The sequence below is a fragment of the Strongylocentrotus purpuratus genome, unplaced genomic scaffold (genome assembly GCF_000002235.5).
Source record: "Strongylocentrotus purpuratus isolate Spur 01 unplaced genomic scaffold, Spur_5.0 spur5_scaffold_5, whole genome shotgun sequence".
Classification (NCBI taxonomy): Eukaryota; Metazoa; Echinodermata; class Echinoidea; order Camarodonta; family Strongylocentrotidae; genus Strongylocentrotus; species Strongylocentrotus purpuratus.
In genome coordinates, this window is record NW_022145611.1 from 4,066,777 (window position 1) to 4,119,303 (window position 52,527).

Here is a 52,527-nt window from a genome sequence, read left to right on the forward strand (position 1 = left end):
CTAATTCATTAATTAATTTTTTCAAAACAGTTTATTAAACAATCAATGTCACAACCATGTGGCTGAATTGCACAATCAAAGTCGGAGCTAGAGATTATCTTAAGATGTTGTGACTATGGCAGGAGTTGTCCTCTAATGTCATTAATAATGAAGGTGCATTGTAGACAAAATGGTACTTCTTTCAATAGGAATGTGCACGTTGCTCTATTTGATTACTAATTTATAGTCTTTTTGTTTGTAGATTGATTTGTCCGTTTATCATTAATTTCTTGAAGGCAATAATATATAAGATACATTTGGATGTATGTCATTGTAAAGGTTATACTGCATCAAAAGGTGTCCAGATATATTGAATCAAGTATCTACGAGCAATAAATACGTCCCAATATAAAAAAAAATGTTTTAAAGGAATAAAAAATGTACAAACATTCTCTAAGCAACTCTGAATTTGATAACTTATAGTTACAAAGAAATAGAAGAACAAAATCTTGGCATAATTGTGATGAAATCTTTAGGAAATTATTAAAATATAATATCTAGATTTAACAGTCATAGATTACAAAGAGTAAGAGGGGGGAAAGGAGGAGGGGCTATTACTTAATCTGAAACCTATAATAGCAGTATATAAAGTGTATTATTTATAATAAGTGTAATCATAGTGTAATGGAAAGAGAGAGAGAGAGAGAGAGGAGGAGTGGCATCTCTTGATTTGAATATGATGTGTAATAAACATGAAAATCTTACATTCAAAAGTCTCAACTACATAATATAATATATTTGATTTGATTTGATTTGTTGATCTGTGCGCCAAGAGTGCTATTATGTTGGCAGAGTTGTGCGCAATATAAATGTAGAATTATTATTATTACATGTATAAACAAAAATAGAAAGATGGTTGTTCCTTTCAATATGTTTCAGTGTTCAGAAAAGAAAAGAGCAGGTTAATAAGACAAAAATTGTACAACTAATAGAACATGAGAATAGAGCTAGCTGTGAATCTGCTGGAATGTACTATTAACGAAAAATATTCATATGAGTAAATCAAGATTCAAAATCATGAAGACTAATGTAATATAATTAATACATTAGACGTTTTCTTATGTCTACTTTATTAATGTCTTAAATGGATAATGGGAATCATGGGTGTCGATCCTTACGTAATACCTATTGTTCAGGGGGGATGAATGAATAGATCATCCCCCCTGAACAATTGGTATCATTTACAGATCGACACCCATGATGGGAATAATTTTTGAAAATAAATCGGACATGGAATATCCACAAAAGTAAAGCAATTTCAGAACTAAGAACTACACAAGATAATAGAGGGAGATAAGGGGAATACACTGTACCTCCTGAAATGAATCTAATAAACAACATTTTAAACTAGCAAATCTCTACATTTAACAAAATATAGAGTGACAAACAGAAAACAAGTATAATTCATCTTAATTCTGATTAACAGTATTCAAAAAAGCAAAATCAAGAAATATGAAAAATAATCATTTACAGGAAGAAAGAGAGAGAGAGAAAAAAAAAAGAGAAAAAAAAGAGAGAGAGAGAGAGAGGAAGAAAGAGAGAGAGAGAGAGAGAAGAGAGAGAGGAAGAGAGAGAGAGAAGAGAGAGAGATAAGGGAGCGGGTAGTGAGCACTTTTTTCCTTTTCTTTTTACTCAACACTCAATGTTCAGCATTATATGCAGACCCTTTTCAGTTTTGTAATGAAGATGAGTAATGAACAGGCGGCCTCCAACATTCCTTGGTGAAAAGTATAAAGTCATAATCATTAAACAATAATAGGAGAAGATAACAAAATTCGAGTGAGAAATCCTGCACGCTATTAAAAGATAACTTCCATAGTTCCATTTCATAGTTTAAGGTTTGAAAGATGAAACTCAATATTGTGTGAAAGTTATAACAGAAAGGATAATCTTTATCTTATATTTGTTATTTATTTTATGATTTATTTATATTCCACTTGGGCGAGTTGTAATTTTGCAATCACTTCCGTGAGCACTCTGAGGCGATTGTGTAGCTCACGGGAGCGAATCGCCCATCGCCCCCGTGTATTTTGAGCACTGTTCGTAAATGATAATCATGTTCATTTTTTTCTTCTATTCACTCCATGAATTGTTGCTATTCACTCCATGAATTGCTATTCGCTCCATGAATTGTTGCTATTCACTCCATTAATTTCTGCTATACAACTCATTAGTTGTTGCTATTCACTCCTTAATTGTTGCTATTCAACCCATTTTGGGGTACATTATTCAAACAAGCACAACTAGGCTTGATAAGTTATAAAATTATAGAGACTAAACTAGTTAAATAAAAAATGATTTTATTATTTACTATTTAAATTGAATATACCTCACTTAAGAAATCCAGCCATCTGATTGGTTGAAATTGCAGTCGTGATTTTAGCCATTCCCGTAAAGAAACGAAAAATGTCAAACCTATGTAAGAGTAAAATCCTGGCAAAAATCCAGTTACCGGGAAAATAATAAAATCTTGCTGAAATGCCCATTGGTTGAAGTGTTAACATGTTCTTTGAGCGAGCGCGGATACCATACTTTGTGTGTGTGCGAATTGGTCGCTTAATTTTTAGATTTTTTAATAAGGCGACCGGCGGTCTCGATCGTACTACTAAATCTGGCCTAGATTCTACTTATAGTTTCCAAACAAGGCAAAAATGGCTGAAGAAACTCTTCCTAGATTTCAACTTCTTGATGATGATCAATTGCAAGACTTGATTAATTCTGCTGACAGCAAGAACACCAAAAATTCAGTGAAATTCCCCATAAATATTTTCGAAGATTAGGTCTAGATCTAGACCTGCAAGTTATCATCACAGACCTTGATAGCATAAACAAACTTCCAAATTTGGAGCTGGACAATGTAGGCCTAGGCCTACTCCAAAAGTTTTAAGCTGGTGCTATAGACGGAAGAACGGTTCTTTATACATGAAGAAGTCAATGTTAACTATTAGATTCCGACTTAAGCGTCATTTCCTCAATTCTAACAATGTCAACATGATTAAGCATGAAGATTTTTTAAATTCGACAAGAGTTTTGCAGCAATGCTTAAACACAAAGGATAGAGAGTTGTGACTCACAAACCAGCTATTTCAGCAAAATCCAAGGTTCGCTTGATTTGGATGATCCTGTAGGTCTTCAGGACAAGGTATTTATTTATTTTATCTTTATGACACTCGACAGCTTTGAAATTTGTGAGGAATTAGGGGGAAAATGCTACATCTATACTAGTCCAACTCTCATGCAAATTTCCTCTCTTAAAGCAGTCCCAGATACAACCAGGGACATGTTGCCAACAAGTAAATAATAAAATCAGTTCTGATTTAACTAATTTACCACAATAAAACATATGTATCTACCTATTATTGCTTAGACCAACACAGATGAAAGCAGGGGGCATGTCCCAAACAAAAGTTTGCGGGGGACCAGGCAAAATGCCGCCCTCAAAGACGCTGTAGCAACACACTCCTCACTCGCAGGAATGTAAAGATAACATGAAACAAAAGTTGTTAGGTGAAAGCCAGAAGGCAGCCTTCATAATGACATGAAGCGCTTCCCCATGGAAAAGAGCCCGGGAGGTACCAACACCCCTGGTATCATGTGCACGAGGACGCACACCCTCCGAGAGAGCCTCGGGACCCGCCCTTTGAACCGCCTCAACAAACTATCAAGAGATAGATTCCTTTGAGGCAGGTGAGACGGGCTCCCGCGTGATAAGAAACAGCTGAACGTTGTCAAGGAAAAACCAAAACCCCAGAGGGGAAAGGAGAAACCGATCCACCTACTGACACCTCTCACAGAGGAGTAGTAAGGGTAGTGGACAGTGGGAGTCTAGCCACCAACGGGCAAAGACCCCGAAAAAGGCCAACAACAGCACAGAGCTTCTCAGAAGCCGAGCTTAGCAAGACGGGTCCCGAAACAAAAAGGGAACCGGAACACCAGAAAAGTGCAACTGAGTCCAGTCAAGACACCCCTAGGGCAGGGGCACAGCCCCCACCAGACCCCTGGGTGCCTGATGGACTTCACAGTCGAAGTCACAATCGGAGACTCGACATCTTAAAGCAAACGCTTCCTACCTTACGCCGAAAGGTCGGGTGACGAAGCCTGCTCAAAGGCCTTACTAAAGCTGGTAGGTTTAGCTACAGGCCCAGCGTGGTCGTTACGACCACGCTACACCGCACGTACCTTAAGCTGAAAAGCTTGGTGCTAGAAGCCACTGTGTGACCGGGGGCAACTCATCTGAGAACCCGAGGCATATCCAAAGAAAACCGACAGACTGGGGGCACGAACCCCCAAAGATGGGGTAAGGGGCCGATAATAGCTGCCCCTGGAGGAGCATTAATAGCAGCAGGAGCTGGAGGCTTAAACCCAAACAAGGGAGGACGGCACATGGTGGCAAGCCAACAACAGCACCAGGCAATCCGGGCCTAAAAGGTCTAACAGATGCCGGAGAAGCAACACCCGTGAAGCAACATTCGAGAATCAAGAATCGAACCCGAACCTGAGTCAGGTGTGACCGGAGCCGGCTCAAATGCCGGCTGAAGCACGGTCAAGGATAGGAGCAAACCTCCGTCTGAAACCGTGGTGCCCTTCTACTGACAACTTCAGTAGCCCAAACATTAACTCCAATAAACATGGTGACAACTTTGACGCCAGAGAACTCAGAGAATACATCTGAAACCGAGTATGGTCTGAACGGGTCCGGTTCAAAGCCAGCCGGGGTACAGGCAGAGATAGGCGCCAAGCCACCGCCCAAACGATGTGATGAATTTGACGCCAAACTTTGGCGTCTGCCAATACAACTGATAACCCCAGTTGACCGAGCGAAAAAACTATCAAACCCCAAAACAAAGCTTGGGTGGCTTGGGTGGATGAGCTTTTCCGCTTCTTACGCCTAGATACGGGGGACGAAACGAGCTTCACGGCCGTACTAGAGCTTAAACTTTAGCTTTACGGGCGGTGTGAACAGGGCCTCAAGCTCTTCCGCTTCTCATCCGTAAAGACAACGAGCTACACGGCCTCACTAGAGCCTAAGCTTAGCCTTCTGGCCGTGTGACTGGGGCCTGCTCGTTTCATTGCTTCGTGAGAAGCCTCACTCAGCGAGCTTGTGACCTTTGCGTTCCACTTATGTGATTTCAGGCACCTCAAATGTGGAAGCAGGAATACTGCCGAAATGAATCGGGTGCGTAAACCAGGTCAACCTTCGTGCTTGAGTGCATGGCTTGTGCTTTGCATGACTGCTGTATCGCAACAGAGCGAGGGGCCATGAAGCCCAGGGCCTCTAAAAGACTGACTAACCCCCGTGCCGTGGGGGAAAGCCTCTTATTAGAAGTTTCTATATTCGGTGTAATTGGATCTCTAGATCACAGCGTACTGGCGCCAGGGCGCAGCCTGCAGGCTGGCCCGGACGCAGTACTGCTGGCAACTTACTACAGGGCAAAGCTCCAGTCACACCAGCCCAAAAATACCTGGTGTGGGGAGCAACCTGTCTCGAGCCTGTACTTGAGATGCCCTTACCAACCCCCCCTGCCGACCTAAACTCACTTGCTAGTGAGGCGGTAACGACAGCCGTAACTGGGGGGAGGAAATCGAATCCAGATCCAGAATTCTTGCTCATCGTTAACCTGTCGATCGATGAGACAAAACAAGCTTTGTCTCCTGTATTTAGGGGTAAGAAGCAAAAGAGCTCGTCCACCGAGCCTCGGCTGGGTCTGGAGATAAAACGTGACGTGACATCAGGCGCGAAGATGACCCGGGTTTCACAAAGACGTTCGGGAGTGACCTTGGTTTCTCAAGTGATGTGGTTCCATTCAACGCCGTGGAGCACCAAGGCTCCGCGCTCGCTAAGTCTTTCTGTGAAGTGGTGAGGCGGTACTGCCCCGGTCCCACCAGCCATGAGGCTGAGGAGGCGAAGTGGTAATCTGACGGCCAGGGTTTGGCGTCAAACGTTTCTGTCAGCAGTTTCTGTATCCGCTCAGGCGGCTATGTTTTGGGGTTTGATAATTTTTTAGCTCGGTCAACTGGGGTTACCAGTGGTATCGGTAGACGCCAAAGTTTGGCATCAAATTTATTACCCCTTTTGGACGATGGCTTTGTGCCTATCTCTGCCTGTGCCCCGGCTGGCTTTGAACCGGACCTGTTCACACCGTACTCGGTTTCAGATGTATTCTCTGAGTTCGTTGGCGTCAAAGTTGTCACCATGTTTATTGGAGTTAAAAGTTTGGGCTACTGAAGTTGTCAGTAGACGGGCGCCATGGTTTCAGGCGGAGGTTTGCTCCTATCCTTGCCCGTGCTTCAGCCGGCATTTCAGCCGGTCCCGGTCACACCTGATCAGGTTCGGGTTCAATTTTTGATTCTCGGGTGTTGCTTCTCTGGCATCTGTTAGACCTTTCAGGCCCAGATTGCCTGGTGCTGCTGTTGGCTTGCCCACCATGTGCCATCGGCCCTTGTTTGGGGTTAAGCCTCCAGCTCCTGCTCAGACTATTAGGCTATTAATATTATTATTATTATTATTATTATTATATTTATTATTATCATTATTATTATTATTATCATTATTATTATCATTATCATTATCATTATTATTATTATTATTATTATTATTATTATTTTTATTACTATTATTACTATTATTACTATTATTATTATTATTATTATTATTATTGGTGCTCCTCCAGGGGCAGCTACTATCGGCACCTTACCCCATCTTTGGGGGTGCGTGCCCCCAGTCCGTCGGCTTGAGTGGGACTCTGTCTCGCGGTTTTCTTCAGATATGCCTCCGGTTCTTAGTTGAGTTTCCCCCAGTGACAGAGAGCCCCCGGTCACACGGTGGCTTCTAGCATCAAGCTTTTCAGCCTAAGGTGCGATGTAGCGTGGTTGTAATGACCACGCTGGGCCTGTAGCTAAACCTACCAGCTTTAGTAAGGCCTTTGAGCAGGCTTTGCACCAGACGTTTCGGCGTAAGGTAGGAAGCGTTTGCTTTTGGATGTCGAGTCTCCGATTGTGACTTTGACTGTGAAGTCCATCAGGCACCCAGGGGGATGATGGTAGCTGTGCCCCTGCCCTAGGGGTGTCTTGACTGGACTCAGTTGCACTTTCTGGTGTTCAGGTTCCCTTTTTGTTTTGGGACCCGTCTTGCTAAGCTCGGCTTCTGAGAAGCTCTGTGCTGTTGTTGGCCTTTTTAGGGTCTTTGCCCGTTGTTGGTGGCTAGACTCCCACCGTCCACTTCCCTTGCTACTCCTCTGTGAGAGGAGTCGGTAGGTGGATCAGTTTCTCCTTTCCCCTCTGGGGTTTCGGTTATTCCTAAATATCATTCAACTGTATCTTAAACATGATACCAGGGGTGTTGGTACCTCCCAGGCTCTTTTCCATGGGGTAGCGCTTCATGTCATTATGAAGGCTGCCTTCTGGCTTTCACCAAACACCTTAGTTTCGTGTTATCTTTAGGACATTCCTGCGAGTGAGGAGTGTGTTGCTACGGCCTGGTCCCCCGCTAACTTTTGTTTGGAACATGCCCCCTGCTTTCATCTGTGTTGGTCTAAGCAATAATAGGTAGATACATATGATTTATTGTGGTAAATTAGTTACATCAGAACTGATTTTATTATTTACTATACTAATCTATGTACATTTATCTACCTATGTCCCTCCCTCTGTCCCTTCTCCTTGTTGGCAACATGTCCCTGGTTGTATCTTGGACTGCTTTAAGAGAGGAAGTTTGCATGCGGTCGTAGTGCGCATGTGACAGGTGGTATTGCAGGGCCTTGGGGTGGGGTAAGCACAATTGTGACTTTTTTATTTTGATGACTGCTTCGTCTGTTCACCTACAATTTAAGGGACAGTGCCATGTAGGCTCATCATTCACATGTCACCATCTCCAAGCCAGTAATTACCTACACCTAATACCATGAATATCAAAAAATACCAAAAAAGTTCAGTTCTTGAATTAAAAACGTGCCTCATCCAATATGATATCAATCAGCTCAATGGATGTAGGAAAGAAGAAATTTGGATATATACACAACATTCACTTTAAAAACACTTTTGATGCCAAAGAGTGATGACTGCGTAGTTGAATATCTAGTGCATTATTTTACAATGGTGAAATAATATCCAATGCAAACATCTTCTGACTGCCAAGAGAATTATTGAACGAGACAAAGAAGTTGATGCTTAGTAAGGTTACACTGGTTGCATAGTTATGCAATCCATGACTGTTAATGTCATAAATATTTTCCACACAAGCAAATTACGATTTTTCTAACTAAGGAAAATTACTCTTAAATTAAGGGAGCAGATTGGTGAAAGTTTGAACGAAATCGAACAAACAATAAGGTTATGAATTTTTGAAAGCTGTAATCAAGTTCAAATTGCCTGATCGGTAATGTTGCTGTGATGTAGTGGCGGACAACTATTCAGCTTATTATAACACACAACAGTACTAAAATGTCAATTTTTCAAAATGTATGACCCAGGGGATCTTTTTCAAGCATTTCCATTCCACTTCTAGTTTCTCAATGTCATTTACTTCATTATTTGTTTATTCTATTTCTTCTGTGACTAGGCAATTATACCTATTTCTAACTTCCATAAGGTATTTTTCTGATATCGACTGTTTTATTTAGAGCTTTAACATCCAGAAGAGGGTTTCTTTTTGTTCTGGGGAGTGTATTCTTAGCTTTATTTCAACTTCTGCAATCACCGGGTTGTGATCAGAATCTATGTCAGCCCCTGGGCATGTTTTAACCTGCTTGATTAAATTCTTGAACCTGTTCGTTATTAAAATGTAGTCGATCTGATTTCTATTTGCATCTCCTAGGCTTTTCCAGGTGTAGGTTCTTCTTTTATGTTGTTGGTAAAAGGTGTTGGTTATCATTAGATCATGTTCCTTACAGAACTGAACAAGTCGATCACCCTGTTCATTACGATGGCCTAGTCCATATTGTCCAACAATCTTTCCATCCTTACCTTCCCCGTCTTTATCATTCCAATCACCTATCACGATAACAACTTCTGTTGATTTACAGTGCTTTAGCATTTCATCTATTTGATCGTAATATTTTTCTACTTGTTCATCACTGTAATCACTGGTTGGGGCATACACTTGAATTAATGCTTGGTTAAACGGTTTAGCTTTCAGCTTCATTAACGTCATTCTCTCATTTAATGTCCAGTATTAAACCTAGAATGTGTTTCAAGATTTTTCTTGATTAACATTCCAACACCATGTTGGTGTTTTTCTCCCCCAGAGTATATGAAGGTATAATCATCTCTCTTCATGCATCCATTATTATTCCACCTAGTTTCTGCAATACCTATAATATCTAGTTTCATCCTATTAGCCGCCTGAATGCGGTTATCTAATTTCCCTGCCTTATACAACGTCCTAACATTCCATGTCTTGTTTTCAGGGACAGAGCATCACAACCTTATCTTTCCGAAGGCTTTGAACTAGGTTGGTCATTATAATGTACCTTATTTGCAAAAGGCAGCAACTCTTCCCGAAGGCTATTTACAGCAGGACTAATTGTTTGGGGACCAGTCAGGCTTGCATCTCGCTTTTCTCTCTGTCTGTACTTATTCATGATGTTGCAGACAATGGTAATATACATGTACATGGTGAGGTAACAAACTCTTCCATGGTAACTGGCCGTTGGCTCCATGTAAGCTCATCCCCCCGTAAGTTCTATATGTTATAGATCTATAGGATGGCTACACACCCTATGTTAATTGGGTGACGGTTCAGTTGAGCTGTCACGAGCATGAAGAGAATGGCATGATGACACATAGCAAGCACCTTAAACTACGAACTAGCCCTACCGGGGAAAAAAAATGCCTGATCTTGCTGCACCGTTCTCCAGCAATTTAAGGTACAAGACCAGCTAGAACATCACTCACAGGTGCTCTAGTAAGACAGGTTATAACCTACTTACTAGTTACAGCTAGCCATGTATAATCCAACTTGATCTCCCATAACTCTCAAGGCATCTACAACTATCCATCACCCTGCACGTCGCTGGCTGTAGTGTCTACGGCATTACAGTAGCAATTGTGAGACAAGAAGTACTCAAAATTGGCCAGACCAATTCAGAGGACCTATAATTATATGCTATCCATAATTAATGTGACATAGTACCCCATGGGAGAAGGCGCTCAGGAGATAGAGAGATAGAGTGGGAGGCAAAAAAGATTTTTGCTATGAATGGTATTTATCCTATTCAAAAAAGCAAATCTAGATTTGATAAGTCATAATCATAAATAGTGAGCAAGAAAGTGTGAGACATGGTGAGAGATAGGAAGAAAGGGAGAGAAAGGGAAACAGATGATGGGTCTTGATTTAGAGCTGATATACAGCCGGTAATAATCGCAAAAAGCAACAAAGAGAGAGAGAGAACAAGGGAAGCTAAAATAAAATATGACTCTTATACAATAACAAATTAATCTGATAAACAGTACTTTTATATAAAAAAAAATATACAAAAATATACAAAAATAAATATGCGACTTGGGAACCTGTACCACCAAATTAATAGCAATAAAAAAAGAGGACGGAATTCAATGCGTAAAAAGAGCTAAGCCTATCGAAAAAAGGACAAAATCCTTGAATTTAAATGTGACTCAGCTGTAACGATGTCTCTGCCGGTAGGCGAGAATAGAAAGATGAATGGCGGGCGTGCGTTGCGCACATGAACCCTGGGAAGGCGAATTATGGGGGTGGGGCATACGCGATTGTGATGTTTTTAGAGTTGTGGCGTAGTTTGGATAAACTAGCAAATGATAGGTAGATACATTGATTTATTGTGGTAAATATGGGTATTATGGATGGGTACAATGGATGGGAAAGATAATGAAGAGAAGATGATAAAGTATGAGAAGAAGAAAGAGTATAAATGATAATGTTCTAAAAGGACATAGAAGTGAGAGACAGAAAAAAAAGAAAGTCCATGCAAAGCGTAGCGTCCCTTCGCCGGGTAAAAATGGCCTATATTTAGCAAGTTTTTAATATTTATGAGCTGCCACCTTTGACCTTTGACGTACATACTCAACAACATTACTTACATTATTGAATGAAAACCACATTTTCGCATATATAAATAGGTATTTGGCATATTTAAAGAGCTATGACCTATGACCTACATACTCCAAAGTTGAAATTATGCCGTATTTTGATACCATGTACCTTCATATCAAGTTTCATTCAAATCCGTCGAAAAATTACTAAGATTATTGAACAGAAACCAAATTTTCTTATTAGCTTTTTCCCCACATATTAAATGAGCTCTGACCTTTGACCTACATACTCCGCAATCGAAATTGGGCTGTATTTTGATACTGTTTACCTTCATATGAAATTTCATTGAAATCCGTCAAACATTACTAAAGTTATAGAGCGGAAACCAGATTTGGGTATTTTGCATATTTAATAAGCTATGGCCTTTGACCTTTGATCTACATACTTTGAAATCGAACTTAGGCTGTATTTTGATACCATGTACCTTCATAACAGATTTTATTAAAATCCGCCAAACATTACTAAAGTTATCAAACGTAAATCAGATTTGTTACGAACGGACGGACGGCTGCGTTACTAGATCCCCTCCGACTTCGTCAGCGAGGGGATAATATAAGACTAAAATATACATGTAAGAGAAAGTAAAAAAGAGAAAAGGGGAGATAGATACAGATACAGAAAAAGAAAAAGAAAGACGAAGACATTAACAAAAATACAAACAAATAGAAAGATAAAAATGATATAGAAAGAGGAAAGATACAATTTTCTTTTCAAAACTACACCCTTTGCGATCTCCTCACAACCTTCTCAATCTTGACCACCCTTTCTTTCCTTCCCTTTTTTACTTCCATATGACCTAATTCTTGGTGTACAAACCACATAGTGTTACCGAAAGCCTTGAATTGTGAATGACATACGATATTCTCCTATTGAAAGAAAGATTCAATACTCTTAGAAGATGTAAAGAGCTATCAAGAGAATTCTACAATATCGAGAAACATCCCTGCTGCAATGGAGAGAAGGGTAAACCAGAGAGAACATTGGACAAGATAAACAGCTGCTAAACAATACTGAGAATGATTAGGTATTACACATTTGAAGTAGAGCCTACTGTATTAAAACATTAATTTATATTAGTGGAGACTTGAGAAGAAAAGTAGAAAAAGCTATATATTACATCTTTATTATATTTTAAAGGAGTCCTATCCTACCATAAGAAAAATCAAAACATCCCACAATAAAAGCAATTATATATGATTAAGATACAAACTGGAAAGATAAGAGAAGGAAAAAAACTATTCATTTCACAGAGAGTCTAACAAATCCTATTAGAAAACACACATGGGATTTACAGGTGCTGTATACCTGAAAATAGTGAACACGATGTATTTTTTGTCTGATATAATGCTTAATATGTCCTCTAGTAAATATGAATAATAAACTAAATTTAATTTTGTTTTTTACCCCAGCCACATAAAGGTGATTTATTTCTTCATATGTGATTTTGTGTTTCTTCTTCGAATTGGTAACATGTCAGGAAAATGCACCCCTTTAAAAGATAGGATTGAGAATAATCCACTACAAATAGAGAAACAGAAGGGGATTTGCTTTACCGGTATATGAGTAGAACCTACATATGCATAACATGTATATAATGTATAAGAAAATAGGATTAAATAAAAGTAATTGCAAATGGGAGAAGATGAGATTTCAGTTGTTTCTTTTAAGGGACTGGAAATCTTTACCAAGAATTTTATGATCACTAATGCTAAAGGATTATAATGGTTTTAGTGTTTTCCCGTGTAACTCGTCTCGACTTTGAAGGAAACACACATCCTTTTTTAAACTTAATTTTAAACCTTTTTTTAATAAAAAGAATGTGTTCTATTCAATTTAATTATTTTGTCCATCTTATTTTGTTTTTCATTTAACGTCTCTTTTTAAATTTTAAATTTCATATTTTTTAATTGTATTTTATCATTAGTTTGCAACCATTTTTGTAAGTTCATGATTAATTGTTGGCATCTTTTTTTCTTATTCTTTCGTGCATTCCACATGAAAGAACATTCTGTCTACAAGTACATTAACAGTACACATCCTATAATAGGCCAGTTTGTAATTGCAGTTTGAAAATTTGGTTTTAAAAAATGTGCAAACTGAGAAAAATACTGGTTACATGTTCAAACATTCATTTTATTTTATGCACCAGTATGATATTTCATCATACACAGGTAAAGTTTTGCATCTCTAACTGGAGATAAATGGCATTCATGTGACTCCTCAAGTTCTACAATCCCTATTAGGCCTCTCCATGTTCAGATATATATTTAGTGGTTATTTGGTGCTAATTACAAACTGGGTAATTGGACAGCTCCTGCCAAGTCTAGCTCTTACAACAAGATACATTGATTTGATTTGTTGATTTGTTTTATTGTCCACATTACGTGGAATTTTTTACTTCACATGGCTAATAACTATATACAGTACATAAAGCATAGGTCAATTGAACACATTTTAAATTACACATTGCTCATTAATCACCGAGTAGGTCATATTAATAATTTAAGCTTAACCTTTATAAACTCAACACTAAATTTTATAACAATAAATAATACACATTGAAATATCAGTACAACTACTTTTATGAGATGGATGATTGCAAAACCAATAACTAAACTTACAAAAAAAGACAACTTCTGAACCCTTATAACAATATAACGTATATTAAAAAAGATTTTCAGCCAAATATTCACAAATTCTCAATGTAATAACCTACATGTCAAACCTCAAAAGTATACATGACTTCTATTAGGAGGTATTGGGTAAACTGATCTGGTGAGTAGGAATATATTATCACAAGGTAGACATTGAAATACCTGCATACTTACGACGTGTGTGCGCGTCCCACGGTGAGGCCTGATCTGTGGAATAAAGAGGTTAAACAAATGTTGTATTAGGCATCTCAAAGGATATGATGGGCAGATAAAATCGTAAAAATAAACACAAATTAAACAATTTTGTTAGGTAAAGATTATACCAAGTTTATACATTAATTTCAAAATAGATTTATTTCTGAGTATGTAGACAAAATATAAAGACGTTTTTCACCTTTCAGCCCTACATTTTACATTATATAAACATTTTCCACATAGAGGATACATATAAATGGTATACACTCCAAAATGATGAGGACATGTGCAAACAAAAGCAAAGATGAAGACTCCCCATGTTTTGCCAGGTAATGCTATAATGCTATAAAGAATTAATACTATTTCAAACATATGAAGCCAAAATAATGAACAGTAGACATACCTTCTTGGAATAATTTACAGGCGGTCAAAGAAAGGGAATGGCCTCCGGCGTCTACCTCGACTGACCACACCCAGTCTTTCTTGACTACGATAGTACAGCGGGTCTGGTTTTGAGTGACCATGCACTACCCGTCTCGGCTTCCTCCCTACTACTCCTATAGCAAGGCGTTTACGTCCCGAGAACCTCAGCAGTGTTCGACCCAGTATCCCCCCTCGGTCTCCCCCCTGCTGCTTCTGCGAATCAGTCTGTAGGAAAGGAGAATGATGTGAGTTTAAAAAATCATCTATACTAAGGGGGAAGTCCACACTTAAATTAAGTTGACTGTAATAAAAGCATAACAATAAAAAATATGAAAGTTATGAATTTTAAAGCTGTCATCAGTGAAAAAAATGTGACATCATGCAAGCTCATCTCCTATTTGCTCTGTAGGCTACAGACAATTTCATGAATTTTCATTTTCTTGGATATTGATGACGGAATAGATACGTTTCATACAGGGGTTGCTTAACACTATACTTGAAATGATAATACTTAGGGTAAATATTTGATTGAAACATTAATTGATTGCACCTTTAAAAATTCATAACTTTCTTATTTTTAATCAGTTTATGCCCAAACTTTCACTGAACTGTTTCTCTCATGTTCTGATTCTAAAAAAATACACTTAATATCATGGTGGGCTTCCCCTTTAATTTCATTATGAGCAAGATGTTTCTGTTTCAAACTTTTGTTTAAATTAATAATACAGATTATGTTTCCAGATAAATGAATTTTGAAAAACCCCTATATCATTGTGACAAATAACAATCGTACTATTTGGAAACCTTGGATGCATCTCGGTTCATTTTGATCCAACTGATCATTAAAAGTTGCTGCTATGTTGTAAAGTTTTGGCTCATTGTCAAGTCTTCAATTAAAAAAATTGTGTTTGGTACATTGAATACATTGCATGCTCATCTGTTTAGTTATTTTTTGTGTGGGGGTAGGAATTGTTAGAATATTTAAAATTAGGAAAGCATATAAAAAAATTTACTTACCCAGGCTACAATCACACATTGCCTCGCCTCGCGGCAATCCGGGCCGACCTCCGCAGGTTCTGGTTTGCCCGATTGGCGGCACGACGTTGCTCTCTCTCCGCGGCGAGTTGAACAGCGGCGGCAGCTGCGATCTCTCGCTCTACCAGACGCGGTGACCTTCGTCTCGGGTGGAGTTGCTCACGCTCCTCCGCCCTCCTACGCTGTTCATCCTGCTGTTGGCGATGAGCAGGAACGACCTCCGCACGACCGTTCTCGCGATGCAACTTGTTGACTGTATAAACCAAATGAAAACATAAATGAGGACATGCTACTTATTACATGCATGGCTTTTCACAGATCACATTCAAATACACGATTCTCCATTTATTCTTGAATATACCCCATTCAATGATCCCATATTACAGGGTAAAGGGGTAGGCTACTTTTCACGCAACAAAGTAAGGCCCGTACATACACAAAAATCTGGCCAGTATTGACTTTACACACCGGAGATGGGGGGTGCTTTCAAAGGGAGGGAACATGCATATATGCTGCCTACCCTAAATAACACTGAGTGGAGGGGGAGGGGGAGGGGGAGGCGGAGGGGGGCAGTGTAATTAGTTTCAAAATATTTTGAATCAATATACATATGTACATGAATCAATATTTACTCTTCCATTTTTAATATTTTTACCAATGGCAATATGCTGCCCTCGATCCCTGGAAAATTCTGGATCCGCTAATGGTCTGGGCAAATACATGTAGATCTATAGTCTATGGTCCACAAGATGCCTTTTTAAAATGTAGATCTAAGTTACATGTGAGAGATTTACTTTGAATAAATGCATACCGTGTTGCGTGCAGTAGAGTTCAACAGCGTTTTCGTCTAGCGAGTGACGTCCACGCCGGCTGCAACGTCTGCCATTCCCATGAAGCCCAATATGTGCAGAGCACTGGACCTCGGCTGGCTGTCTGTAATAAAGGAAACATAAAACAGGACATATAGTCTATTACTACTAGATTGCAAATAATAGAATGCGAATATACAAGACAAAAGTGCAGATGTTGCAATTTTGGTAAGACATTCGATAGGGTAATTACAATGAATGATAACTTTCAACTCACTGAAGGGTCAATATCCTGCGTGTATTAAAGGGACTGTATCAGCAGTTTCCATGCGCATCAGAAGGCCATAATTCGCTGACACCAGACTTGGTGGAAATACCATTAATGGGGGTACAAATCTGCACACAGCAAACCCGTTGGCCAGTCAAGAATCCCCCCCCCCCCCTCTGATTTCTCGGATAATACTCGAGAGTTTTCGGGTAACGGGGAAACCAAAGCATTACATAAGGTCTAATGGTCATAAAACTCAAGGCTAACCCGGGTGATTGACAACACCTGTACTGTTGTCTGGTAAACACCCGAACGGTGTCGAATTCTCCATGAGAGCTGACTACCGAGTTGGTAAATTCATTTTTAATTTAGAAAATAACTATATACATACTGTCGGTGTTGCCAGCACTCCTCCGGTTCATCAACAGGCAGGGGTGCCTTCCTCCTACAACGAGTACCCTCCAGGGTATTCATCACACAGTTCCCGCTGAACTTGTTGCCGTAAAAGACCATTATTACACAAGTGAAATAACAGTGGTTCAAAGCAAGCTAAGCGAACGAAGCAAAAGCTAAGTAAATATCTCAAAACGACTTGTCTAGGACAGAATCTAGCAGAGAATGGTAAATTTCTTGCTTCCCATCTTACTCGAAACCTAAAACCGATTCGCGCGAGCGGTCTCTATTTGCATGTTCAATTGAAATACATCACGTGATTTGTTTATACGGCCAATAAGTGGGGAACACTAATTGTTCTCTGGCATGCGTGACGGAATTATTCAATTCCGTTGCGTTGCGTTGAAGGTGTTTCATTTGAATATGAAAAGAGAGGATGCGAGATAAGGGTGTGGTGTGTAGAGGGAAGTCATTCTAGCTTCAGAGTGACATCTGTATGTGATGGTTGCTATGGGTGATATTATGTGATAAACGATGTTAGGATGAACTATTATTTGTCTGCGGTACGATTGTATAGCAGACAAATGTTGTTTGTATCGTTAATGAATGCATACTTATGTTGGGCGGGGGGGGGGGGGGGGGGGGGTGCCCCGATGGAATGTATATTTGCATAGGCAGCTCGTACAGGTGTGCGAGCTAATTCTGCTACGGAGACCAGGGCGTGGCATGAATTAGTGTGTAATATCATTCTAGCTTGAACTTTCAACGAGACAACTTTTATTTACAATAAATGTGCGTTGTGTCATGTAGTGTTACATCAGTGGCGGATCCAGGAGGGGGGGGGGGGCCCGGGGCCCGGGGCGATTTTTACCTTTTTGGGGGGGTTGGGCCCCCCCCCTGGTGCTCAAGGGGGGGGGGGGGGGTGCAAATTTTAAAATTTTCGAGGACCATTCATACTGAATAAACGGCTGGCTCTCAGTAGTCGTTGTCAGGCTATTCCACAATAATTGAATTGTATTATTGTGTTATTTGTGTGTATTGGGAGTCAAGAGGGATGACAGACAAAATAATATGTGAGATTATAGGACATGCAGACTCACATTTGAGACTTTCATAATTCACTCGAAGCAAAGTCATTTTGACTGCAACGGGCGCCAAAAATATGCTGTCGATAATTGATGTGCTATTGAGCATACCGTGCTACCAGGCAGGGGCGGATCCAGCCGGCGGCAGGGAAGGGGAGGGGGCCCAATTCGTGAGAAAATATTTAGTGGCGAAAATTTAAAAATCGCACCGCCGAGAATTCGCTCAGTGGGGTGGGGGGAGGGGGGGGGAGGGGATCGTAGGGATATACTATATTTTTTTTTGGGGGGGCCCTTGAAAATTTGGAAAATTGCATCCCCCCCCCCTTGAACGCCAGGGAGGGGGCCCATCTCCATAAAAAGGTAAAATTAACGTGTTTTTACAGATTTTTTTCGGGGGGACCACAGGCCCACCGGCACCCCCTCCCCCTGGATCCGGCCGCCACTGCGAGCACATTTTCTTTCCCGGAAATTAAAAAATTTGGCCGACCTATATTTCGATGGCTGGGGGGTAAGGTCACTTTTTTGGGGTCACCATTTTGCACACAAAAAAAGGGTTTTTTTCTTCTTTTTTAATTAAAAATCACACACATCAAAAATGTTAGTGGGGGTTCGACCCCCAATCCCCCACCCCCTACGTAAGCGCCTGTACCTATCTATAGTACTCAAGTTATTTTGACCCCCTTAAAAAAAAAATTAGGAGTCCAAAGACAGAGAGAGAAAAAAAACTCCCTCTTTTAGAGTTTAGAGTTTAAAAAATTTTAAAAATGATAATTCCAAGAGTTAACTATACTTCTATAGTATACCCTTTGACTGAATTAATGTGACTTTATGCTGGTGCAACATTGAGATATGATTAATAGGCCTACAATTAACATGACACGTTTAAATAATATCCAACTAAATGTTCTGTGATTCTTACAATGTAAATGTATATACTTTTAACTTGTGTCAGTGGCGGATCTAGGGGGCACAGGGGGCACGTGCCCCCACCCCCCCAAAAAAAAAATAGTGCTCACTACTCCCCCCCCCCCTGCATGGGGAGCAAAACAAAATAGTGCTCATTACCACCCCCCCCCCACCCCACCCCCACCCCCCACCTAAGAAATCCTGAAACAGCGACTGTGTGTATTCAGTTCTGATGCTGCCAAGTTCATGAAAGCTGCAATAAAATACAATTATCTAATACGGTTTTTCTCCCGTCGTTCAAAATAAGCCCTTTTTCTCCAATCATAATGGTTTGCTTTGTTTTTGACCTGTTATCATTAATAATGATAAACTTATGTTATTAATTTACATCATTAAATTACGTAAGCAGTGGCGTAGCTAGTGGCGGGGCAAGAGGTACACCCCCCGGTCGAGTGTGAACCACAGGGACAGAAAAAAACTGAGCAAGACTAACATAAGGGTTCAAAAGAAGCTAGAGGGAAAAGATGAGAGACTGAAATGCCTCCACCTTAAGCACCTACCCCAATCAACAGGCAGATGCGGATCCAGGATTTCTTAGGGGGGCCCAAATTTGAAATTATGCGAGCCAAATATTGGTAAGCAATGGTGACCAGCAGTGACATAATTGGGAGGGGGTGTGTGCAGGGAGGGGCGAGTTTTCCCCTTTTACGTTTCATTAAATCATTAGAGAAAGAAGACGATTCGTTGTACCGTTCTCAACTCTTAATCCTTGTCTAAATTCAGCCCCCCCCCCCCTCCCGCGAGAAGCGCGGAAGCTTCGACGTTTCATTAAATTATTATAGAAAGAAGACGATTCGTTGTACCGTTCTCGAAAATTATCCTTGTCTGAATTCAGTTCCCCTTTCCCTCTCCTGCGCGAAGCGCGAAAGCTTTAACGTTTCATTAATTCATTAGAGATAGAAGACGATTCGTATTTCCATCCTTGACTCTTAATCCTTGTCTGAATGTAGTTCCATCCCCCCCCCCCCTCCTGCGCGAAGCGCGGAAGCTGTGACGTTTTGTTAAATTATTAGAGAAAGAAGACGATTCGTTGTACCATTCTCGACTCTTAATCCTTGTCTGAATTTCAAAAATGTTCTTTATCTACTCGCTTTTCTCCCTACGTCCTCTTCCATTTCTCTCCTCTCTTTTTTTGGCCGGCGTTTTAGGGGGGACCACCCCACCGCCCCCTGGATACGTGCCTGCTGTCAAATGAACATATGTTGATACCTTGTCCGCCCCCGGAAGCTCAGGGGTTTAAGGCAAAAATTTACGGTCAGATTATCATTCAGGGGTCCGCCTTGGGGCCCTAGGCGGGGTTCAGGGGGCAGAGCCCCGGAAGTTCAGTGGTTTTAGGCATGCAATTACGGTCAGATCAGCCTTATTTTGATACCTTCTTATTTTGTGACACTGGCAGGACACTGTTTGGCGTGGGGTCCAGGGGGCAGAGCCCCCAGAAATCAGGGGTTTTAGGCATTAAATTACCGTCAGATGAGCATCTAAGGGCCCGCCTTGGGGCCCTAGGTGGAATCCAGGGGGCAGAGCCTTGGGGGTTTTAGGCATTTAATCATGGTCAGATGAGCATATTTTGATACCTCATTATAATGTGACACTGCAGTTAACTATTTTTTCTTTCTTGCTCTCTTTTTTTCTATTTCTCTTTAATATACTTTTTCAAAAAAATGTGGGGGGAGGGGGGAGGGGGGTTCGAGGATCCCGATCCCCGCCGTTCCGTGGGCCCTGACATGTAGGCATCTCAAGAAGGATTTTTTTGCCTGGCTGTAAATTTAGGAATTGGTCATTTTCCAACAAACGCATAAAAAAGTAAAATTTACTTAAAAGTGTATTTCCCCAAGGCCCCCCGGTCTACACCTTGTTGGCGGGAAAATTGCAACTGATATCCCTTACCTTTCTTCATTCTCTTTTTCTCTCTCTCTCTTCTTTCCCTTTCCCTTCCCTTCCTTCTCTCTCTTTTAGATTTGCTAGGGGGGGGGGGGGAAGGTCGTTTTGGCCCCACCCCGCTCCACACATTGTTGGCGGGACTACCCGCAACTGATATCTCCTTCTTTTCTCCCTTTTCTTTTCTTCTTCCTCTTTTTTGTTCTCCTTTTGCTCTCCTCTTTTCCTTTTCCTTCCTTCTCTCTTTTTTTAGCGGGGATGGGGGGGGGGGGATATACAACTTGTTGGCAGGAAAATTGCAACTGATATCCCCCTTCTTTTCTTTTCTTCTTCCTCTTTTTTCCTTCCCTTTATCTCCTCTTTTCCTTTTTCTTTCCCTTTCCTTCCTTCTCTTTTATTTTTTGATTGGGGGGGGGGGGGGGGGGAGGCAACAGCCTGGGAGGCAAGTCCTTTTACCCCTCCCCCAATCTCCTTCTTCCCTCTTTTCTTTTCTTCTTCCTCTTCTTTTTTCCCTTTCCCTTCTTTTCCTTCTCTCTCTCCTTTTTTTTTTGCAGGGGGGGGGGGGGGCAAGGCCCGCTCGGCCCCCCCTGGATCCGCGCCTGCCACTATGCACCACCACTCTCCGTACTGGCGCAGCAATCAACACTCTTTCTTATAAAGGACAATTAATGATTCTTTTTTACTCCAATTGTGGATGTTATACAATTTATTAATCGTCGAACCGTTTATCATACTCAGAAAACATGAATCATATTCTAATTGCCGATTAAGCTGGATTATCAATTGATTTTCTTAAGCATCTCAGAATCATATCCTCACACGAATATCCCGATTGATGAGACAGATTTACGCCCTCACCGGCCGAAATTTTGAGGCTGCCCCTTCTAAGATGAACGTCCTCGTTTCATTGTTAAAGAATTTATAAGGTTAACATTTCTCTGCACATGAAATAAAACATTGACATGTAGGTACATTCATTTAAAAAAATATATCTTGATCTAACTTATATACATCGTCTGCTTCCTGTGAAAAAGAACATGGTCAAATTTCAACTACAGTTCAATAAAAATGAGAAGAGGGTCTTAAAATGGTTGTAGACATTACAAAATACTTTTTGAAAAATAGAATGTTTATTCAGTTCTTATTCAGTGAAAATCCTGCTGTATGGCGGTAGAATTTGCCATACACATTTTTCGAAAAATATACCACATTTTGTTGTTTTTGATAATTTTTCACAAAATGTCAGATCTAATAATTTTCCAACAAAAGGTGATTGTCTTACTAATTATGACATCTTGTAACGTTCATCATGCCCTAAAAGGTCTAAATTCATGCAAAAAGCTGGCATCCTTGAATCTTTAGAGCAAGGAATAAAGCATTTTACCATCTGCTTTCTGACTCTTTTATTGAAAAACCCACATCACAGAAGGAGCTTAATCACAAAGCTCTCAATGCATTATGTGCTGCTCGGAGCCAAATAGCAACAGCCATTGCCCCAGGATCAGGTCGTCCTAACTGGTCTGGGTTGACGTATCTTGCTCTGCCAGCTCTGGCGGCCATCATAGATGTAGCTTCAGCACTTTGCTCAGCAGCCTGTTTAGGATAGAGAAAAATGATAGGTTGAGATCTGAAAAGTATAGATCTAGTAAAGCTATAAAGGCCAAAAAAAAATCTGAATGGATTGGTTTTCACTCCCTCTATTGGTTCCCCCTTTTTATTTCTCATTGTGTCCATCGTGCTTTTTACCCATACCACCCCCTCTATTGGTTCCCCATTTCTCATTATCTGTTTCCACCTTGCTCTTTACCCGAACCAACCCCTCTATTGGATACCCCTTTCTGTTCCTCTGTGTCCATCTTGCTCTATACCCATACCACCCCCTCTATTGGTTCCCCATTTCTCATTATCTGTTTCCATCTTGCTCTTTACCCGAACCAACCCCTCTATTGGATACCCCTTTCTGTTTCTCTGTTTCCACCTTGCTCTATACCCATACCACCCCCTCTATTGGCTCCCCTTTCTCTTTAACTGTGTCCATCTTTTCTTTTTTTTCTCTCTCTCTCTCTCTTCTGTCTTTGATCAAAATGCTAAAGAAAAAGTTATTTTCTGGTTTCATAATTGGTTGTGAAGGATTTTAATCATTTCACATGGGACAATCATCCTATTGGAATACAAACATGATTATCTTCACCTCAAAAATGAATTTACTTCCGACACTCTCATGTATATAAATGAGAGTGAATGATACAATCATCCTGTCATCTAAAACTGATACCCTAAGATCCTTTTACCAGTATGCATAACTATCTCATAGTCTAATCTCTTTTTTCATTAATTATGTCACTCCTTCAATGATTCTTCCACTCCCTTCAAACCCACATCCCCCAAATGTGTACATCTGCACATGCATATATCAGGAGAATAAGAAGGTATTTCTTTTCACTTGGATGAACTCACATTGACTGCATCTTCCAAGGTCTTCATAGAGTCCGAGTTGTTAGTGTGGCCTTCCTTCAGTATCCTGTATGCTGCGTCAAGCGGATCCAGCTGATAAAAATAATCATAAATATTTGTTACAATCATTAAGAATTATAGGTAGTTCTATAGCGCCGTCTATCAAGAAATTCTATTCAGAGGCACATTAATTAGTACCCCCGCTTTGAACCTTTGTCTAGGACTACAGTTTGTGCTTTTACTGTGAAAACTTACAAATTAGCCTTACCCCTATATTACTCTGGCTCTTACTTCCGTCTTAGTCTTTTTCTTCTTTTTTAAAATAAATCTTTCTTCAGATAGAATCAAGGATAACATCATACATAAATATTCATAACAAGCACTTAACCACATGTTTAAATGAGATCAAATCAAATTATATTCCTGTAAATCAGTAATAATCTTCCTATTGTCTTAGTCTTCATTTAGTTATATCTGTATTATTTCAAATGCAACTGAACTAAAACAAGCTTGTGCTTATCTTCTACATTGATTTTGATTAATAATGCATCTCATGCAAATGTTTCCTTTTTGAATTTAAAATCAGTCACTATATGAAAAAGATGCTTGATGCTGTCGCATGAATATCACAGTTTGATTCTTGCATGCCTCTTAAAATCATGTGCAAGAGTCCATGCACAAAATTGCTGAGGGGTGCACAATTTCCACATAATAACAAATTTAACAAATATTTTACTGATAAACTTTCAAATATGAATATACTTATCCAAAACAAACATGGAAAAAAAAAAATCAGTCATTTCTCTTAAAAAATGTGATTCTACAATTAGTGATAAGAATGAAAGTGTTAAAGAATTTTATTCTTTATGTACATGCAGAAATTGATGTCCTGTTTTATATTTAATAGCAAGGTTTTATTTTGTCAAGAATAAAACCAAGAAGATGGGAATGCTTTGTGAAACTCATAACCTTACAAGATATTTATGTCAAATCTTGCAACTATATTCACAGATTCAAACCTCAGAATTTGAATTTTGTAAATTATTGTTCTTTGTAAGGGGTTACACTCAACCGATGATGTGTAATCGTCCATGACCTAGCATCTTTTATCCATCCATGAATGAACCTGCATTCAATCAGCAGATGTATTAGATTTATTTGATTAACAGAAAACCAACGCTCCTTCTCTCCCCTTTTCTTTTCTTCTCTGCAAGTCACTCTTCTGCTATTTTATTTTTATTTTTATTGTAGTATCTAAGTTGAGGGCTGTGGGCACGTCAAGCTACTTTGCTTATTCTGTAGCCCACCTGCATCTAATGTATGTTAATTATGCATGCATGCATGTGTATTATATACATTTGAAATATTGTATCAAACCATATTATGTTCATGAAAAAATGTTTGATGAAAAAAAAAGAAAGATGCAGAAACCAATAAATCAAATCAAATCAAATCAAATCAAATCTATTATGACATACCATGGTTCTGTCCCCAACCTCTGCTTTGCCATACTTCATAATTCGGTCCATGCCTTGCCTGAGGGCTTCTACCCAATCACCAAATCCAGGTTCATCTCCTAATGCTTGTTGAGCTGCTAGCAGGAACAACCCATAGAACTACAATCAAGATCAAAAAATGAATCAAGGATATCATTCTATAATCTGATATTCACTTTATACCAGGTATGAACTTTAAAGAAAAGAAATGGGCAAGTCCTAGCTATTTTGTACCATACATAATTATCCAGTTTGCAATTTTAGTATCTTTTATGATTGCATTAAATTTTAATATAGGCCTCATAGAGCTTGGAATCATACAAAATCACCAGGAAAATGATACATTTGATGTCAATTTACATAAAGGTTATCAAATTTTAATATGAAACACCAAATTACCAAATACTTTGGACTTGCCTAAAGCAAAATTAAACCATCATATTTTTGTTGCAGAACAGCCAAATAATTTAACCAATGTTAACCCGAAGATAATCATCAGTATCCACAATGTATTTCCAATAGTATATTAGAATACAAACACAAGTGAAACTTTCTCATCATATTTTTAAGATGAGGGCATTAATTTGATGAGAAATCCTTTTCATAGAATATTACTCCTCCTATGATATATCTGCCAAACCGACAATATATATATATATATATATATATATATATATAACGAATTAGAAAGCCAAAAAAACTATTTCTTCTTTTCTTCAAAGGGAATGACTTACATCATAATGTGGAGTGCATTTTATACCAATAAATGTATAATTTAATGTATATAAACGAACGCAGTATCATTAGTTGGTATCGGTCATTATGTTACTGATTTATCTACTATGCTTTGTTATACTATTGTACATGTGTAACCAGGTGACTGTTTTATAAAGACTAGTCACATATCCCCATCCTGTTTCCACATAGAATGCTGGATTACATGACTCACTTTATGCAAATATCTTTTAACACGTGACCCCGCAACATTACCTTTGTCCCTTTGTTTCTAAACACCTTGAACTCGTGAACCCGCTTGACTCCTCGCAGTCCGTGTCACGAGTTTAACCATCACACATCTCTTCTTCGCCTCCTGTTTTACAGGTAATTTACCATATTTTGTATTATACTTATATTTAAGTAAATCATTATTATCATGTTATATAACCTTGTGCGGTTGTACTGATGTATGATTGGATATGTTCTGATGTTCGCATTTGTAGATATCGTTGTTTTAAGGGAAGAATTTAAGTTAAGAAAGTGTAGCTTTCTTACAACTATTTGTGAAGCGTTATACTGTATGGGTGAATGGTACCCGCGAATACATATATTTCACATTGTACATAACTATTTAGCTTTCTTACTTAAAGATATGAGCTAATCAATATTTTGTCGTTTATGAACCACTATTGTGATTCTAGTTAGCATTTGACATATTCTAGTTGGGGAAATATTATTACGATTTTCCATATTCGATTTGATAACGTTTTGAGAGATTCCATCTCAGAGGGAGATAACCTTCGATTTGACAATGAACCGGCCAGATTTTGCTAGTCTATAAGTCCGTACTTTCTTATAATATGCATCTAGTTATTATGTCGTTTATTTTGTTTATGATCTTACATTATCATGCCAAGATAATAATCATGTTAATATGTGTTCCGATATACCAGGGATTGGTGTGGAATTGGCGTATAACTTTATAATCATTTATCTACGATACATTGGTGTCTGCGTGATTAGACTATGTACGTTCACAAGGTGTGTAGGGAGTGAGCGCATCGTTGAGAACAAAGAAAGGATTACAACTTTTAACTAATATAGTACCAGTACAAGTATTACCTTGACAAAGAGGAACTTTGGGCTTTTTAGGTTTATTTGTCTCAACTCTGTAATCTGTATAAAGCAGGTACTACAGTATTAGTAGATGAAGCAAATATGCTTTAGCCGTCACTATGTATGAGTGGGCTTTATTATGGTCCAAAACGCTTATTTATCTACTTCGCCCTGTACAGTATGAATTAATATAGAGGACATCAATTACTATTCATTTGCACAATATATGTCCGGTTTACGAAGGAATAATATATATATATATATATATATATATATATATATATATATATTCTTCAATAGTCTCCAGTTGTATATTATTAGTCAGACATGTATAATTATATTTAGTCTATTCGTGTTGGGTTAGTTATAGTTTCTTCGTTATAATTAGTTAGTACATATTAGTTATCGTCTTGTTTACTTTATTTAGGTTTAGTCGGGTTAAAGGGATATTGGCTATCTTCGCAGTTATACGTTTCGAGTATTTGTTATTAAGTTAATAGTTACTATATATTATCCCTTCTAGTGGATGATAAGTCTGTGTTTGTTTATAATGGGAAACGGATATGTTGTTGATATTTCCTTTGCTATTTCATCTAATGGCTAAGTTTGGATGTAAACCTATATATTAGTAAGATAGGAACTATAGTAGTGTATTTGTGTTTTGATTATGTGAGTTTGTTTATGTGTTATATATTATTATTACTTGTTATTAAAAAGGCAGTCCGTGTCACGAGTTTAACCATCACACATCTCTTCTTCGCCTCCTGTTTTACAGACTCATCTCATCTATATTATTTTGGTACCCTACTATTACGAAAGTAACGAGGGCTACATTTGGCGTAGTCGGCAGGGTCGGACGGATTGTCAGTCTTTTAAAAACAGGACGGCACTATTGCGAAGGAAGAAGGACACACGACCGTGTCCCAACATTGACAGGGAGACGCCGAACTTGAGCAGACGAGGATCTGGACTGACTGTGGGAAGGATCGAAACTGACGACGGTCTTGAGCAGACGAGGATCTGGACTGACTGTGGGCTGGATCAGCACAGACATCACTCAAGGGAATAATCTATAATTGTTTTAATTGATATCATTTATTTATATAATTTATTGTCGTTTCAAATTCATTCGAATGTAACCAATTTCTTTTTAGCCTGTTAATCTAATGTTTTCTTTTCTTCCTCTTATTTACGATTGGAGAGTGCCGTTTGTCTTAATCTGATTTTTATCTTATCTGATATAAATGTCTAAATCTAACCATTTTATTTTATTTCATTAATCACGACCTGTCCACAGCTTCTCTACCCCCTGATATAATTTATACCTCTGACATTATCATATTTCTGATTTAAAGATTTTCTTCGTAAAACTCTATAATACCCACAATTTATAATGGCCACTCGAGCAGAACCAGAACTCATGTTCGATTCCCCACTCAACCTGTCCGCCCAACCGGAAGTGCCACCCACAATTACGGGACCAGCATTTACGCAAGTGAGGGGAGTCCCTATCTTCAATGGGAGGGAATCCAAAATATCTGTTGAAGATTGGGTTAGGGACATTGATTACTTTTTCATTGCGAGCCGTACACCACCCTCTCTTCAGTATTCCACAATTGTGAGGAATTTAGGAGGGGAAGCACGTCGCCTCATTCTAAATTTACCCCTGGAGGAGCAGACGGCAGCAGATGCAGTGGAGGAGCTGAAGGCAGAGTATGGGGATACTCCAACGGAGGACCCATTCGCCGCCTTCTACGAGCGGATGCAGCGAAACGGCGAGACCGCTCAATCCTATGCCATCGCGCTGCAGTCGCTCTTCCAAGACATTCAGAGAGAATTCCCGACAGCCGTAACCGGAGCACAGATGGACTCGGTTCTGTGCACCCAGTTCATGCGAGGCCTTAGGGAGGAGGATCTGCGGCTTCGTCTCGCACCAATGAGGCCTCGGGTGATGACTTTTAGGAACCTGCGGGAGGAGGTCAGACGCATAGCAAGGGAGCGCCATACCAAGGCAAGGAGGCCCGCTGTCTATGCTCAGCAGGCATCTCCTAACAATCCAGGTGAAACCCAGGGGAGGCTCGCTCAAATATCCAATAACACGGAGGACGTGCTGAGGCTGGTAGCGGATATCCTGGACCAGCAGGGAAGAACTGATGAGCGGGTAGCTTCCCTGGACAGAAGATTAAAGGCCTTGGAAGTGCAAGAGCCGGCTACATCCACGCGCCCTTCACCTACGCTCCTTTCATCGGATTGCTGGGAGTGTTGCCAGAAAGGGCACTGGAGGAGAGATTGCCCATATCGGAGGAGCGCCCCCCCAATCGGAGGAGAGCCCCGACCAGTTCGGATATAACCGGCAGCCAAGGAGACGCCCTAAACCAAGCGGGTCGTTTAAACGGGTTCGGCCCGCACCGAAGTTAAAGAAAGGGAGTGCGGGCAAAATTGATTTAAATAATAGTTTACCAAATAATAGTTTATCAAATAATAGTTTATCAAGTACTAGTATCCAGCAGAATAGAATCGACCCAGAACTTATACCAGTGATTGGCCCAACAAACCTGGACACGGTGGTCATCAATGGTGTACCCGCCTCTACACTAATTGATTCGGGCTCCCAGGTGACTACTGTTTCATCCTCCTTCATTTCCTCCCATCCTTCTCTTTGTATTTTATCCCCTACTCCCTCCCCAGTACAGATTAGAGGCGCTGGAAGCCACCCATTGGCCCATGGGGGAGTCATCCTTCTTGAGGTAGAGTGCCTGGGCCGCACTTATTCCAAAGTCCCAGCCTTCATCGTGTCCCCAGGGAGCTATGGACCCGGTGTCGACACCCTCATCGGCACAAATCTCATCAGGCTAGCCCAGCAAGACCAGGTGAGGTTACACGGTGCGACATACCTGCAGGTAGTGGAGAGGCAGAACAAGGCATGGTCGGCTGCTTGCTCTGCAATCGAAAGCCGTCGACCAGGGGACGCCCGGGGAAATCTGGGAATAGCAGTTCACCGTGGTCGAGGACGAAGGATTGAGCCGGGCTCGGAAGTGGAGGTTATGTGCCAGGTAGCCAGGAACTGCCCGAGCTGTACAGCTATAGTGGAGCCAATTGGGCATCCAACCAAGGGATCTCGGATGATGGTAGGAAGGACACTCGTAGATGCGTCTCCGGGTCGCTACATACCAATTCGAGTCTTGAATGTGTCCGATAGACCCATCACTATCGGCAAGAATGTCCCTCTGGCTCAACTTTTCCTGGTGTGTGCCATCGAAGAAGCCTCTACGGATCAGCTCACACCTCCTTCAGGACCTTCCCCGTTGCTGGCACAGACCTCAGCGAGCTTCCCTGAACTCGACTTAACCAGCTCCCCCATTACTCCGGAAGAGAAGTTGCGACTGGAGCATCTTCTTGCCGAATACTCGGACGTGTTCTCACAACATGACTTTGATTATGGGTTGGCTAAGGACATCGAACATGACATCCCACTTGCAGATGAAGATCCATTCCGTCTTCCCTACCGGAGAATTCCCCCTGCTCAGTTCCAAGAGGTGAGACGACACATCCAGGAGATGGAACAGGCAGGAGTAATCAAGAAAAGTCATAGCCCGTACGCTTCTCACATTGTGGTGGTACGCAAGAAGGATGACTCCATTCGTCTGTGCATAGATTACCGTCACCTGAATAGCAAGACGAGACGGGATGCTTTCCCAATGCCTAGGATCGACGAGGCCCTCGATGCCCTTGGGAATGCAAAGTATTTCACCACCCTGGACCTAACGAGTGGGTATTGGCAGGTAAAGGTTGCGGAGAAGGATCGACCAAAGACGGCATTTACAACCCCCATGGGACTTTTTGAATGTATCCGGATGCCGTTTGGTCTCCAGAATGCTCCAGCAACTTTCCAGCGCCTGATGACGTCATGCCTAGGGGACCAACAGTTCGAGTCTCTATTGATCTACTTGGATGACATCATCGTTTTCTCCAGCTCCTTCGACGATCACCTTGATCGCCTGACACTTGTCTTCAATCGGCTCCGTCAACAAGGGTTGAAATTAAAGCCTAGGAAGTGTCACCTCCTTCAGACCAAGGTCAAGTATCTGGGTCATGTGATCAGTTAGGAGGGAATCGAGACCGACCCTGAGAAAACCTCATCTGTGACGGACTGGCCTCGTTCGAAGAACAGCAAGGACGTACGTAGGTTCTTGGGATTCACAGGCTATTACAGGAGGTTTGTCCCAGGGTATGCGAAAACAGCGAAGCCATTGTTTCAGCTCACAGAAGGAGGTGGTCGACGCAAGGCTACCCGGAAACCCCTCCCTCCCTTCAATTGGACTGAAGAATGTGAAGCGGCCTTCGAGCTACTCAAATCGAAACTAACGTCTCCTCCAGTACTCGGCTTCCCAGACTTTGAGACCCCATTCCTTCTTGAGGTTGATGCGTCTGGTTCTGGCCTTGGGGCAGTCATCAGTCAACTCCAGGATGGTAATAAGAGGGTGATTGCTTTTGCAAGCAAGGCTTTAACACCATCCGAGAGCAAATACCCAGCTCATAAGCTCGAATTCCTGGGGTTGAAGTGGGCTGTGGTAGACAAGTTTCGTGAGTATCTCCTAGGTCGCCGATTCCATGTCCTGACAGACAACAATCCACTCCTATATGTCACCAGTTCTGCAAAGCTGGATGCAACTGGCCAGCGATGGGTTGCAGCACTTGCAGACTTTGATTTCAGTGTGGAATATAGAAGTGGGAGGCTCAACGCCGCAGCAGACGCTCTTTCAAGGTTGCCAGAGGCATCAGCTGGAGTACCAACTCAAGATGTGCAAGTCGACTGCAGCCATTTAGCAGTGTCAGCCGTTCTGCAAGAAGGATTGCAACCGTCTGGATTTGTACATCCCACAGCTCTCCAGTTGGCAGCCGGTGTATCTAACCCAGGCTCTCCAGGCAACCAAGGTGGGAGTGAGACGGGAACACCCTCCATCGACATCATTCCCGTAGAAACGCTTGCTCGGCAGCAAAGATCGGATCCTGATCTGTCGGTAGTTATGCCGTATGTGGAGCGAGGCTCCAAACCTACCAAGCAGGAGTTACTATATATTATCCCTTCTAGTGGAGGATAAGTCTGTGTTTGTTTATAATGGGAAACGGATATGTTGTTGATATTTCCTTTGCTATTTCATCTAATGGCTAAGTTTGGATGTAAACCTATATATTAGTAAGATAGGAACTATAGTAGTGTATTTGTGTTTTGATTATGTGAGTTTGTTTATGTGTTATATATTATTATTACTTGTTATTAAAAAGGCAGTCCGTGTCACGAGTTTAACCATCACACATCTCTTCTTCGCCTCCTGTTTTACAGACTCATCTCATCTATATTATTTTGGTACCCTACTATTACGAAAGTAACGAGGGCTACACATGTTTAAAACGATTTATATTTTTTGTAAATTGACCCTTTCAGCTTAATGCTGCTGGTTGATGATTATATACCAATAAATAAAAATTAATAAATGAATAATCATCTTACCGCCCCTGAGCTTCCTCCCATGGCTTCCTCAGCAATTATAGACATGTGACCAGCTACATCACTAACGGAGAGCAGCTCTTCACTTTCAATCCAGGTCTTCATTGCTGAGGGTGAGATCAGTTATTAAAATCAATTAATTGGTCAATTTCGTAATGTCACAATCAAATTTAATGCACAAATCTTTGTTAAAAGTGCCTTGTTACACATTTTGTCATTCATCTGTTACAAATAATTGTATTTCTATACCGGTAGTCAGAAAGCAAATGGTATATATCACGTGTTGTTAGGTAGGTCAAGCAATAATGTTTGTCCTACCTAGCAACAACTAATGTACGCAATTAGAATTCTTACTATTGAGATACTTTCATTTGTAACAGGTGAAAATAATGACTCGTAACAAGCGCTTACAAAGATTTGTGCATTAAAATTGATTATAATATGAAAATGTTCTACCAGTATTGGGCAGAAATAATTACTGACAAGTCTACAATTTACTAATGTTATACATGTAAATGTATATGTCATTTATGTCGTTTAAGGCATAATAATTATTAAAGCTGATTCAAAAGTTGTTTTCATGATAATCATTACACGGGGTACTCACAATTTATGTTACACTATTTTCAAGTGTTGTCAAATTCCCAATCCTTTAACGACTTGTAATATCCATGGAAATATAGGGTTCCACAATATTCATGGTTTCCAAAAATTGAGCAATGTGATTAAAGTTTGTGAGGTACAAACGTGTGCAAATCTTGATCCCTTGCAAACGTCTGTTTCTAATCAATAAACCAGTCCAATCTAATCTAATTCAATACAATGCAATTCGTGCATGAAAGCCTCATGCACACATTTATTGTCTTATACTTAAAAATCTAGTATTAATTCACTTTCATCGACTACACTTATCCCCAGAGTATAGTTAAGCTAGGAGCAGACAAGGTGTACCTTCTGCACCCCTTCTAAGGGTGGATCCACAGTCTCCGTCCCCGCTGATGGTGTCAAGATCGTTTAAAAGCTTCTCACTCTCCATCAATCGATAGCATACACTGCTCAAAACAGTCTTAATTCTCTTACAGGACTCTGGAATGAACAAAACAAGAGGGAAAATGATTTTTAAAAAATGAAAAATTAAATCCAAAACCTGACAATTTTATTGTTTTTTGTTTTTGTTTCATTGATTTTATTTCTGTGTTCAAATAACAAATACAAGTTTATACATTTTTACATCAGTATTACAATAGCAAATCAAATCAAATCATTATGTTTAGAATTAGTCCTTTCAAGGCAGGTACTTTTTAGGGCTGAATGGAACACATATTGTTCTTCAAATTGGCAAAATATATATTTTCTTACTGCAACATTTTTAATAATAATAATAATAATAATAATAATATCCTAATAGTCCACTCCAAATTTTATTAAACCGAAACGGAAATTCTTTTTGCCCAATTGATCGTGAGCCCGGCAGCCACTGAGCAGCGCCAGATCGACGTTGATTTAATAAAATGAAATGTCTCTGAAAAAAATTACTTGGGGTAAAAATTTTGCAATGAGTAATTTAAGAAATAAACTAAATCAAATACCTGCTTATGCAGTATACTTTCTTGATGGAAATAATGAAAATCTCACCATTACTCATTTTCTCTCCTTTTCTTGTCACATGGGTGGATCCTAAAGAAGCTTGCTCTAAAACTGGGAGTTCTTTACCAAGTGATATGTTACCATGGCGATGAGATACAGATGGCCACGCTGGAGCGGAGGTTGCCTGATCTATCAACAATCACAATAAATTTTTCTAAGTCATGCATTGAACAAGATAACGGAAGAACTATACCTGAAGTATCTTTTCCGGTAATCAAACAAACAAAATCGACTTTTACTATTTTGTAACTGTTTTACGAGGTATAAAAGCCATGTACGGTATTGGTAAGCAATTTAATACTGTCTATAATAATTCTTTATATTAGTGGATAAAAAAGCATGTTTCCCATAATTTTAGGCATGAGTTGTAAGAAACAAATAATAGATACAAACAATTTTTAAATGACTTTGCACAGATTAGCTTTTTTATCAGTTTCTGTCATATTACGGCACAGTGGAGTAAAAAAAAAAGATAAATATTTCAATTGTGTATTTGTGAAACAAAGACTTATCTCCTTCTCAGTGTGTCACTCTTTATTTATATGGACCAATACGTCTATTTTATTGATCAGGACTATTGTTACTCTGTAAAGTGAAATATAGAATTTATAATTAGAGTGTTGGTCATGTGATCTTTCTGGAATAAATTATGAAGGCTAATTATGAGAATTAGTGTATAGTGTGACTTTTTATAATCTTTATTATGATAAGAAATTGATTCAGCCTTGCTGAAAGTAACATGAAATGCACACAGAAATGTGTTTAAGGGACTACACTTTTTTGAGATATGAAAGTTTGAACCAAACTTTCTTGTCATATTCAAAATGTGAGGTCATTCTTTCTATACTATTCCTCCAAAGTGACATAAAAGAATGAGAAAGAACACAAATCAAATCTTCACCAGAACTCAAACAAATCTTTAAAGCCCATCTGCTCTAGTTTGGCCAGGGGTGATTAACCCTCCCTGCAAGGTCACCAACAGTTGGTTATCTCATCAAATCAGCTCTCAATTAACATAAGAAAAAGAGGACCATGGGGGACCAACAGGCACCAATTAGGCATTGTTTGCTGTATAGAAGGCCCAAGTAGCTATAAGTAGTGCAGTGAGGCTTTAAGATAGGAGTGAAAACCACTCACCAAGATACGAGGCTCGCTGTCCACTCTGGTCCAGGATGAGGATAGTAAGAGAGATGCCGACCATCTCTAGTGATGTCATAAAGCAACCACAGTAAACCATCTCTACCTTGACTTCTGCATCACCTGCAATAGAAGCGAAAAGTTCACAAGATCTAAACAAATGTAAACAATAACACAAAAGTGTGGTACTTCAAAATTAAAAATAAGGATTAATACAATTGTTAACTTACATTCAGGCATTGATTGAGCTCACAAAGACCACCTTTCTTGCTTTCAACAATGTCTGCTACAAAAAAAACTCACAATATTAAAAACAAATAACCTATTCTATATGAGTCTACTAAACATCTTTGAGCTTTTCTTTTTTAATTAATTCCAATTGGCTCACACCAACTAAAACAACAACATCTAGTGAATGGCATAGTAATATACTTAGATCAAACTTGAATGTAAAATTCTGAAGCCTTTTTACAGCTACATAAAATCGGCTGTATTAAAGGTAATACAAAGTTTTGGTATGGATGAATTTGGTTCAAATTGGAAGCATATGCGATTTTATGATCGTTGTCGTGTTTGAAATTGAGTCTAAAGTGATGAAATTGTAAATGATAGACTCTTTACGTTGTATAGCGGCCTCTCAAGACTGATATTACTTTCGCCTTAAAACAATGTTTCTTGACTACCATCGATCGATTTGCTATACCCGTTTGGAAATTATATATCAGATCTACATATTCTGAGATTTTCATGGTCGCAGCTACAATGGAATGGCCTTAGGCGCTAATTAAAATATTCAAAATTTATCGGGAGCACCAGTAAATTTTTGATTAGTCAATTTCTCGAAAGCAGAAGTGTTTTAGGGGCTAAATTTTCTAGTGCTTATAATTCATCTGCAGGGGCATCCAAATATATCCAAGTTGTAAAGAATTACTATCCATCTAATTTTTAAAATTTCCCAAAACTTTGCATTACCTTTAAGGAGTCAATTTGGAGTCGGTAGAGTAGTGTGACTAAGGTATTAAAAAGGAACATATACTTACTGAGGTACTGTAACACAGAGCGAGCTACAATGGCCATCTCCAGATTGGATGTACCGCCTAGGTTGTTGATCATAAGGGCAACCTCATCACCAGATTTCAAGTCCAGTCTACAGTTATTTGTGGAGTCTCTCATCTGGTCCAACATAGTAGCTACAACATCAGTAGCACTTGATAACTATCATGAAGGGAAGTTGAGAGGTTTGAGTATTATCCAACAGCTAATGTTTCTACAATGAATAACATCTTTTTTCTTTGATGAAGATACAATACACACATGAATGATAACCCCCCTGCCCCCCCAGTGGAATAGCAAGGAAAAAATGAAATAAAAACAGTTATTAAATCCAAGAGGGGGAAATATTTATCAATATAAGAATACATAAAAATAATTATCCTCAAATTTGAAACTAGTAAAAATCTATGTTGTCCTTTTAATAGATTAAGCTTGGTGTTATTTAAGAACACAAGATTTACAATTGAACATAAAAACAATCGTAGTCATAACATCTCTAATATTTATAATCAGATCATTTCATAAGCCGATAGTTATATGGGTGTTCATTGCCTAATCAGATGAAAACACAACACAGGCATGTCATTTACACAGGGGTTCAATTACTTCCGTAGAAGCAGTAGAAGTAATCCAATTATGAGCTTCTAAGTCCTAAGACAATATACGGTTAGGAATGATGGTGTAAAACCAATTAGGAGAATCAAGAATGGAAACATTTCATGCAGATATAGAGCCACAACAGAGCATACTTGAATTATCAATAGCACCCAAGAATAAGCACTGGCAATTACCAATCAAACCATGAAAGAAAATGAGACAATTTTGTATTACCTATTCCCTAGCGAATTTAAGCTTTTTCAAGTGAATGAAAAACAAATAAATTTTGCTGTGAATGGAGAATATGGTATGTAGGCCGGTGGGCATGAGATTAGTTAAACTTCCACAATGAATATAATTACACACTCTGTATTTTGATTTAACTTAAAATGTATTTTCATGTTTCACTGACTCATCGCAAATAAAAAGGAAACCATTATTTGTTTTCAGCTAGAAAAAATGACTAAAGTGCAGTGTCAAGATGGGAAACAGTTTTGTGAAACACAAACTGATGAAGTCGATTAGGAAAGTAACATGAAAAGATTAAAAAAGAGAGTTTTTAAAACATACATGCTTCGGGGTGATATAAGTGCACACTAAAAAAAAAAAGAATTCAGGGAGAAAATAAATTGCATCAAACAAAATTCCCCCCCCCCCCCCTTTTGAGTAAAAAAAATGGGGTAAATGGGAAAAATTAAGGAAAAAGAAAAAATAAGGGAAAAAGGGAAAATAAGGGGAAAATCAGGGGGAAAATTAGGAGAAAAAAAAAGAAAAAAAAAACCCGGAAAAAGACGGGAAAATTTTTTAAAATCTGTAAACCGATTTACCCATACGCAAACTCTGGATCCTGGCCACAAGCAAGGGACACTGCATACATCAGTAAATAGTCCTTTCATGTTCTAATTTTATATGTTTGAACCTTTGTTTGCATGTGGACTACCCTGACACTAACCTGTAATTGCTTGATTCCTGCTTCTCCATGTATACCAAGCCCAAGTCCTATTTCCTGTGGACCTAGACTAAATGATGGGCCAGCTCCAGGAACACTACATGGGTACAGACACACCCCAACAGTCCCTGAGAAGATATGAATTATGACAGAGCTGGTAAACAAAAAAGGTCTTTCCAAAGTATTTAATATTCTAGAGTGATGTCACAAATCTCAGCAATATTTGAAGAGCTCTCCAAATGTGAAAGTGGGGCGGTATTTTACCATTTTGAATTGATGATAATATTTACTTAGAATGTTTCCAAGCAGGGAATTTTTATAAATTTGTTTGAGTTAACCCTCCCCTTATGCAATGATGCAAATTAAATCATATTACCTTTGCATATGGCAAATATCTAATACACAGATATTTCTTGATGATTTGACTTGTTACACATACATATTTCAAACTCTGATTGGAAGATTTATAAACAGGAGCACTGTGGTATATTGGTGAACGTTCTTGATTCTCATACGAGAGGTCAGCGGTTCAAAGCCCGCTCTGTGCTTACATCTTTAGACAAGGTTTTATGCTATTGGTTGTTCCTCTGGATAAAGGTGTTTTAAAACAGGGCTGGTACTAGTAATTATGGGGCCCTCACAGAGAGCAGTTTTAATACTGATGAAGTTACCCTGAGTAAATGATACCATATTTATTGTTACCATATTATACCATACTCTATGATTATTCTTTTCTTCTTTCTTATCTAGGAGGTACCATAAAATACTTCTTACCCATTGAAGAGCAGGCCAATACGACAGCTTGTTTAATTTGATGCAATGATAAACCGCTTTCAGCCATGCATCCTGCCAACTAATAACAAAAGCAAAACAAATCCATAATTGTTAAAACTTATTTCATCTCTCTTTCGAATGAAATAGTAAAGGTGCCTTTGTATCTTTTCCATTTCATAAAAATATCTAGATTATGAAATGGAGTATCTTTTATTAACAAAACTGCTTAAGTTGGTGCATGTCAGAAAAAGAAAAAAAATTATTATGAAAATGTGAGTATGATATTTCTTTAATCTAAATTATGTTGAATCCCCGATATAAATTTTAATTATTTGAGCATCTCTAGAGATGGATATGTTGTGCTTTATAAATATTGTTATTATTATGAAAGATTTGGATATCTTTGAATACATTCCATGATAAATAAAATGTGGCAAAGAGTATGTATGACATACCGGTATAAAGATATTAGACATACATTTCAATTGGATGTCCAAGAACTATGATATACTGGTAACATGAAGGTTTTGAGAAACTGGTCACTGGTACCTTGTGAATAAAGACTGTTCCTGCAAGGCCTCTGCGGTCATCTAAATCTTGACCGGCGAGCGCACAGTCGTCCTTGACCACCACCATCTCCACTAGGATGCCCTCTGCTCTGGCCCTCTCCATAGCGATCCCGAAGTTGATACAATCTCCGGTATAATTCTTTACGATCAGCAATGTTCCAGCTTGAGATGAGAATCAGGGCAACAACAAGAACTCTTGGTTTTGTAAACATATATATATATATATATTATATATGACTCTATCAAAAATAATCCCAGACCACGGCCAATTTCTAAATAAAGTGTATGAAAAAGTATCTAAACAGTACTTAAGCTGCAATAACTTAATTGTTTCATTCTTTTTTGTGTGTGTTTTTATTTGGCTCTGTCAGTTTCCAGCTGTGCCGCAGCTTAAGTACAGAGTATATTGTAGTCTCATTTTGCAGACAAAACTTTTACTTTCAATTCCTATCCCATAAATTATGAATGATTGATTAATAGGTAAAACGATGATAATAACTGACATTTACATAGCGCCTAATGCTAATGTTTACAAGCGCTGTGCTCTTATTACGCCCCAATTAACTGAGCGGCCTTAACAAGGCGTTCATTCAAGGAATATTGTCCTCACATAGTGGAAAATGGAGACTAATGTCTTGCCAAAGGACATTAATGCCATGGGAATCATACCACAAACTAGTTTTCTAAAAACTAGAATGATTTCTCATGGAGTTGCTAAGGATGATTAATCTACTCATGGTAGAACTGGCTTGAAGGTCATTTTTGCCTCAATTATACACTTGTTTGAATGTGACCAGTAGAAGTAGCAGTAGTAGGAGGAGTAGGTAGTAGTAGTAGTGGTGATAGCTGTAGTGGTAGTAGCAGCAGTAGTAGTAGTAGTAGTAGTAGTAGTAGTAGTAGTAGTAGTAGTAGTAGTAGTAGTAGTAGTAGTAGAAGTAGTAGACGTAGTAGTAGTAGTAGTAGTAGTAGTAGTAGTATAGTAGTAGAAGTAGTAGTATAGTAGTAGTAGTAGTAGTAGTAGTAGTAGTAGTAGTAGTAGACGTAGTAGTAGTAGTAGTATAGTAGTAGTAGTAATATAGTAGTAGTAGTAGTAGTAGTAGTAGTAGTAGTAGTAGAAGTAGACATAGTAGTAGTAGTAGTAGTAGTATAGTAGTAGTAGTAGTAGTAGTAGTTGAAGAAGTAGTAGTAGCAGTAGTAGTAGTCGTAGTAGACTAGGTTGAATAATGTAGCACAAGGCTTATCTGCCATAATTAGGTCCATTACCTCACCTGGGTTATCTCTACCAACAGCCCGTATAGCTGCTAATATAGAGCTGGTAGGGGGTGAGGCAAAAACAGATCCCGCTATAGCACCACTCAGCATACCAAGTCCAACATAACCTAGGAGAAAATCACCAGAGTGACGATTACTAGATAGTTAATAAAAATAGAACAGCAAGGGGGAAAGAGGATAATAATAATAACACAGTGCTTTTATATTGCATATCACTGCTGATTGGCTCTATACACGTGTGAAGAAAATTCATAGAAGGGAGAACTAGGGTGATTTTTTAGTTCAACAACACATAAGAAACCTCTATGCAGCACAATGTGCTGACTTCTAACACAGAGTCTGACATGGATATATATACTTTACTGTAGATAAATGTACAAATGAATAAATGTGCAAAATTGAAGGGACCTGCAGAATACAGAGCAAATTAGCTTCGGTCACGTCTTTCATCATTTACATCACACTTTCTTCAAGATCAGGTGGTTAAGATGGTTAATAGTCCCAAATTTCTTTTCAAATGTTCCTCACTAAAATGACAAAGATTGAAAAATGCCTAATTCTCCTCTAAAATAGCTACAACTCTTAGATCTGGCCCATAAATCTGGATTTCATGCCACTAGATGAAAGTCAAATAACTCAAATCTTTGTTTTTTATAGTGATGAGCCCTATTTTACGAGTTGTTCTTTTCACCGATTCCTCCAAGGTTATCACCTGCATGAGATGGTTCATGGCCAGAACCTCCACCAGAAAGTAACGTCACTTTCCCGCTCTTCTTCACGTCATCCAAATCATCTCGTACGACTATTCTATGACCGGCTAACTTGGTGATCCCTGGTGTAATAGCAACAAGGCCCTCTATCGCTTCGTCGACACATCGATCAACATCGTTTATAAGCTTTTTGGTGGGCTGAGTAGTCATTTTACAATCTAAACCAGACAGAAAAACAACAGAAAAATCACATGATATAAAAAAGGAATCAACATTAATTGGGACACACACAATATTTCACACATAATTTAAAACTATTGGTCAAGATGTATACTGACCGCTATAGAGCTCACAATGCATTAGGAAGGCTTGTAACAATTACCCACGTAATCACGTTTTGAGTACCTTTGAAGATACAATCTATATAATCTACAAAGTTTAGGGTACGCGTATGCTTGTCCCCTCTTATTGAAAGCACCCCCTTATCTCTGGTGTGTAAGTCAATGGCGGGCCGGACTTTGTTGCGCAAAAAAGTATCCCCTTACTGGACATTTTTGGAACACGCATGCAGTCCCTCCGCCCCTTGGGGGTCAACACTTCCTTTTTTTCACAGGCCACTTAATCATGAATACCGGCACTTTCGGGAGTATGAGACATGACTCTTTTTGTACTTTATCCTACATTTTACCACTTGAAAATAAGAATTACAAGAGCACACACGCACAAGATCTCTTTCCACTTTATTTCTGTATTTCATTCTTCTCATGTTTCTTTTCTAAATACTATTTCTGACAGTACTACTCTTTCCAGACAATCTGTGCTCATGCACAGTTCTTCGATAAGCAGAGGAATTCAATAAGTCCTTGATTTTGAGTTGTTTGCCATTGTTTGAAATGGAAATATAAGCACAGCATTCATACTGCACACGTACGAGGGGCTGAGCCGGGTCAACACATTCACTCAATAAATAAACCACACTAGCTAGGCCATGTACCACTCATCAGATTTAACATCCATAACTGTACATAAAAAGCTTATCAAGTTATTGAGTAAGAAGAGCAAGCTAAATTACAATACCTAGACCCTTATAAACTTCCTTCAGCACAAATAAATGCGCTTTTAATACTGGGCAGTTTCGTGAGGCTAGCTTGCATCAACGAGACAGCTGTACCGGACAGGACAGTTTTTACGTTGAATGTGTATGTCCTACATAATTATACAGTAACGAGTTCTCTGCTTTGCGAACTGCACTCTGTGACCGGACTTCGCTCTAAACAACTATTAAACTACAACAAAATTACAAAATTTCTTTAGATTATGTGTATAAACGTTGGTAGCTAGGTGATCATTTATAGGTCCCTCAAATTGTGGCTATATCAAGAGATGGCAAATTACTGCTAAAAAATACTACGTACTGACCTTCCTCGATCAAGCTCAAGCTAATGCAAATTGACCGCTATAAATGTCCCTCTAGCGTAGTACAATACACTAATCAAACTTGTTGTTCCCGAGCGCGAGCCGTATTACTAGACCTCCGACCACGCACGCGCATATAATGCGAGATAGGGGCGTGTCTATCAATTCTAGGGAATTCCCCCTTTCGGAAAAGGCTGGTGTCACTAATTAGTCTACAAGGCCAGACTATAATTTAACACTTTACCACAATTCCTAATGCCTTGAGCAGAGCCTAGTTCTGTCAGTTTCCAGCTGTGAGTAGCTTATTAAAGTACAGAGCTTATTGTAGTCTCATTTTGCAGACACTGTCTTAATTTGGGTATTTACAGACGAGTATCAATCAGATATGATTATTAATGTCTGGGGATCGACCTTGTCACCATGCATGCATGCATCCGAAAGACGTGACTCAGTTTCGAACCGGGGTCCGCTGAGTCAGTAGCCTCTTGTTGATGCCCTCGCGCTGTTGGAGTCTCTAAATTCTGACGAGCGAAGCGAGTCAGAGAAACCGAGGCGCTTGCGCGGAGGGCCTCTTGACAAGTGCCCTGAATTTCTTATGTTTCACTTTGTTTGGCGAATATTCCGACCCAGCAGAGTTCGGTGAAAGTCATCCAATCAGAGAGAGCTACTATGACGTAATATCTACCGCTCTGTGCGAATTCCCTCCGTCAGAGCGAGACTGGCCGCCTAGTTGTAGTCTGCAAGCACAAACCCTGGTCAGTCGTAAAAGAGAGTGTGCACTATAAGACTACCATATGCCACGTACTATAGCTGCTCCTGACCTATATTGGTACAACCAGTAGGTACCAGTAGATAGCTGGGCTAGGCTTCTCTCAAGGCACAATGATTTTTTGATAAAGTGTCAAATTAGGGTCTGTGCTTGCAGACTAGCCTAGTTGGGCAATCCCGAACACGCACGTACACACACACAATCGTTGCGGTCTAGACATGCATAATTCAGTAGGAAATCGGGTCTCATGAATATATAATTCAGATCACTTGTCAAGAGGCCCTCCGCGCAAGCGCCTCGGTTTCTCTGACTCGCTTCGCTCGTCAGATTTTAGAGACTCCAACAGCGCGAGGGCATCGACAAGAGGCTACTGAGTCAGGCGAAGACAGAGAGCAGATCGTACCACGGACATTATCGCTAGACCAACTCACATTTCCCTGATTTCAATATTCTCATATTCGTGCATTGAGGTGACTGTACCAAATGAAGTTTTGGTATTCATGACTGTATTCGGCAGCAAGGTGCCCGCACACTTAATTCTCTATTTTTATCTATTATGTTGATTATAAAGTAAAAATGTTACCATATCAAATGTGTCTTTGTTTTGCTCGCTCGCAAAATTTAGAAACAAATGTGGTCATTTGTACATGGCACTGTGTCAGAGTGATGCAAAATGAATCTTCTGTAAATGAAATTGGGATTGGGTGACGCGAAAATTTGTATTTCTTAAAAGGGGGCATGACTAAAAAAAGGGGTTAGAAAAACAACGGTTAAGATACAGATAGGTGAAGCGTATTATACTTCACGCCATCATAAAAATAAAAAAAACGTGGTTATGCCGCATCCTATCTGAGCAAGCCTTAATCGTGTTGTTGTGCCCCTTGAATTAATATTCCTCTATATATCTCCTTTCTGAATGATGCTGCGGAAAGTTGATCTGTATCATGCTTTCTATATGCGTTTCACATGTTAGTTATTCTAAATTGACATTGAACTCGTCACCTAATTAGGAGTAGGCCTATTGAAATGTCTTCAGAGAATGGAAGCTTAGAGTAGTATCAAGGCGGTTCGCAAAACCCTCTACATTTTGTGTTTTTAATAAATTAATAATTCACTAACTGGCCTTCTGCACTCCCCTCCCCCTCCCCCTCTCTCTCCTTTTTCTTCGCTCTCTGTCTCTCTCTGTCTCTCTCTCTCTCTCTGCATGTCTCTCTCCATGTCTCCCCTCCACCCGTCCCATTAACTCTCTGCCACACACTTTCTCAGTCTTCGCAATCGCCCTCTTTTATCTCTCCTTTCCCCATCTCTGAATCTCTCCCTCTCCCGTTCTTCTCCTTTTCACCTTCTCCTCTATCTCTCCATATCTCATCTGCTCATTCTTCCCATTCGCTCCCCCTTCTTCTCCCCTCTATCTGTTCCACTTATCCATCGCTCCTTCTTTTCTCTTCTCGCTCTCTCTCTCTCTCTCTCTCTCTCTATTCCCCTTTCTTCTCCGAATATTTCTCCTTGACGTCTCTCTCTTTCCTTGTCTCGTTTCATATTTGGCTCGTTATCATGTATTCTTGGTCATCCGGTATACCTTTTATAAGTGGCGCATGAATATCCACAGTATTAGCTGTTTGAAGGGGGAAATTTAACTTATTCCACCCTCATTTTCTTCAGATTTTACCAGTCGAACTTAAACCAGAACGACATATGGAACGGGGTGTTACAAGGGATAAAAAAAAGTGGATACAGGTTATCATTTTAATGCGCGATAAGTTAAGATCAAAACTTTGTAGATTATACGCTTGTGAACAGAGAGCCTGTGAAGAGATTTCGGTATAGGAGTGATAATAAGAATCTTCTTCAGTTTGTCATAAGACGAGCAGCGGCATTTTGAATTCCGTTGATTTAGTCAATTTGATGTCATCTCCTTTTACGTTATCATATTTTGTAGATATATCTATTATTTTAATGAATACTATAGAAAGAAAAAATAATGATACTACACCTGTACTAATATACTACTACTACTACTACTACTACTACTACTACTTCTTCTACTACTGCTCAGACGCGTACGCAGGATTTCTTCAAGGGGGGGGGGGGGTTAACATTTTTAAATCGTGCCGAAAAATTTCGCATCGGGGGGGGGGGGGGGGGGGGGGTAAGAGGACACTTTTTTTTTTGGTCTCGAAATTTGACATTTTGCTCCGTTGGGGGGGGGGGGGTAAGGTCACCTTTTTTAGGTCAGTCATGGGAATAATTTTTTTTATTTATTTTTTTTTATTTTTTATGTTTTTTATTAACAAAACAAAAACAAACAAACAAACAAGGGGGTGGTTTTTTTAGGGGGGTTTATACACATAAAAATACCAAAAGGGGGGGTTTAACCCCCAAACACCCCCTGCGTACGCGCCTGCTACTGCTACTACTACTAATACTACTATTAATGATAATAATAATAATAATGACTATAATAATAATATCGAAATTTAGGAGTGCTGATATTACGAGAAGACATCATGGCGCTTACGAATTTACAGAATGTGAAGAGAAACATGAAATACATACACTCATAAAAATAGGTTAATGATATTAACTTACTGAAGGAAGAGTTCAAGTGAGGAATCATTTGAAATAGGCAAAACAGGTTAATTCTCTGATGCATGAAAAGTGCTCTATTGCTCCATGTTTTCGAAGCAGATATGAGTTGGATTTGTAAATGATTATAATTGTCTCACAATCATATTTGTTTTATTTTGTTTTCTTCTTTTGTTTGCCGTTTTAGTTTGCTGAGCTATCAATGTCTCTTTTCAAAGTGTGCATTAACAATGTACTTGTATAATTTGCAGTGCCATAACTTGAAGACGCCCTATCGGCAAAATATTGTTTTACCTATAACACGTGTCAACGGAGTCTTTTATTTTTATGAAGATTTTGCAAAAATATGATTTATTTTTGATAGATGAAATGTGTATCTAGTCTGAGCTTTATCAATCAGTCGTTATGACTCTTTAGATTGATCAATACAGTTCCGAAAAGATATTTATAAATTATGTCAAGAATATATCATATTGTCTCAATCTTTTAATGACAAAAGGTAAAGAAAATTGTTCTAACTTTATGGGGGAACAATGTATAGAGAGAGAGGGGGGGGGGAGGGATGGGGGAGGTAGAGAGAGAGAGAGAGAGAGGGGAGGAGGGAGATAGATAGAGAGAGAGAGAGAGAGAGAGAGAGAGAGAGGGGTGGGAGTGGGAGAGAAAGGGAGTGGGAGAATATATACATCTATAATAGAACAACAAGCATCTTACCTCACTATCAAGAAATTGAAAATTGCAGCCTGCCTCCGTTTAACATTCAATGGTACAATTTGAAGAGGAACGACGAGTTTCGAACCGTGATTACTGTGCATCCAGATATTATACAACATGTTCAGTAGCTCGCAGCATGCTTGGCCATTTATCACGCATTAATCGAATTGCGCACGGTCCATTTCATGACTGTGACTCTTGAAAATCATTAGGCGAAGTTTTTGTTGGTAAATTGAATAAGAGATCAACGGCAGAGCTTCCTTTTTCTTTCCCAACCGATAATTGCTGCATACGGCGGCGAGAATGCATAGAATCGTACGTGACGTATTGAATCAAGACGTTCTCCTTCCGTCGGCACGGGTATTTATGGACAAGGTTTTAATTGGCAATCACGGTTGTACCAACACGTTTCCGTATGTATGGGACGACTAGTTGAGATTGATGAGGTTTGCGAATAATCAGATCTTGGCTTCCAGGCAATGAGAAATCGAACAAGATATCCCGAATCTCTCAGCTTCGGAGTCGTATAACATTTTGGAAGGATCCGATAGAATTGGACGTAGGGCATGCACGAGCAGGGTAAAATTAAATCACAGGGGCCTACAATCGTGACAATAGGATACTGCAAAGTTTTGTAATAAGGAAATTAATTAAGATTTTCTAGAATTACCTTGGCAACCAAGCAGGCAGAGAAAAACGCATCCTCTCGAAAGAGTGCTGGAATCACGATCAGGGGAGATACACTGCTTTCATAACTCATGAATAACAACAAACATGGTAATATTGAATTGACTTTTATGCTCAAACACAATTATTTATTCACTTTATAAACTTAGTATACTGTCATTCATTCACAATTGTATTAATTCAATACGATGTCCATTATTTAACAAAATCAGAAGACAGAAGAGTCATTACATAAACGGCCATAGGCCTACTTATGATATCATACGATGATGAGGAATAATTTATATCGGCACCTTAAGTTTGAAAGGCTTCTTATCTGGATGAATAAAGTATAATAATTTCTAATGACATTAATTCCAAGCATAATTTTCTTTTCTAATCTGGTTTTACATGTCTTTATCATTAAAGAAGAAAGAATATCTCAAAGGCGTGGGGTGTTGCACACACGCAAGGTCTATAGTTTCGCTCATGCATTTGCCTAAAGAGGTTTCATAAAATATCTCCTTCATAAAACACCACAAATACTACTAATAGTAATAGGCCTACCGGGAGTTTTATTTCATGAGATTGAAATCTGCAACGATCCATTTGAAGCTATACAGGTATTGATATTCCCCCCCCCCCAAAAAAAAAAGAATATATGTAATTCAAAATGACTTCTTATAGTTCTTTCAAGATAATTATATATGTAAAAAGTTGAGAAACGTGTCGCCAATTATCAACAAATTTTAAATCTCTTTTGTGAATTATTCAATCCTTTCTTGTTTTCTTTATTTTAACTGATGCTTTATATAATGGTTAAGATCGACTAATGCACTGCTTCATTATTTCAGAATTTTGAAAAAGTAGAGCTATTTATATAACTGCATTCTACTTCGTGCTGTATAATTCGTTTGGTGTCTTTTCCCTTTTATTTACATGTATAGGTATAGAGGCTACTAGATCCTAACATAGACATCTGTTCACCTCAAGGCAGTCTCCGCTGTAAAGCCTTGCTGTGTCATCGAGCTTTGTGGTAATTAGTATCAATTGGTAAGAGTGGCTTCATAAGCTCCCAATTTTCCACATCATCATATCTCAAATCAAGAAAAGAGATATATGAGAACTTTAAATAGGTGCCTTTTAATGTGTGATTATAAAGACCGCCAGTGTTGTTTGATTAGGCTTGCTACCTCCCTCCCTCCTTCCTACCCGCAAGGAAATCGAAGCAGGAATCTCATAGCAATTTACTTGATTAAATTTTTGGTTAGCCAATACCTATCCCGAGTAGCGACTAGTGGTGCACTATCGCAATCAAAAATTTGTTTAATGATTAATGCAGTGGGCTCTGGCTTTTCTTCTCCGCTAATCGGGCTTCTTTGCCCTCTTTTCTTTCTCACCCTGCTCCGCTTGCGAGGGTGCGGAGCCGCGCGCTCATTCTGCCGTCGCTCAACGTTCCGACCTGCATGGAGTGCGGTCACGCGTGTATCAAACGCACTCGAGATCGCATGCCATGGCTCGGGGGAATACACCCATTCATCCGCCGTTGAAATCGCTACCACCAGCAGAGCGAGATGGCGTTCAGTCAAAGGCGCCTTTCTTAGCAATCAGCGGGTTAAATGAATTGATCACGTGACCCTCCGTTGGGTCCCATCAACAACGTATATGACATATTATGAAGCCGCTCAAATAGGGTGAGATTTGAGAATGTTTGCATCATGGGTAAAAAAATAAGAGAGAGAGTGAGAGAGAGAGAGAGAGAGAGAGAGATGGAAACTCAATGAATTAGCATGATTAACTAAAATCGTCTCCCTTTCAGTTTAGTCTTTGAATGATAACGCTGAGGGGATTATATTCAAGCCTGCCTTTCGTTTTTTTCTCAAACCTTAAATAGACGCCAGAGTCTTAGCCAGATCCTTAGGGTCGAATGTTTTGCGCTCGCTCGGTCGGTCGGGCAAGCGAGGTTGCGGCAAGAGAATTCAACCTCCCCCTCATTCATTACAGCGTGACAGACAGACCAAGTTTCTAGTTGCAGACGATCAAAATGCGATTTTCATGAATTCAAATCAACAATCAGATTTACAAGAGCCATTAGCTTAATTAAACTTTAGAGTACCGCATATTAAATCTTTTACCGATGGGTGCACTGCGTTTCCTTACCGGGATCTGCACTGATTTCTTCCCTCTGTTTGAAAATACTTGCCCAGATTTATTTACAAGGATATCGTATTATTCAAAAAGTTATCTACATGTACATCTGTTACACTGACCAGAAACGGTTTCACTACTGATTATTTACTTGTATATAGGACTACTGTATTTCATTACTGTTTTTTTTTCCCGTAAACCTATCAATGATATTGTAAACTCTTATTTGATTATCCACCTTGTTTTCTTTTCTTTCTTTCACTTTCTACTCCTTCCTCCTTTTTTTAATTAATAATGATATACTGATAATATTTTTTACATGAGATTTGTAGGGCACAGAAAGCAAATGTTCAAGGCGCACTTTGGAAACTATAAAAAGGGGAGATCACATGACAACATCTACAATAGAAGAAAGATAGAACATACACAAATGACAGAACAATTTATTTTATGCCGAATGAAACAAATACGTTTCAAGATTATTGTTTAACACTTGATCTGATCTGCTATTACGAATCTCTCGAGGAAGAGCATTCCACAGCAAGGCTTTGCATGATATTGAGCTTTAGAAAGAACAAGAAATCTGGAGTTTTGAGAGCGTAAAGATCTCAACGGAATGTAAGTATTTACAAATTGATACTGTACTATGGGACAGAGTCATAGACATAATGAAATAAAAGCAAAATAATTTTTGAAACGATGCGTTCACTTATGGGCAAGCAATGGAGTGCTTTGAGACCTATAGTGTGATGTGACTGTGTTTTATGGAGAGGGTCCCTGTACGATCAGAAGCACTCTGTAATTTTTGAGGTAGGTTGAATGAAAGGGCATTTCCAAAATCAAGACGGATTGAAATTAAATCACGTTTAATCTACTCTGTGGCACTGTACTGTGAGTTAGGTATTTACACATGAATCCTTAGTTACGCAACTGATACCGGACTTTTTAGACGCATTGATATTTGTGGAGACATTGCCATGTTTGAATAAAAAACAACATACATGAGATACATCATTCTTATGGCAAGCGAGGGCAATCGAAGTAATATAGATAACTTATTTAACTGAAACTTGGAACCACACAATACGAATTCACATTTGTCAAGATTAAGTTTCAATGAGTTTAACCAAATATGGACGTCCTGTCCAAAAATCTCAAGATTACGGATAGTGCTGGCTGCATTGCTTTGAATGAAGTGAGTATTTGAATATCATCTGCATTAATATGATATCCAAAAGAGTGGTGTTGAAGAATACTTTTCAGATCCATTAAATAGGTACAAAATCGTAATCTTCTTTTTCTCCACCTATTTTTTAAAAATTTCTTATCATTCCATATCAATTTCACAATATTGAATGTCTTTATTTTATATTTGGGAATATTTCACATCGTACTTCTTGCATGTATTTTATATATTTTTCATTTTCATTCGTAAATTTCAAAATGTATCAGTTTTTAGCTGTGACTTTGAATTTGTATCACTTAACCTTGTCAATAACATTAAATTCATCTCGTTTGTAGTAAAACCCAGGAAGGCTTGAACCTTTAAAGTCAGGCAACTTAGACCATCTACTACTTATTAATTGACAAAGGATTATAACGCCATTAAAATCAGCTTGATTTCCTCGATGACCGCAGACATACTTAATTTGACTCGAACCCCTATTTCTTTAGCATTCTATTTAAGGATGACATTTTATTGAGTCATGTACGGATACAACTGTAGATATTCACAGTATGTTAATTATTCTTACAGTACAAAGCTTTGAGTTTAAATCTTTTATTAGCTTTTTTGCATGCTACAGACTAAAATATTGATATAAAACATGATACAAGTTTACGGAGCAGTACATTTTTGTTATATACTTCGATCATTGTATTTCCCTTACTTTCAAAATGCTGAATGTCTTGGTTGAAGTGGCAAATCACAGGAGCACCAATATCTAGGACATACTTTGTATACATTCTAAAACTATTTCCACCAAGTACGTTAATGAGGTACGATTATACCTCAGGCATATCCGAATCACTCACTGAATGTATGCAATATTTACTTGTCCTTCTCAGGTTGTCACTGTTCATTCTTTCCTTCCAGAAACTATTATGCCAATTAAGTGCCACAATGCTGCATCTAATTGCCAATTAAAGAGTTTTTATCCCTTTTCCCCAAGGGAATGCAAACGTTTATTTCTGCAAAGCGCTTAGGAAGTTTCCAATTTATTTGTCTATACCATCTGTATCGTTTGATTTTTAGTGTACCTGTTATGTTTATGTTGTATTACTGTGGTTTTAGTTTAATATTTAAGGTGAATTGAATCTGCTAATTAATAAGGTTTGGATGAACATCATTTTTATTACAGTGTGCATTTATGCTTTATATCGATTAAAAGAACAATTTTGTTACCTGGTTTCTAGAAAAAGCCATGTTATATATATATATCAAGCTTGTCGTTTTAATAAAAATCTTAAAATCCCTGGGAAGTAAATACATTTTCAATTAATTATAAAATAATTTCCTTTGATGAATTATTTAGTTTTTATTTGGTTCTATTATTTAGTAGAAGTATGTCGCTCATCGAAACAAATCTATTTTAATTACTTAGAGAGCTTTTCATAGTGAGTCAGCAATAATGTGTATGTTTGAAGCCAGAAGGGCGTTAACTCACATACTTTAACACAGAGTTAACACCCTTTTGACTCTGAGTAGACATGCCTCACGACCTCTTGCTCGAACTAAACGCCAATCGATTTATAAAGCCATTATCCTTTCATAGAAAATAGCATACACGTTGGCTTTTAACTTGCATCGTATATATTGTTAAATAATGAGACTGAAATAAAAACAAACATGTGACATGTTATCTCTTCAATTGGCGCGTATATCAATACAAGATAATGCTTCCGGAGTATAACTGATCACGTGACCGCTGGCGCCATGTCCCTTTCTTCTGAAGACTCAAGGACACGGCGCCGCTTAACTTGTGATCTCAATCTTTCTACTCTAGTGAAACTCAACGTGATAGAGGTCAATTAAAACAATTCCGTGTCATTATGAGGAGCAGCGTGTCAATCGATTGTAATAGGTGCAGGATAGAATCACAAACACGTTTAACACGATTACCGTGATGTAAACTATTTACCCGAAGCGTCGAGTGCATTAAGTGTTTCACACATGCATGCTTTAGTTGATTTTACTCACAGTCCTCATATACCACATCGATGAAAAACCCATCAATCCGCACCAACGGTTTATCGATGAAGATTTACAGAATTGTGTCCTTTAAGAAGACACTTGAGAATGGTTGGCTCCCAGTTCAGGGCCAGTTATCATTTCACTATAGTCGTTATATCTTCAACCATTAAGATGCGACTTTAATTGGATTAAACTGTATCATATCGTAAGAATTAAGGTATATAGCCT

At 39.0% G+C, this 52,527-nt stretch overlaps 2 protein-coding genes across 3 annotated transcripts; both read right to left on the minus strand.

Moving 5' to 3' along the window:
* Nucleotides 1-11,946: 11,946 nt before the first annotated feature.
* On the minus strand, nt 11,947-17,194 carry LOC115929740. The gene is made up of 5 exons (XM_030999673.1): nt 16,880-17,194; nt 16,223-16,344; nt 15,394-15,664; nt 14,357-14,601; nt 11,947-13,965 (listed from the first exon to the last, which is right to left on the minus strand). The coding sequence occupies exons 1-3, from the start codon at nt 16,999-17,001 to the stop codon at nt 15,405-15,407; spliced, it is 504 nt and encodes a 167-aa protein (XP_030855533.1). The 5' UTR covers nt 17,002-17,194; the 3' UTR covers nt 11,947-13,965; nt 14,357-14,601; nt 15,394-15,404.
* Nucleotides 17,195-21,491: 4,297 nt separating this feature from the next.
* On the minus strand, nt 21,492-42,336 carry LOC575781 (triokinase/FMN cyclase). Of its 2 annotated transcripts, XM_030998841.1 has the most exons (14): nt 42,230-42,336; nt 40,813-41,028; nt 40,097-40,207; nt 38,809-38,990; nt 38,260-38,338; nt 37,489-37,613; nt 35,927-36,101; nt 34,887-35,009; nt 33,738-33,878; nt 33,054-33,188; nt 32,106-32,209; nt 24,743-24,880; nt 23,268-23,357; nt 21,492-22,403 (listed from the first exon to the last, which is right to left on the minus strand). In XM_030998841.1, the coding sequence occupies exons 2-14, from the start codon at nt 41,018-41,020 to the stop codon at nt 22,248-22,250; spliced, it is 1,767 nt and encodes a 588-aa protein (XP_030854701.1). In that variant the 5' UTR covers nt 41,021-41,028; nt 42,230-42,336; the 3' UTR covers nt 21,492-22,247. The 2 variants fall into 2 exon arrangements, with proteins under 2 accessions (XP_030854701.1, XP_030854702.1); XM_030998842.1 differs by lacking the exon at nt 24,743-24,880.
* Between the last annotated feature and the right edge of the window lie 10,191 nt (nt 42,337-52,527).

Coding starts and splice junctions, on each gene's coding strand:
- LOC115929740 (XM_030999673.1), bottom strand. CDS start 17,001: ATGGTCTTTTACGGCAACAAGTTCAGCGGGAACTGTGTGATGAATACC. Junction 16,345..16,879: donor GAGTGCTGGCAACACCGACA/GTATGTATATAG, acceptor CCTTTATTACAG/ACAGCCAGCCGAGGTCCAGT. Junction 15,665..16,222: donor ACTCTACTGCACGCAACACG/GTATGCATTTAT, acceptor TGGTTTATACAG/TCAACAAGTTGCATCGCGAG.
- LOC575781 (XM_030998841.1), bottom strand. CDS start 41,020: ATGACTACTCAGCCCACCAAAAAGCTTATAAACGATGTTGATCGATGT. Junction 40,208..40,812: donor CCATGAACCATCTCATGCAG/GTGATAACCTTG, acceptor ATTTTCTCCTAG/GTTATGTTGGACTTGGTATG. Junction 36,102..37,488: donor CAGGAATCAAGCAATTACAG/GTTAGTGTCAGG, acceptor CCTTCATGATAG/TTATCAAGTGCTACTGATGT.